The 72089-nt window shown below is 35.5% G+C and overlaps 4 protein-coding genes across 5 annotated transcripts; 3 read left to right on the top strand and 1 right to left on the bottom strand.

Moving 5' to 3' along the window:
• Window positions 1–8240: 8240 nt before the first annotated feature.
• LOC115993583 (probable enoyl-CoA hydratase 1, peroxisomal) lies at window positions 8241–12152 on the top strand. 2 transcript variants are annotated; one of them, XR_004093029.1, is made up of 4 exons: window positions 8241–8788; window positions 10475–10757; window positions 11657–11876; window positions 12028–12152. XR_004093029.1 is itself a non-coding variant. In XM_031117521.1 (3 exons), the coding sequence occupies exons 1-3, from the start codon at window positions 8241–8243 to the stop codon at window positions 11759–11761; spliced, it is 936 nt and encodes a 311-aa protein (XP_030973381.1). In that variant the 3' UTR covers window positions 11762–12152. The 2 variants fall into 2 exon arrangements, 1 of the variants encoding a protein (XP_030973381.1); XM_031117521.1 differs by having other exon boundaries at window positions 11657–12152.
• Window positions 12153–18623: 6471 nt separating this feature from the next.
• Window positions 18624–29169, top strand: LOC115949839. The gene is made up of 6 exons (XM_031067110.1): window positions 18624–19470; window positions 24663–24997; window positions 27697–27840; window positions 27883–28804; window positions 28917–28941; window positions 29132–29169. The coding sequence occupies exons 1-6, from the start codon at window positions 18679–18681 to the stop codon at window positions 29167–29169; spliced, it is 2256 nt and encodes a 751-aa protein (XP_030922970.1). The 5' UTR covers window positions 18624–18678.
• A 1775-nt stretch (window positions 29170–30944) lies between these two features.
• On the top strand, window positions 30945–33835 carry LOC115950985 (putative ubiquitin-conjugating enzyme E2 38). Its single transcript, XM_031068276.1, has 2 exons — window positions 30945–31004; window positions 32715–33835. The coding sequence occupies exons 1-2, from the start codon at window positions 30995–30997 to the stop codon at window positions 33776–33778; spliced, it is 1074 nt and encodes a 357-aa protein (XP_030924136.1). The 5' UTR covers window positions 30945–30994; the 3' UTR covers window positions 33779–33835.
• Window positions 33836–55040: 21205 nt separating this feature from the next.
• On the bottom strand, window positions 55041–56237 carry LOC115949840. Its single transcript, XM_031067111.1, has 2 exons — window positions 55488–56237; window positions 55041–55217 (listed from the first exon to the last, which is right to left on the bottom strand). Exons 1-2 carry the CDS (start codon window positions 56235–56237, stop codon window positions 55041–55043), a joined length of 927 nt encoding a protein of 308 aa, XP_030922971.1.
• Between the last annotated feature and the right edge of the window lie 15852 nt (window positions 56238–72089).

Genomic DNA, 72089 nt, shown 5'->3' on the forward strand with positions numbered 1-72089 from the left:
GACAATGAAGACAAGAGCTATAAAAACCGACACATACCAAAGGCAAAGGTACACACAACTCTCACCCCAAAAACCATTCTCAAGTTGAATTCTTTTGCAATATACTTCAATTGAATCTCATTCTAACTTAATCATCGAAGGGTGTTTGGCAAACACCACACTAGTGTGTCCACATTTCTCTATTTCATATCTTATTGCAAGTTCATCTCTGGATAAATCCAACGCCTTCGTCCATCTCTATCAACGAGGAGTTCATACTGATGATTTTTTGCATCATCAGCACTAATTACATGATTAGGTGACAAAGTACTGAAATTTACCAAAAATGGCAAAATTGAGTTAAATGCAGAATCATAAACAACTGATCTTAAGGATTGTCCCAAAACAGACAGGATCTTATTCTGACTTTCAAACTAAAAGTTATTAAGGAAAAACAAATATTACTATAAATAGTAAAAACACTATTTTCGGGGCATTATCGAAGGAATTCGCCTAAATTTAGGCGATGCTCACGTAACATGAGTCTGAATCAAAATGCCATTTCCCTTCAACTTGCGAAATTTCATGCAATTTCGACACTATCGCCTTGATGGCCTCTACTAATGTAGAAACCGCATTTTGTACCTTTTACAACTCGGGCCTTCGTTCCCCAATGATGCCCGAACTCTAAGGCCCAAGGCTAGTTTAAAGCCCAATTAGATATCAAATTAACTTGAAAAGTACTAAAATGGAAAAATAGAACTTTTTAAATGAGAAAAAATCTATTTTTAGAAATAAATCACCAAAGAGGCCCTCAACCCACGTATGTGGGCAGCAGCCTGCATACGTGGGCCAAAGCATGCATATGTAGGCACACTCCTACATAAGCAACTAGGGTTTCAGAGATATAAAAAAAGGCAAATTTTCTACAATAATGGTTGAGGTTTGGAATGAATCTCACATCGTCTGTGAGTCATTCTAAACCCTATTTTTCAACTTTATAAAGCTTTACATGGTACATTTTCAAAACATACAGAAATCCCATGGGAAAAATACAAGGTTCACTAGAAAATAGTGAATTAAAAGGTAGTTTTTCACAAAACACCCTCAAGTCATTTTTGTTTGATTGTGACCTAATCAAGCCCCAATCCTTTTAGTTTAACATTAGCTAATCACATGTTTATTGACTGAGATAGATTTGATTAAGGGGAATGGTAAAAAATCAGGCCTAGGAGCTTTTTGCTTTAAGGTATTCATTCTAGATTTCTTTTCTTTTCTATTTTTCCTTTGTCATTTTGATCTGTTTTTCTTGTTTAGTTTATGTTTGTATATGTTTATTTAGCTTAGCTTTATGTTTGCGTGACGTTTATAAGCATGCTAGGTTGATAGGTTTATGTTTTTCTTTTATGCTCTATTTTTTTGTTATGTGTTTCTGGGTTAAGGTTTTGAACAATCCTGCGCACAAATGTCATGAGCATGCGTACACAGGTCAAATCCTGCGTATGTGGGATTTGGCCTGCGTATGCAGGCCTCTGTCTGCATACGCATGCATTTGCCCAAAAACCGTAATTCAGATTTCTGCTTTATTTGGTTTGCTTGTTTCACATATTTTGCCTTTGTTTAAGTCATTTTTTACATACATATCTATATCTGAGTTCTTGTTTAACATGTTTATTTTCTTGTTTGCTTTTAACTTGTTAGATTAGGGCTTTCTTGTTTAAAATGCTATGTACATGCATTCATATGCTCATGCATAATGCCATACGTGTTGAGTTGTTGAAAGGTAAGTAAAGGTAAGTTATGCATTGATATGAACATGCATTTGATGATGTATATTATTTGAATATTTGTTTTATGTCTTTTAATTCCAATTACATGTTTTATATAATTTTGTGATTACCATGATACCTTGCTGCCATGATCAAGTTGCTGCCTTGTTTTAGATGTATGATATGATAGGGTTTCCACATGCTAGATGAATGATAGGGTTTGTATATATGTGTGTTTGGGTTTCTTATGCTGTATGGATGGATATGTATGTGTTTTGGGATGAATGCATAGATGCATGCTAGTGTGTGTGTGAGTTTAGCATATAAGTATTGAACATGATTTTATCGAAGTTAAGATGTAAGACACAATGATGGGAGGTCAGCTTTAGTGTAGGGTGGTCTTGGGTGCCTAATACCTTCCTAAGAATGTACATAAATTCTGAATCCATGTCTCTGGTAGTAAGATCAAAAGGTCCTTCCTTGAGAGAATGCTATATATATTGTTCCTAAACCATTCCAAAAACTAGGTGGTGACTCTGACGATTTCCGTTGTGTCCACAATGGCAACTCCACTGGGGATTGTGAGTTTAATTCCTATGTCTTATTTCTTAACCTTGATAAAAACTATTTCAATACTTGTTCGCACACACATCACTTGGTTTCTTTTGTCCCTTAACCTCGGTTGGTGATGAGTGGGGAGATGGAAGGCTCCATTCAAGCCCAAATCTTCAGGAGTTTATTCCACCAACTCACAATCGATGTCATCACCTATAATAGGCTTTGAGTATGTTAAAGGTTTGCTACCAATCCACTATGGGGTCCACTTAGGCTCTCGATTGGAATCATAGCCCACCAAGTTGTGAGTGACCTACTTATCTATCCTTTTAGTCTTAAGGAGCCTGCCCACACTAGAGAGATCCTAGACCCTATCACAAAGGATACCCTTTATATCTCTTTTTTATTCAACCATATATCACATGTCCACTTAATTCTAAGAAACAAATAAAAGATGTAAAAATGCAAGGGATGGCCCTAAAGTTATGGTATATCTTAAGATGTTATGGGATAAAAGAAAATAATTTCTCACGTATAAGAGGTTTGTCCCTAAATCCAAAGGTATATAATAACTTGAAAGGTTCATAAGACCATAGCCTAATTGCTATCATAGGTCCAATGGAAAAAGCCCTTTTGAAAAAGAGAACTTTGGGTCTAAGGTAACAAATATGCTATGAACTTAGCATCCAAAATCCTACAAAGCCAACATAAACTTCCCTAATCTTGGGCCTCTTTGATGTATGCCTAGGCCCAAAATGATGAGAACTTCATGGACTTTGAGAGGAAGGCTACAACATATTCTAGCTAAAGGGCTATTTCAAAATGAAATGAAATGATGAATAAAAATGACAAGCCCAAAGGTGATGAATATATTGTGAGTCCATGTTTGAGACAAAGGGTTGAAAATTTCTAAGTGCATTCTAATGAAAGCCCATGTGATTAAGATGAGAGCTTGTGAGAGACCGCGCCCCCGACCCTTTTTTTTTTTTTTTTGTTGGGCCAAATCCACATGAATGGGTGGAGTTGTGTTATTGTCTCTCAAAATGGAGGTTTGATTGATTATAATGGAGTCACTACTTATTTAATTATTGGAATAAATAAGAAAACCAAAATTAAAAAATTCCTTATTTTATTGATTTGCAAATGAATTTACATTGATAATAAGAAATTATATGGCTTTGGTCCTAGATACAATCAAAGATAAAGTGCATGACTTTGTTTCCTAGTTACATTCTAGAAATTGAAAATTACATGGATAATCATTGATCTATCAACCATTGGTCTGAGCTTGGAGGCTATGTTGCAAGGTAGGAAGGTGTTAGGCACCCACCTTGCCTAGTGAAACCAGTCTTATAGACTATAGTGGCCAACATTCATATCACATCATCCAATATGTTATCAATAAATTTGTATGTTGAATTTAATGTATGTGCATGTAATAAACCCTAATTCAATTTATTAAGCATTGCATTTGGATTGAAAAATAAATTCTAGTGAATGTGTGTGGATGGGGATATCCTAGATTCAAGGATTTGAAAAAAATTATGAAACAAATATCTTTTTCATATTTTGTATGTGGATTTAAGATCAAAGCTAGTGTTATGCATGAACATATGATGAACAACCAAGAACATGTGAAGAGCAAATAAGAACATTTAAGAACATTCAAACATATTCAAGGAACTTAAATAAACACTAACATGCTCTAATCTTAAATTAATATTATAGCAACATTAAAAACGAGTTAAGGATAGAGATTATATTTGCATGCAAGATCCACACGGTAGAGGAGGAGGCTCATGGTGGAAGTCCTAAAGGTGGAGGAGAAAAGAAGAACTAGGAGAGGAAAAGTGAGTCTCACTCAATACCTTGAGTCTTAGGAAGACCAAGATATAACAAAACTACTCTACTTCACTAGAATTCAAGAGAGAAGAAAAGAGGGGGTTTTTATGTACTTTGGAATATAGAAGAGGGGGGTTTATATAGAAGTAGTGGGGAAAATATAAATGGAAGGTCATTTATTGAGGGTTGACAAAAAATCATGAACTTAGACCTTATTTTAGACTTTGGGGAAATCTAGTGCATTAAATGTAGAGATTGGTGGGAGTGAAGAGCAAACAAAATTTGGTTTTCCTATAGCTATTGTATCAACCTGTAGAGCCAAATTCAAAAAATCATATCTTACTCAATTCTGATCGGAATTGTCTCGTTTTTATGCTTAAAATGGAGCCTCGAATGTCTAGTTTCTGGAAAAATTAACTTTATTCACAGATTCAAAATATTCTGAGAGATATTAACAAAATGGTAAGCAAATATCATTTGTTAGAAAATAATTTCAGTAGAATTAACATTAATAGGTCCCAAATTAGTTTCTAATTAACATTAATACGCTCCAATCACTCACATTTTAAACTTAATTAGTTTCAATTTTACCCTAATTAAAAACATAATTGCACAAATTACTTATTAAATAATTAATATTTGACTATCTAATTAATTAAGTGTATGTAACCTTACCATAAAATGTAGTCCTATCCAATCAAATTATAACATGTCATTAATCTCAAATTGATTATAATTATAACCAATTGGAATCAATTGTTCATAATCACATATAGTCGAACTCAATTTATGATAGCGCATCTCGACCATTAAAATTGATTTGATGATGACTTTCAATCTGATGGTCCAATTAGGGCTTATGACTAGTCGATTTGATCGTTACAACATCAAGGTCATTTTGATGAAATGAAATTAAGGATCTAATTGCCACAATTAAGATGCCTATTTCCAAGGTGAAATTACTCTTTTACCCTCCATGTAAGATTAAATGCGAGTTAAAAAATAAGATATCAACAGAACTTAATTGTAAATGGACCAAAGCCCAATGAAACAAGGGGCAAAAATCCATGAGAGGAAAGGTAGTGATATTGTAATCGAGCCTTCGTTAAAATGATTCTAAAAAATTTTCTAAGGACATCTAAAAAGTTTAAAAACATTTAGTTGAGACATGAACTTAATGAATATGGGACTTCTTTTCAAACATCACGTCCCCACTCCAATCCAAATCCAATGGAAGGTGAGACATTCAAAGGGAAAACCCCTTAAGAAGGGAAGATGGACGCTTCAAGTGAAAAGGTACTCATGCAAAAGATGCTCAAGTGGGTGGAGGCGCAAGTTGAAGTTCTTAAGAAGATAATAAGCCACCTCACCTAGATTGAAGAAAAGGAAGTTGAAGAAGACAACGTTAACCATGGACAAAGCGAGCTGACTCAAGAAGACATCAACCGTATGATAATAGAAGGGAAGGTCTGCCTACTTCTACCCAACTTTATGCCACAATTGAAGAGTACTCCTAGACCATGGATTTTCAAGAGGGCCCATGTCAATGACTTCTCTAAGTTAGGAGACACAGGATTTGCCAGAATGGACCTCAAATGTAGGAACAACTCAAGTCACCCCAGCTCGCTTCATGCTTGAACGCAACATGGACCCTTCTTTTGACAATGACCAATACCTCGTGCTAACTCAAAATGAAGAAGAAGAAGGAGAAGATGAAGTGATTAGCTATTGTGTAGGGTTCAGAATGAAATGGAAATGGTGAGTGAGTGTTAAGGTTTTAGCTCAACTATTGCTTTAGTCTGAAAGGGAGAGAAAATGTTGTTAATGGGTCCAAGTTGATGTGGACAACATTTTGTTGCAAGGTCCACAGTCTTCATAAAAATTAGGGTAATATACTATTTTGATCCCTAAATTTAAAAAAAGGTTTGTTTTTGTCCCTAAATTTGAAAAGGTTTTTTTTTTTTTTTTTTTTTTTCCATCCCTAAACTTTGTAAATAGTTTTTTTAATAGTTTAGACACAAAAATATGGATGAAAAAAAAAATTCAATAGTTTAGGGATTAAAAACAAACTTTGAGTAAAATTTATGGATTAAAAAAAAAAAAAAACTTTTCAATAATTTAGGGACAAAATATGAACTTTTCAATCATTTATGGACCAAAAATGAACTTCTTAAAGGTTTTGTAACCAAAATAGTATTTTACCTCAAAAATTACCCTATTGCCAACCAATTTATTTATTTTTTATTTTTGACAAAACTCCATTTTTGCATCCTGAAGTAGAAACAGTTCCCCCTATTTTCCTAAACTCCAATTGATAAATTTTAATCCAAATTACCACTTAATTAATTAGATCAATAATTATATAGTGGACTTCAATTTTTTTAATCCAAAATTTGTACCATGATTAGAGAGATCTGATTGGCACGGTTGTTGCTTCTGAACGACACAACATGTGTTAGAAAACAATATATTCATATTTTCTAAAGTTCTTAGGGTACTCTACCAAAAAGATTTCTTTAAAATTCTGTCATGTCAGCATTTCACTAAAAATACTCTTAAAATAATAAAATAATATTGCAAAAAAAAAAAAAAAAAAAACCCTTCCCTCCCCATGGAGATCTGCCAATCTAGTTTCCACCTCCAACAAAATTATAGACGATTTTTCCTTCTTTAGCAACTTGTATATGTGCTTCAAGCTCAACCCTCACTTAAAAAGTTCCAATTTTTAATGTCAACTGTAATCTCCTTCCCCCTAAATTTTTTATTCTTTCTCTCTTTTGGTTTTGAAAACCTTTTCTTTTAATTTCTTTTAAACTCAGCTGTTTGTTTCTCATTTTAAGATTTTCTGGTTTGGAAAATGAAATCAACCTACCACATTCAATTTTGTTTGTTCTCTTGGAACCGAACAGGGGGATGGGTTTGTAACATTTGTTCCTATTAATTTCAATTTTTACTGTACTGAACAAAACAATCTCAATGGATCTGAATCATCTAATAAAGAGTGATGCTATATATATATATAGATATATATATATATATATATATATTTTTTTTTTTTTTTTAAGATACAAACACACACACAGAGAAGGAAGAGGGAAATGAGTTATAACACAAAGGTATACCACAAACTCCACTCAAAAGTCATGGTAACTTTTAAGGGAGTGTGGGATAAGTTATACTACACAATGATTGGATAAAATAAACTTTCTTTGATTATGAATTCGTTATATATATATACATACATACATACATACTAGCCTTATCACATGCGCGATGAGGTTTTTTTTTTTTTTTTTTTAGTGGTCCTATTTTGTAGGGGGAAAAAAAAAACCTATGATTTTATTATATATATATAATTTCTATTTTAAGAATCTAATTTATAAGTGAATAAAGCAATTTGAAAATCAATCGGCCTTATTTTTTTAGGCCATGTCTTAGTGGGAGTTAAAGTTGTATTTTTATTATATTGTCCTTTAATTTTATCTCTACCTAAACATAGGAGTGCACGGACATTTTTTAACAAAAAAATGAAGCATTTTTAAACATAGTAGTATGTATGTGTGTGTATATATATATATATCTCTCTTGTGTGATAAATATCTTAAAGAGAAATTTGTTAAAACAAGTTGAATCAGATTTTTTTTTTCTTTTTTCTAGGAGATTGTAATCTACAACAATGTAATTTTCTGAGATGGAGTTTGGTGGTTAATATTATTTTGTTTGTAATATTATTTTATTATTAATGGTTAGTGAAATGTCAAGATAGCAAAATCTAAACCCTTAAATTATAAAAGAATGGTTAGGATTTGTAGAAATTTAGTATGTGGGTTTGACAAAAATTAAAAAGCTAACTTATTTTACTATTCAGCTTATTTTTGCTACTATTTATATGTCTCACTGCACTTTTTAGTATTATTCATAGGTTCTATTGTACTATTCCAGCTAAGTTTTAGATTTATTTATAGTACTTTCAGCAAAAAAAAATTTAATTTCAGTAAAATAAGCAAATTCTAAACATATCCTTATTCCGTGACTACATGAAAACTCTAAGAAGATCATAATCCGAAAACGACACCCCGCTTCTATAAATGGTCAATGAAGATTGAAGACAGAGTCATTGTCGTTGTGGATAAGCCTACACGCATCCGAAGGACAAATCACGCCGACCCAAACAAAAACGATAAAACCGAAGCCAAAATCTCAGACCCATCACCGTACCAAAAAAAAAAAAAAATGAAGCGGTCCGAATCGGAAAAGCTTATACTGGTAAAACGCGAACCGAACGGGATCGCATACGTGACGATAAACCGTCCGAAGTCACTGAACTCGTTGACGAAGTCGATGATGACGGACATGGCCCAAGCGTTCAAGTCCCTGGACCGTGACGACTCGGTCCGGGTCATAATTCTATCCGGGTCGGGTCGAGCTTTCTGTTCTGGCGTGGACTTGACATCGGCTGAGGACGTTTTCAAGGGGGACGTGAAGGATTTAGAGTCCGACCCGGTGGCCCAGATGGAGCGGGCCCGTAAGCCCATCATCGGAGCCATTGGTGGGTTCGCGATCACTGCTGGTTTCGAAATCGCGCTCGCTTGTGATATTGTGGTCGCTGCTAAAGGTACCAAGTTCATTGACACGCATGCAAGGTTAGTATTATCAGCTCAACCACAGCTTTTGCTTCCTTTCTTTTTTTTCTTTTTTTTGAAAATTTGGGATTCGAATTCGTATATGTTTAGGGGACGTTTGGTTGGTTGTGATATTACATTACGCCTTGTAATCTTACATTAATGTCTCAATACAAGAATACAAGTTATGTGATTAAGATGGTGGGATATATTTTATAATTTTAAATTTAGGTAATATTAGAAAAAATAAGATAAATCAAAAACCTTAATCTAATGTGCACATAACCAAATGCTCCCTTAGTGTTTTGCTATAAGGTTTGGGATCTACTTATACCAAAAACCGATTGATATTTTGGTACGATGATAAAGAGTACAAGCAATACTTAAAACTCTAATAAAAAAAAAAATTCTGTCCTAATTCTAACGGAGGTCCACTAGATTTTATGTTTCAATTAAATCACAGCGTGCCACATTAGCAATTGTGAAAAAAGATTGTGAAAACTATGTGTCAGAAGAGTTTAGAGTAAAATGCTATTTTGTCTTCTTAGACTTCATCAAAAGTTTGTTTTTCATCCATAAAATTAAAAAGTTATTTTTTTCATACTTAAATTTTGTAAAGAGATTTTTTAATAGTTTAGTGACAAAAATAGGGATGAAAAATAAATTTTTGGTAAAGTTCAAGGACAGAAAGTAAAACATTGTCTATAGTTTAGGAATGAAACACGAACTTTTCAATAATTTAGGGACGGAAAATGAACTTTTAAAAGTTTAGGATAAAAAACAAACTTTTGATAAAGTTTAGAGACCAAAATAGGATTTTACCATAGATTTTATTGCTCAACAAGGCTTAAGAGTGAAGACAACATTTTTCATAGCTACTAACATAGGTCCATGTTATTTTTATCAAGTAAGGATCATAGTAGCTTGTGTGAGTAATTGTGAAAAAAGTTGTGGAAATTTATGTATCAATAGATATAAGGATAGAGAACATTTTCGTACCACTGAAATGGCCTATTATGAGTAGTGCATAATAAAAGTGGTGTTAGTAGTTGACCTAAATGAAACTAATGTTACTCTAATCACAAAAGTAGCTGTGAAATTTTTTTTTCTCCCAACCATTACTTGTTATATTTATTGAATTATAGTAGCTAGGTAAAAGAGCACTATATATGAAGGCACTTTGTGTTAACATTTGCAGTTGATATGATTCCACAAAATCCGTTTTCTGATAAATTTTATTGGACATGATTTGCTTATTGCTTGGTAGAGTTTATGTTTGAGTACATTCTTTTTGTTATATACAGTATTTCTTTTTGTTATGCTTGATTTTGGATATATTACATCATATGGGTTGCTATCTCAAGTGGTACGCTAGTACCAAAAGCAAAAAAATGATAATGCAAGAAACAATTGCGTAATTATGATGAATATAGTCCAATGACAATTTCCTTTATAGTAGGTGCTGCTAGTGCATTGTATTGATTGTAAGGGACTCAAGCCCTTGTTGATTGAGAGGAAATAATAACTGAATAAGCCCCTTGGGCATCGGCTACTAATGTTATAATATAAGGCGCTTCATTCTCGAAGACAAAATTTGTGCTTTTGGGAAATGGGATACCTAGATATGATTTTTTTTTTTTTTAATTATTATAAATGAGATACTTAGATATGTAAATGAATGTGTACATTCAAAATTGTTCCTTGCAGGTTTGGAATATTTCCTTCATGGGGTCTCTCTCAGAAGCTTTCACGCATAATTGGTCCCAACAAAGCGCGTGAGGTTTCCCTAACAGCTACACCACTAACTGCAGAAGTAGCTGAGAGGTTGGGCTTTGTCAACTATGTTGTTGAAGAAGGTGAATTGTTGAAGAAAGCTAGAGAAATTGGTGAAGGCATTTTGAAAAATAATCAAGACTTGGTGTTGAGGTATAAATCAGTCATAAATGATGGCCTCAAGCTGGATTTGGGTCACGCTCTTGCATTGGAAAAGGTAATATGTCTATTTCATTGTTATACGTTTAAGAATGATATTATATAATGCATTAATATCAAATTGGTGTTATTCTTATGATGATTTACATGGCTCCTATCTAGCCTCTCTCTCTCCTTGTTCCATTTTCCTTTCTATACTGATAAACTGTTTTTGAAATTGACGATCTTAAAGTTGTTTTCATACTTGGAGGCTTTCACCAAAATTTTCTAAGGTGCTGTGGTCTGCATTTACCCTGTTCTGAAGCATGGGATTAATTACATGCATTTTGTGTGTACTGTATTTTAAAAGATCACATTTCTTGTAACGTACTTCTTTTTTGGTGGTGCATGCAAGCGTATCAAATTTGTGTTGTTGTAGCTATTTCAGGCTAATAGATGTTGTTTATGGAGTTCATGTTTCTTGTGACATCACTTTTTATCTGTGGCATCTACAAGAATATCAATACAGTGTCAGACTAATAGATGATATGGATGGAGCTCATATTGCTTGTAACATCACTTTTTCATGGCTGTGAGTATTTCAAGTGTGCGTTATTTTATGTGGAATGAACAACCATTGCATTAATTAGAAGAAGAGCCTATTCAGCTCTGGATTTGTATTTAGCTGAGCAAGAGAGGTGTTCTCAGTTTCAGAATGTCATTATTTCCCCCCAGATCCTCAGAGAGTAGGCAAGAGTTAAATTACACATCACATAGAATTATATGAGCTGTAAATAGGTTACTCTACTTCTATTAAGTATTTGTTTTCTGTTCTGCACGGCTATATTGAAAAATTCTTATGTTTCTGTCTTCTTTGTTCATGACTAGTTGGAATGTTGTATCTGTTAAGGACCTAGTTTGCAATTTATTATTTCTCCTACTTTATTATAACTTTGTGTGCACCACTGTTATTTTCAGGAGAGGGCTCATGACTATTACAACGGAATGACCAAGAAGCAGTTTGAGAAGATGCAGCAATTCATAGCAGGTCGGAGCTCAAAGAAACCTTCTTCAAAGCTGTAGATTTTCTGATGTGCACATCCTCTGTTGCAAAATAACTCCCAATGGTGGGAAATTATGCAAGTTGCCTCTCTTTTAGGTAGCAATACTGCACATATCAGCCGTGGGATGCTATTAGGTAACAATGGTGAAGTGAATCCTTAATTGCAGTTTCTTTTCCTCCAAATTCTTGAAACTTCAAAGTTTTTTTGTATCAATAAATGCTTGGTCCAATTGTGAACTTCAATATATGATGTGCACAAAGCTGACTTACCCTATTCAAAAAATAGGAAAGAAGAAAAAGAAGGCAGTATAACTCTTTAGAAAGAAGAGGAGAAAAAGAAAAGAGATGGTCCAACTATGTAAGTAAACCAATGGTGTTTATTGTTAATAAAATTGTTCAAATTTACAACTATTTTTTTGCTCGGTAGTTTGATAACTATTATTATTACTTGTTTGGGGAAATCGGATGGTATATACCAAAATTAAAAATTATTGAAAATTCGATGCATAAAAGTCATAACAAATATTAAATTCACTTCAATGTTTTGTTTTGTTTTTTTTTTTTCTTTTGCTTTCTGCTTTTTGTGTTTTGTTTTGTTTTGTTTTTTTTCCCTATGGGAAAGACTATGAATATTATTCAGAAATAGAAAATGAAATTACATCATGGAGAACTTTCTTAGAAAAAATAAAATAAAATAAATCATTGGAGAAAAGTTTGTTCCAAAAAACAATGACTTTCTTTAATCAAAGCAGAGAAATTAACAATACCTAAAACATATTTTACTAGCACATGGGCAGGTTTGTTATCATAACTGAACATGGGGAAATTCAACTCTACGCAAATCATGTAATGTGGATAAAATGCCATGGATAACTGGGGCTACAGATGAAGGAGGTGGGGATTGTTTGTTATCTTGACTGAACATGGGGAAATTCAACTCTACGCAAATCATGTAATGTGGATAGCATGCCATGGATAACTGGGGCTACAGATGAAGGAGGTGGGGATTGTTATCTTATAGTATCTAAAAACTGAAACATAACATTTATTGTTCCTACGCTCTTATTAAGCCACATCAACGGTCACATCATTTACCTATTTTCAACATTTTCTCACTTGTTTTCTTATTAATTTCCAAACTTATTGTTATACTTTTTCTAACTTTTCTCTTTCCTCTTTTACATTTTCATCTTCTCACTACCATTTATCTTACGTTCCATTTGTTTTGACGTAAAATATTTGTAGGAAAATATTTTCTCATTTTACAATGTTTGTTTTGCAGTAAAACATTTAGTCAAAAGTAAAATATTTTCAATCAACTAAATCAACCTAAGCAAATTTGTGTAAAATATTTTACACTTAAAATTTTGGTAAAATATTTTGCAATTTCTCTCTGCCTCTCACCCGACAACTCTCAGGCTAAGTATTCATTCCCTTTAACGCTATCTCTTCTCTCCTTGTCAATTTTCTCTCCTTCTCAACTTGAACCTCCTCTCCCAAAACCTGGTGGTGCCACCCACTGACCGGCACAACCCAACAGCAGCGCCACCCACCGACCGGAGCCACTCACCGATCGGAGCTACCCACCAATGACGCCACCCACCTTTGGCGCCACCACCAACCGACTCCCACTCCTCCCTCCTCTCGTCTCTCTCACGAAGTCCATTGGGTTGTTGGTGGCTATTTTGATCTTGCTACCGCTAGATTTGCTGAGTTGTTGGATTTTCATACTAGATTATTTGTCTGTGGATTTTCTTTTCAGGTTTTTGACCTGGTTTTATTGGTGATTTAGCTTTTCTGATATGGATTTATGGGTTGTTGATGGTTGTTTTTTGGGTGGTTAGTGATGATTTGGTGGTTGATGGTTGTTTTTTTTGGTAGTTGGTGGCAGTTTTTTGAAGCTTTGGTGGTGACTGGTGGTGGTTTTGATGGCTGTGTTTTGAATGGTTGGTGGTGATTCTATTGGCTCTTGGGTGTTTGGGTAGATGATGGTTGCTAATGGAATGGGATTACAGTGGGTATATTTTTTCAATGGCTGGTGTTGGCTAGGTATGTGGTGGCTATTGGTGGCCGATTTATATTTGCAATATTTAGGTCACAACACTTGCCAAATACTTGCAAATGTTTTACAGTAAATATTTTACAAGTAAAATATTTACATGTAAAACATTTTACATTTGAAAATATTTTTCATCGAAATAAATAGAGCGTTCCCCCATACACAAAGGATTATTTCTCTCTCTCTCTCTCTCTCTCTCATTTTTTTTCTCTTTTTTGGTTGATTTTTTTATATAATTTTTCTTGTATCTCTACTTTAGTTTGATGAATTTTGGTATTATTTGAAACTTTACTTTAGGTTGATGTGATTAAGTTTTGTGTTTTTAAGTTGTTATCTTTTTTACTCTCTTTGATTTCATAGATGTTATCATATTGCATTATAGAGACAATATATAATAATTTTCCTAAAATAAATAGTATAATAATATAATGTTATTTTATTACAAAATATGACTTGAATAATTTAATGTTTATTACTATATTTCTTACTTTTACTTTTTTTTCTTCTCATATCATTTTCTATAAATTTCTTATTATTCTTTTTAACATTCTCTTGAAAAAGTGGTTATTCTCTCTCTTAATTTTTTATTCTTTCCTGCAACTCTGCTTTATATTGATGAATCATTGTGATTTTTAAAACTATATTTGGGTTTATACATTATGATTTTTAAATCTCTATTTGTGGACATAATAGGACCAATGTGGACCGAATAGAACCAATGTGGACCAAAAGGACCGAAGTGAACTGAATAAGACCGAATAGACCACGGCTTGGAAAATGTGTCACGGTTTCCCGTCCGTTGGAAAATGTGTCCTTACAATTGGCGCCATCTGTGGGAAGAGCCTGTGTCACGGTTTCCCAAGCCTTGATTTTCACTAATGATAGTCTCTTCGTTTGCTCGAGGCGCGTCCCTGGACACGAGACATTCCTTTAGTCTATCTAGGCCACGTCCCTGTCATTTCGGTACACGAGGAGCGCTTTAATTAGAGCCCCTTCGCGAGGTGACCTAAATCCAACGGCTGAAGATTATTTTGGAATTCGAGCGAGATTGATATGGTTCGTAATTCCTTTCTGGAGATTTGGGACGAATTGATTGCGCCCAAAGTGGCTCCCTATATAAGACGTGCAATGGGAGACAGTTCCCCATTATTTGCAGAGCCCTAAGTTTTTCAGGTTTCTAACCTCTCCGAGTGACTGAGATTTTGGGATTGAAATGGTCATGGCTAGGGTGAGAGTGAAGAAACAAAACCATCTTCAAAAGCCTTGGATATCTCCGAAATTCAAAATGGCCCGGTCAGAACAAGTGAGACAAAGACTCAAGGCACCTTTTCTCCTTGACAAGGCAAGAAAGGAGCTTTTCCTCCCTTCAGCCAAAAATTCGGTACTTGCTCGATTGCTGCTAAAAAGACACTTGCTTGGTCATTACCAGAGCAGGTATGGGGATGGGACATCCCCGCTTCTTCCTCTCTTCCCTCACTAAGGCCATCCTGGTGCTTTTGCTTCCTCCTCTCTTCCATCACTGATGCCACCCAAGTGCCTCCACTTTCTCTTCTCTTCCATCACTTTTTGTGCCATCCAGATGTTTCTGCTTCTTCTTCTCTTCCATCGCCTTTTGTGCCACCCAGATGTTTCTGCTTCTTCTTCTCTTCCATCACTGGTGCCACTTCGATTTGCCTAATCATTGTTAGAGCAAAATTGAAGGGGTTTATCATCCCTGTGCATCTTTACATGCTTTATTTTTGTTTTCATTTTTAGTTAGCTTATGATTGCAGGCTTGTCTAAGCCTCTTTATGTATATTATACTCTCCCTTTATGTAATAAAAGATGATTTTATCGCATTTTACGTATCTCTTCTCTTCTGTAATAATTATCTTGTGGATGGATGTATTTATTTACTTATTTATTTATTTATTTTTGAACCGCACGTAGAACCGATCTCCTCGCTAGTACAACTATTTATCGAAATCGACAAGCACAACAGTGCCAATTTCAAATAGGTTTAATATACAAGACTAACCTAAATAACAATCGCACGTTCCGTATTATGGATGGAATGACCGCCTAAGGATATGTAATCTGAAATAACCCGTTCGAGAGGATTATTGGATATTAGGACTTGCATTTTCGATAATACTCGTGGCGTAATTTGTTTTAGGTAAATGGTCTGAGGGCCGAGGAATGATTGTTCATGGTCTTAAACACATCATTGTGCATTAGTTTTCATAAGGCCGAGGGCCGAGGATCATGCAATATCTGCCATGTCTAGTTTCCCCATAGGCTTGAGTTCGAGGACCTTGCAAGGCCTTAGTTCTGTCTAGCACTTAGGCCTTGTTTTCAGTGTGTCTAGTTTCCCCATAGGCTTGAGTCCGAGGACCATGCAAGGCCTTAGTTCTGTCTAGTATTTTGGCCTTCTTTTCACTGTGTCTAGTTTCCCCATAGGTTTGAGTCCGAGGACCATGCAAGGCCTTGGTTCTGTCTAGCACTTTGGCCTTCTTTTCACTGTGTCTTTCCGTAGGGGACTCAACGGACTGGACTTTTAGGCCCCGCGAGAATTAGCCCCTTGTCAGGTGCCCGAGGCAAATGTCTGACGACAGAAGCCCCTAGGACTGCGTTTCACTTAATAACCCTTCTCACGTAATCAACGCTTCGAAGTATGAGCTTGAATGAAGGCTGAATGACGATGACGACGACACGTTTTTAGGAAATAAAAGGGGGGGGGGGGCTCTCATGCAGCTTGTATCACTGCCGCAATGGTCTTTCTGATGGACTCCTGGGGGCAGGAGCTTGATCCCACTGTGATGGTCGTTTTTGCACTTGCTAACGCTCGAGCTCTTCCCACAGACGGCGCCAATTGTAAGGACACATTTTCCAGACCAAGCCCAAGAGGCATGGAGCCTTGGTCCAGGGAGCCCGATACAATGAATTTATAGAGAATGGGCCAAAGAGCTGGGTTTGAATGTATGAAAAACGATCATCATAGTATTTCTTATAGGCCGAGTCTACCAAGGGAAATTAGTCCTTGGTATGATCCGAGGAGCCTTTCTTAACCTCCCTCGCCTCTTTGGGCCCCCCCCCCTCTTCCTGCTTCTCTTTACTCCCTTTTATAGTCGTTTCCTTCTCTTTGAATAGGGTCCCTAGGGTGGATACTTGTCCCATCAGCTTCTCTTTTCAGTTGTTGAGAGTGGTTGTAGGTACAAAGAAGTATGGCTCTGTCAGGCATGAGGCACTGAATACAATCGTGACAGCTTTTCCCTTAGACATCTTTTCCCTTAGACATCTTTCTTCTCTCAGTTGTCTTTTCCTGCTTTATTGCTTTTCCTGTCCTATGGAACGATATGGAGTGTTGCCACTGATCACATGTTGCCTCTTTTACCCTCGGCCATATTCGTCCAAGGAGGATTCTCCATGGCCGAGGAGGTATTTTTCCTTGAATTGGGCCCCTGGCCCAATGTAGACAACGATATGGGCCTATTAGCCTTTTACCCCCCACAAATTATGTTCAACAAATTTTAGAGAAAACATTATATATTATATTATAGTACAAAATAATTATTTATTCCCAAGCATTGTCTGAGTCTGCAATTAGTGGGAAATAAACAATGTGAATCTCACCTACCAAAAAAGAATTGAATTATAAAAAAGAAAATTGTTGTGAAAATACACCCACTAATGCAAGATTAAAGAAAGAGAGAAGAAAAATAGACACGGGGAATTTACATCCAAAGAGAGAAGAAACGTCCAAAGAAGAAAAAGACATGTACCCACCAGTGGCAACAGCACTAGCGCTACATTTTTATTTTTATTTTTATTTTTGGAGAATTCACGCTACAGTACTTTTTCACACACAATACAATTAAACAAAACTATAGCATAGTGTATATATATACTAACCAAGTCGGCTAATCAATCCTAATACAACTAGGACTTGATTTCTTACATTGCTAGCCACGAAACCAAAACCAAGTAGGACTTGATGTCCTTTGTTTCCACGGCTGAAACAATCCTAAGTCCTAACATAAATAGGATTCGGTCAAACCTTTATTGACCAAGCAAGCCAGCGACTCAACAAAAATAATAATAGGTGTAGCTGATTAAAATATATATATATATATATATATATATATGTGTGTGTGTGTGTGTGAGGAAGGACGAATTTTAGGTTGAGAACGGGTTTTAGCCTTACAAAAGAAAGTGCAGGAGAGCAAACATTTTGAGGAAAGGCATAATATAATGTCTTCAGGTATGTGATTTCTAAGTTTTCATTAAACTCTGTGAACCCATTGGATGCTTATTGTTATATTATAACCTGTAAAGATAATTAAAACTGAGTTAGCTGAATATGGTAGAAGAGACTTCTGCTTCTTCGAAATTGTGGTCCGTGTAAATCTTAAAAAATAAAAATTAAAAACAAGTTTCAATCTTAACTAGGCCTTGAAGTATATACTATATATGCAGTGTCTGTGTGTTTTTCCTTTGAAACTGAGATTAACTAGTCTATGTGTGCGTTCTGTATTTTTAATATAATTTTTACTGGATTTTTTTCTTCGGTTATTGGTGAAAATTACAAATATATATCTTCATCCAATGAAAAACAATTTACAAATACTTTGTTGCCCTAGAGAATGGAATTTATCGTGCTATTAATAAAACTGTATAATTAGTGTTGACCACACTTTGATGTAACAAACAATTTATTAATTTATTCTTTTATTGGCCTTTTGTTTTATTTCTGTCTCTTAAAATCATAAGGGTACGGTCATTCACAAAAATTGAAAGCCAATTAATTATCTTTTTCTACTATCTCCATTAACAATATCAGGAAATATTAAAGAGGCAGCTGCCACTACCAACGCTATCAATGTAGCATCAGCAGAGAGAATGAAAGAGTTCAAACAATTTGACATTGTCTCAGACTATTCGGATCATTACTTTGCCTCTTCAAATTTGAGCTTGTTTGGCAAGAAGAAAGACTGCTTCACAAATGCTAATTGTAGCGTCCTCAAGAGGATCATGCAAGAATGGAAAATCCTAGAGAACAATCTGCCAGAAACTATCTATGTTCGAGTCTATGACCAAAGAATGGATTTGCTACGAGCAGTTATTGTTGGGGCTGCTGGAACACCCTATCATGATGGCCTTTTCTTCTTCGATTTTTCGTTTCCTCCTGACTACCCGAATAGCCCTCCAAATGCACATTATCATGCACATGGCATGAGGCTGAATCCAAATCTGTTAAGCAATGGAAAAGTCTGTTTGAGCCTCCTCAACACATGGATTGGTGAGAAGGAAGCTAGGTGGAACCCTCGTAGTTCCACAATTCTCCAGGTTCTGGTGTCACTCCAAGGACTTGTTCTTAATAGGAAACCCTTCTACAATGAGCCGGGTCGTCCTATATTTCCTAATGAAAAGCTATCAAGGAGCTATAACAACAAGATTTTTCTTTTATCTTGTAAGACAATGTTGGTCTTGTTGAAAAAACCTCCAAAGAGTTTTGAGGGTTTTGTCCATCAACATTTTTGCACTCGTGCAAACTTTATATTACAAGCTTGCAAGGAATATATGGAGGGTCGTGCAATAGTTGGCTACTATCGAGATTATGGATCTCATTCCTCCTCTGCCATTGAAGATTCAGCAGAATTTAAGGCACAAATGGTAAAACTCTATCCAGGGGCAGCTTGATGCATTTGGAGGCCTAAGGCGAAAATTGATCATCTTAATATAGATGCAAAATTACTACTAATTAACATGAACTACATAGAATTTTTTTTTTTTTTTTTGGAATATTTAAAACAGAAAAAATTTGACAAAATTTTTTATACTTGTTGATGTGGTAGATTGATAGTAGTAAGTAAAACAATGATGTTAGCGGTAGATTTAGATGAAAACTAGTAAAAGTTTGCTAATTAAACTCTTATTATTATTCTTTTTTTTTTTTTAGAAGTGCAACATTCACAATATTTTTTACAACAAATCCTAGATTTTAAACTGTTTTTTGTTTTTATTTGAAAATATCACTATAATTATTTTTTTGCCATCAATAATAGACTGTAACAACGTGCTACTTAGTATTACTTGTAAAAGTGTTGTGAAAAATATTGTAGACGACATTGCATTTTTCTCTATTTTTTAATTTGTTTTTTATCTAGTAAAAAAAATTATTTTATTTATTAATTATAAATAATCCTATTGGTTAAAATTTGGGGGCATTTTTTTTACTTGGAGCCTTAGGCGGCCGCATTTTTTGCTCCACCATAGAGCCGGCCCTGACTCTATCCGGACCTTAAAACCGCCTTGACTTCAGTGATCACTACATGGGCTTTGATCGCTAATGACATGAAGATTGCAGCTGTAGTCATTTACAAGGATTTTTTGTGGGGAATCGGGCTGAGTACTATGATTTGTTTGGCAGTTAGACTTTTAAGATTCTATGAACCAGGTTTCATAGCAAATGTTCTTGACGGAGCTAGCAAGTGGTTTCTGGGACACTAGCTAGAGGGTGGTTGAATAATTTAGAGGATTATGATGACATATTCAGGTCTAGAACTTTTTTTAGAGGATTATGATGACATAATTTAGAGGATTGTTTCCTTTTGATTATTATTATTATTATTATTGAATAGTTATAATAAGAGAGGGGGATTTGACCCTGAATATCTGAATCCCATGGGAATATTAGTTACTACTAGAATATTTACATCTGGTTTAGACATTTAAAAATTTCTTTATTTTGGACATTTAAAAAACTTTTTTCTTTATTTAGTTTAAATAATCAGGTTTATAATACACTTACATTCTATTTTCTTCTATCATATGTAATTTCTCACTACAAAAAAAAGGGGCTCTAGCTGCATTTGCAAACGCAGCTATAGCTTATAAAAAACGCAGCTATAGGCTATGGTTGCGTTTTTATAGCTGCGTTTCCAAACACGGCCTATGCGGCGAGGCTATAGCCCCTTGCGGGGACCTAGAGCTGCGTTTTTAAAAACGCAGCCCAAACTGGGGTCTGTAGCTGCGTTTTAAACACCCTAGAGCTGCATTTTTACACACCCCAGATGCAAGACCTATAGCTGTGTTTTCAGTGAAAACGCGGCTATAGGTGCAACTTAGAACTGTGTTTGAAATGCAGCCCAAACAGGGTTTATAGCCGCGTTTTCTAAAAAACGCGGCTATAGGTCCTTACTTTTTCCTATTTTCTTCTTCCTAAACACAATCCTACTTAAAACAAGACCTGTAATTCCTGCCAACACTTAGATGCAACCAATTGGAACCAACAAAACAAATTGCCTACACTCGACAATTCCCAACCAATTACCAGCAAACAAAACAAGCTCATTACCAAAAGATTAATTACATAAACAAATAATTACATAATATAGTATTAGCTCTGATTATATAATATCTATGTCCCAACCTGAGTGTTGTAAGTAAGATATTGTTAGGGGGAAACTAGTATTTGTCTTGGAATTAACCATAAATAACATGTATAAGACTATAAGTGTGTGAATAGCCAGGGGATGAGGATGCCATTTGAACTAAGCTCATTGACCATTGATTAAAAATTGCCAGATACCAGATTTCAATGTGGAAATTTCTTAATTTAACACAAGCTTCCTTGGTTTGGTCCTAGATCTTTCTAGTAGCAAGAACTGCCTTTTTAATTTGAACATTGAATCAGTGGTCAACCTGTGTGCCATCTCTACTAAACAACATTCCACAATTCAAGATGAAAGATAATGCATGACACGGAACAGTGTATTTTGAGATATTTGAATCAATACTGGGTAACGACATTTTTTAAGAACTGAAAATCCTACCTGAGATATTTTTATGAAGTTGTGCCCTCTTGCCAATATAGGTCCAATTTCATTAGTGAGATCACTAGCAAGAAGGGCTTGAATAGTCAAGCTCGCATCCCACAATTGACTAACAACTTGGTTAAAGGTTTCTAACTTTTATTTTTAAAACAAAAATTATAGTATTATTCAAATAATTTAAAATAAATAATGAAACTTTTTTAAATTCTAGAAACAAAAGCAAGATTACACATATGAATAAAACGGATGGGAATCACCTAGTGAAGAGGGTATTATTACTTTTTTGTTATTTGTTTATCATATGTAATTTCTCTTTCTTTATTATTACTTTTTTGTTATTTGTTTCCATAAGCACGGTGTCATTTGCATTGTTGCCACCAAAAAAAAAAAAACAACCAAGTAGGATCCCTAAAAATTTGATATTCACTCCACTAAATTTACTTAATAAAATTGTAAGAATATTCATGTGTGAGTGTTGAATTTATTAAGTAGTTAAATCCAACATTGGATAATAACAAATTTTACATTTTAAAACAAATTATCCCTTTTGGTTTGACCAAATCACAATTTAGTCACAGAAACCTTTTTATTTTCCCACTTATTCAAATGAAATCATTTGGAATACTTTGGAACCCTAACTATTTCATTTAGTCCAAAGCTTAGGAGGCCAGGCTTAGCAATTGAACATTTGTGCATTAAATTGTGATATTGTTAAATCACTTGGAGGTAAAATATTAATGTAACTTTTATTTCATTTTTAATTAATTACACATCAATTTGTAAACTTCTATAACAAAATTTGTTGTTAAATCACTTGGAGGTAAAATATAATTTTTATGTTTTAGTAATTAATTACTCATCAATTTGTAAACTTCTATAGTAAAATTTGTAGTATGTCTCACTAAGAATAATAAGAGTGACCAAAAGTCTAATAACTCAATTAGCCAAAAGTCTTGTAACTCAATTATATAGACAGCTAGTCTGGCTCCTCTCCCATTGAAAATCATCTCATTATCTCCCATTTTTATTCAAATTGAGAATACATGGCAATAAATAAATTTTTTTTAAAAAAGTGCTACGTTTACAATATTTTCATAACAAATTATATATAAGTGGTAAGTTGTTATTAATTCTAATTTGAATCTACAACTTAAATTACTTTGTTGCCCACCTATACCAACCTATCACTTAAGATTTGTTATGAAAATGTTGTTTGCATAGCATTTCTCATTTAAATATATATATATATATATATATATATATATATATATAATCGTAAAAAACATGCCATCTAACAATATAATATATTTCTCACTTATGCACACCCTTCGACAAGGGCAAACCCACCGCCCATACACCAAATCACCATGTTTACAAGTCAATTGTATTTTTATGTTTTAGGTCCTAGTAGTTTATTAGGCTATTAGTATTTTAATTTGGAAGCAATATTATTTTTGTAATAAGGCAATTAGGTTTCCTAGCCAATTAGAACTAGGGTTTAGCAATCCTTTATAAGCAACCTATTGTACTCCTTGAGGAGATAGTTAATATTTTGATGAATATTGAAAAAAAAATGGCCACTTGGTCTCTTTTGGTCTGGTGCTGACTCCAGGTCCACCATAGGTGTTGACTTCTAGTGGTTTCCTAATTTGGTGTTGACTCCAAGTAAGGTCTAGGTGCTGACTCTTAGGTCATATCCATTTATTTTATTGTTGTTTCAATTTTGTTCCGGTTGTCTTGCATTAGTTTTGGTATCAAAGCAAACACCGACTTGTTTGAAGCATCACCGCAATCAATCTGAACCAGAAAATATTTGGAAAAAAAAAAAAAAAAAGAGTTTCAGCCGTTGCATTTTCCACCCATCAGAAGAATAGAATCTTTGCCTACCACTACAGAGAACCTCACCAAATCCTGCCGGCATCACCCTCTACCTCCACCATCTTGCTATTGTCAAAATCCACACAGCAGCATCCATCAAGTTTTGAGCTCCACAACCCACAAAACCCAAGTGTCGATCGTACATCGCGCCACCTTCACTGTTCCACCAACAACCACTAATAGCAGCCTGTGACCTCCATCGCCAACCATGGACCCACTACAAAACCAACTCTCACTTGGGCCACCGCACCACCATCCAACTGCAACACAAGTGCCTCCTATCGATATGATCTCAAAGGTAATGCCTAACCCGGTCCTTTTTCTTTTTAACTCAAGTACCCTTTAGTCTTTAAAAACCCTCATCCGACCCATTTGTTAATCAAGTTCCCCCTTTTGTTTTTGACCCACCCAATTAGGAAGCCTTTTGGATTTTAATCCTGACTCAGTCCAATTAAACTACACAAACCAACAAACCAACCCAAGTCAATTTTTAAACCCAAGCCTTTAAGTGAGTGCTCACCCACTATCCACAAAAAAAAAAAAAAAAAAAAAAAAAAAAAAAAAAAAAAAAAAAAAAAAAGAAAAGAAAAGAAAAAGAAGAGCATGAAATCCAAACCTGTCAACAAACCCAATCCCAGCAACTATTTGGGAGAACAATCTTAGAAGCCCATTCCAACAATTTGTCCAGAGAAAATCACAGCAATTATTTGTTGAAGTACTATTTTAGAGAATCATGGTAATATTAGAAGCACCTTATTTTGATGGTTGTAAAAATAATCCAAGGGATCTTGTCAACTAGATGAATAGGATGGAGCAATTATTTGAGTAAGCAACTTTTGCAGACAGCATAAAGGTTAGGTATGCAAAGTTGAAGTTAAGAGGTGAAGCACAACTATTTTGGGAGGATCTTGAGTATTTCTGCTATATAAAGTATGAACCTGCCATTAGTGTGTGGGAAGATATGAAAGAAAAGTATTGTGATGAGTATTTGTTACCATACTTTCGAGCTAAGTATCTACCACAATCTCACTATGGTACTTTTCAAGTTGAAGCAAATACGATAAATCCTCATCCCATTTCATGTCCTCGGTGCACTTTTGAACAAGCTACCAAGGAATTAAAGGAATTATTTGAAAAGCTCATGAAAGATGTCAAGACATGATTGCTCAGATGAAGCAAATGAAGAGTCAAACCGATTCAATTGGAAAACCAAGGATAATTGATCACAATGAAATTATTGCTGCCCCCATAGAAGACAACATTGATGATGATATCTTGGTAGTGGAGAAACCTCAAGTAACACCAAACCTTAATGTTGACAAAGACGTACATGCCACAACCGGTGTTGCTTTAACATGCGTGCAAGGAAACAAAGCTATTGAAGAGCAGCAAGGTGTAGAGATGGATTCTAAAGAGAATATCATGTTAGAGGATGCACATGATGTGATATTGGAAGCTAATGAATCTGCTTTTGATCAACCTTCCATGGCGCATGAAGACAACCAGTTTGCTAAAGTGGAGAAAGCGGATAACATAGTGCTTCCAATGGTTTAAGATAGGATTGTGTTGATTCCACACGTTGATTTTGTTATTCTAGAAGAGTTTGACATAGTGAAATTCAAGATTTTTCTTTTCTCTATGCTCCCTAAGGTGATTCCAGACTGGAAGCAAGTGTTACTTATCAGCATCCTAATCCTTCAATGCTTTAGAACTCGAGGTCAAGTTTTCTCCAACTAGAGGAGAATATTGCAGGAGATGCAAGAAAATTATTATTTAATATTATTTATGTTTGCAAGTCAATTGTATTTTTATGTTTTAGGTCCTTGTAGTTTATTAGGCTATTAGTATTTTAATTTGGAAGTAAAATTATTTTTGTAATAAGGCAATTAGGTTTCCTAGCCAATTAGAACTAGGGTTTAGCAATCCTTTATAAGCAACCTATTGTAATCCTTGAGGAGAAAGTTAATACTTTGATGAATGAAAAAAATGGCCGCTTGGTCTCTTTTTGGTCTGGTGCTGACCCCAGGTCCACCCTAGGTGCTAACTCCTAGTGGTTTCCCTACTTGGTACTGACTACAAGTAAGGCCTAGATGCTGACTCCTAGGTCATATCCATTTATTCTATTGTTGTTTTAATTTTATTATGGTTGTCCTGCGTCAAAGGAGCTGTCGAAAATGATGCCAAAGATGCCACCAGAATCTGAGAAGTGTTGCCAGCGCTGACAAAGTTGCTACCAGTAAAACCTGGAAGTTATTGGATTTTCTTACAATGCACCAACAAAAACAGTATATGCTCCATATATTAGGTGCAAGAGGTACTAGAAATAAGCAAAACCATGATAAGGATGATAGGGATGAACCTATTGGAGAAGCCTACTATAATGAGGAGCCGAAGCCAAAGAGGATTCAAAAACTGAAGGATTTATGGCTAATTCTAAGGACTCAAATGAAAGAGAAATTTTTTACTTTATTTGTAAGTCATCATCTTTCTTCTTCAAAATGTTGTGCTAACTGAACCTTAGCATCACCTTTAGGTACTCACATCCAAATCGCCCCTCCTCCCCCCAAAAAAAATAACCACCCTTCTTTCAAAACTTAAAATTATACCATATCACTTTTTCAATTTAAAATTTTTTTCATAATACAATTTTTTTCCTATTGTCTTATTGTGCACTTTTAGTTAATATAAGGGGGAGATCAAGTCAAACGTCCAAGAAGATTGAAGCCTATATTGCAATGACAAGAACAAGGGCTACCGGAGCAATATCGAAAAATTACTAAATAACAATTTAAATACTTCTTGGTTATTATTGAATTATCAACAAAAATAAATAAATAAATAAATAAGAGTAACTAAAAGAAATTAACAATATGGGACAATGTCATTGTTGTAATTATAGAATTATTAATATATACTATAATAAAATAAAATAAAATAAAAGAAAGAAAGAAAAATAGGAGTAGCTAACCCCCCAAAAAAAAAATAAAAAATAAATAAATAAAAAATTATGGAGTTTGGTCCTGGTGATGTCCTTACTCCAAAGGACTCTTTGGAGGTAGTTTAAATAGAATAAAATGCTAATTATTAGTCCATTGCTTACCAAAAACAGAACAAATGTTATCTGATTATAATTCATAACTAAATGATGAGGAAGGACGAAACCTGTGATTCTGTGAAGAACGGGTTTAGACTTAGCCTAACAAAATGCCTTTTGGAGAGCTTGATTTTGGGGAAATCATAACGCCTTCAGGTATGTGATTCCTTGGCTTCATCAAACTCTGTGAACACATCTTCATATATTATAACTTATTTGATGATTAAAATCGAGTGATCTGAAAATGGTAGAAAGACACTATAATATTCTTCTTCTCTGAAATTGTGGTCCTAACTATCCAAAAAAAAAAAAAAAATTCAACCTTAACTGTGCCTTGCACTATATATATATATATATATATATAGTGTCTGTGTGTTTGTGTGTCTTTTTGCTTTGAAAGTGTGATCTATGTAAGTCTCAACTCAAAAAGGTTCAATGTACACTAGTGTGTGCATGCTGCGTGTGTTTGTGGTATTTCTACTTTCTACATTGCTTGCACACATTTGTAAACCAACATAAGCGATGCCACTGGAGCTGAGAAAATTCCTAGTAGGCTAATTGATAAAGTTTTATTTCAAACAAAATAAAGAAACCCAAGCTTCAGGTAAAATTAAAAATATATATATTCGTTCTTTAAATAAAAAAATTACTGGTTTGATTTTTAGATTATTGGTGAAAATTACAAATCTCTCCATCCAATGAAAAAGATTCATAAATTATTTTTTGCTATAGAGAATGGATCGATTTTATTGTGCCCTTAATACAATTGTGTAACTTGTATTGACCACACTTTGATGTAACAATTTATAACTTTTATGCTTTGATAGTTTGATTGTACTTGTTATTATGTTTCTGTATCTTACAATCGCAAGGGTCATTCATGAAAGCCAAATAATAATCTTTTCTACAGTCTCAATTTACATATACTTTGTTGCTATGGAGAAAGAAATTTATAATGCCCGTAATACAATTATATAATTTGTATTGACCACACTTTAATGTAACACTTCATAACATTATGCTTTGAATGTACCTTTCTTTCTATTTCTGCGACTTAAAATCACAAGGGTCACTCGAAAAAATTGAAAACCAAATAACCATCTTTTCCAGAGTCTCAATCAACACATACGGCGAAATCAAAGAGGCAGCTGCCACCACCAATGTAGCATCAGCAGAGAGAATGAAAGAGTTCAAACAATTTGACATTGTCTCAGACTATTCGGATCATTACTTTGCCTCTTCAAATTTGAGCTTGTTTGGCAAGAAGAAATATTGCTTCACAAATGCTAATAGTAGTGTCCTCAAGAAGATCATGCAGGAATGGAAAATCCTAGAGAACAATCTGCCAGAAACTATCTATGTTCGAGTCTATGACGAAAGAATGGATTTGCTACGAGCAGTTATTGTTGGGGCTGCTGGAACACCCTATCATGATGGCCTTTTCTTCTTCGACTTTGCATTTCCTCCTAGCTACCCCAATAGCCCTCCAAATGCACATTATCATGCACATGGCATGAGAATGAATCCAAATCTGTATAGCAGTGGAAAAGTCTGTTTGAGCCTCCTCAACACATGGATTAGTGAAAAGGAAGCTGAGTGGAACCCTTGTAGTTCCACAATTCTCCAGGTTCTAGTATCACTCCAAGGACTTATTCTTAATGAGAAACCCTACTACAATGAGCCGGGTCTTAGTAACTCTCCTAATGAAATGTTATCAAAGAGTTATAACAACTATATTTTCCTTTTATCTTGTAGGACAATGTTGATCTTATTGAGAAAACCCCCAATGAGTTTTGAGGGTTTTGTCCATAAACATTTTTGCACTCGTGCAAAGTTTATAGTACAAGCTTGCAGGGCATATATAAAGGGTTGTGCAATAGTTGGCTACTATCAAGATAATGGATCTCATTCCTCCTCTACGATTGAAGATTCAGCAGAATTTAAGGCACTAATGGAAGAACTATATCCGAACCTTGAAATCGCCTTGACCAAAAATACAGCTTCAGTCATTAAATCGGCTCTCACTACTGACATGAAGAATGCAGCTCTAGGCCTTCACACGACCATTGAAGATTCAGCAGAATTTAAGGCACTAATAATGGAAGAACTCTATCCGAACCTTGAAATCGCCTTGACTAATAATACAGCTTCAGTCACTACATCAGCTCTCACTACTGACATGAAGAATGCAGCTCTAGGCCTTCACACGACCAACAATGTAGGTTTGCCCCAGTCCAATTCATATTCCAAAAAAAATTGGTGGATTTTTGGGTTGGGATTCGTTTTTTATTTTTATTTGTTAGTGATGTTTTGTTAATTCTGTGAACAAGGTTGCAAATCTTCTCGAGGGAACTGGTAAGTGGTTTATGAGATACTGGCTGATGAAAAATTCAGGACTATAACATTTTTTTTAAATTATTTTTTATGGTTGCTACCTTTCTTTCATTTTGACATTGCGTACTAGAGTATTTACATCCGGTTTAAAATTTTTTAAAAAAATTTCTATTTCAGACATTTAAAAGCTTCTTTTTTTTTCCTATTTTAGATAACCAGTTTTACAAGACACCTAGTTCCATCCTCTAATCTTCTACCATTCTATTTAAATATTCTTTTTTTATTCAATTTTTTTTTTTTTTAATTTTTCCTCATTATTTGTTCCAACAGCAAAGTGTCATCTCAATTGTTGCCAACAAATGAAAAAAGGCTGGAGCTCCAAAAAATTGATATTCGTTCCACCTTTAATGAGTCTTTTTAATAAAATTGTTAGAACGTTCATGTGATATTCATTCCACCATTAATGAGTCTTTTCAATAAAATTGTTAGAACATTCATGTGTAAGTGACATAATTAACAAAGTAGTGCAATCTCACATTAGATTATAACAGAATTGTATTTTTTAGACAAACAAATTATCCCTTTTGGTTTGATCCAATCACAATTTAGTACCACAAACCTTTTCATTTTCCTACAAATTAAAATGAAATCTTTGTGATACTTTGGAATCTTAACTATTTTATTTTAAGCCAAATCTTAGGAGGCCAAATGTGTCAATTGAGAGTCTATGAAAATCATCTCATTATCTCTCATTTTTATTTAGACGGAGAACACATGGCACATAAGAAAAATTCTAATGGTAAAAGCAGGTCATGTCACAATATAATTTATTTTACACTTATGCACACGCTTTGGCAAATACCCCTTGCAAACCCACTGCCTATATACCAATCGGAAGCAAATAGCAAGGAGTCATCGGAAATGATGTCGGAGACACCATCGGAATCTGAGAAGTGTTGCCATCAATTAGCCATTGAAAAAAGCTGGAAGTTATCAGACTAGGACACTGTGCAACAGCAAAAACAGTATGCTCTATGAGGTACTAGACCTCCTGGTCTTCTCCATCATGATCTTGAGGATTCAGGAGCATAATATACCAGAAATAAGCGAAGTCACGATAAGGATGATGGGGCTGGACCTAGTGGAGAAGGCTACTATAATGAGAAACCACAACGAAAGAGGATTCAAAGACTCAAAGATTTATGACTAATTCTAAGGATTCTAATAAAAGGGAATTTTTTACTTTATTTGTAAGTCATCATCTTTCTTCTTCAAAATGTTGTTCTTCAAAATCTTTCATCTTTATTTGTAAGTCATCACCTTTTTGCACTCACATCCAAAAAAAAAAAAAAAACTGGCCCTTCTATTAAAAAGTAAAATCATATAGTATCACTTATTTATTTTTATAAATTTTTTCTCATGTTTGAATAATACAATTTTTTTTCTTGTTGTCTTGTTGTACACTTTTATTTAATGCAAGAAAGGGATCAAACGTTCAAGAAGCTTGAAGCCTATTGCATTATTTTTTTATGGTTCTGCTGCCAAGGACATTGGTTTATATGGGTTTGCCAAGGGAGGTTACTGAAAAGTGTGGTGTGGCTAAGAGAGAAATGAATTATATAGTGATGTGACTTGTTTTTTACCATTAGATTTTTAATATATCGTATCCTCCATCCAAAATAAAAATAAGTGATATTGGGAGGGGAGCCAAATCTAGCTCTTCTTTATTAAAATTAAGAGAACCGAATCATTTTTCTCTCATTGTGGTTATTATCAAATTTTTTATTAAAAAAAAAAAATTAAAAGTAACTAAAAGAAATTGACAATAACAATATGGGATGATGTCATTGTTGTAATATGGTGATGTCCTTGCTCCGAAGGACTCTAAGGAGGTAGTTTAAACAGAATATAACGCAAATTATTAGGAAATTTAACAACAAATTAAAAACAAAACAAATCTTATCTGATCCCTAACAAATAACAATATATATATGATAAGGTAGGACGAAGCCTCCGGAGAGCGGGTTTAGATTTACAAAAGAAAGCGCAGGAGAGTGTTTATGGGGAAAGCATAATGTCATCAGGTATGTAATTCCTAAAAGTTTCATTAAACTCTTGTGAACATATTGGATGCTTCTTCATATAGAATAACCTGTTCTGATGATTAAAACTATGTTTGCTGAAAATGTTATTGTGATCCATATAAATCTCAATATTTAGGGTCCGTTTGGATACAGCTGAAAACTGAAAACTGAAACTGAAAACTGAAAAACACTGTAGCGAAATAATTTTTAAATGTGTGAATAGTATCGTGGGACCCATTTTTAATGAAAAAGTTGCTGAAAAGTGAAATTTGTGGGTCCGTGAACAGTACACGATGTGCTGTGATTGGTCCAAAAAAATTTGAAAAGTCAAAGTTTGCGGCTACTGTTCATTGAACAGTGCATGAACAGTAGCCGCAACAACCAAAACGCCCCAAAACGCGTGAAAAAAAAAAAAAAAAAAAAAAAAAAAAAAAAAAAACAACAACAACAACAACAACAACAAAACGCAAACGCAGGATTGGACAGAAAACGCCCAATCCAAACGCACTCTTAATGGACTTCAACCTTAACTTGGCCTTGTAGTATATATACAGTTTTTGTGTATGTGTTTTCTTTCTCTCTCTCTCTTTTTTTATTTTTTTTATTTATGGTAAACCTGGGAAATTCATTTTATTTATCCCACAATCATATAAATAAATTTCACTTTTATGTAACAGAAATTTAAATTCTAAACATAATTCAGTGGTTGAAAGAATTTTAATGGTTATATTGAAAATGTTCCTAACCCTTTTACTCAAAAAAAGAAGAAAAAAAAATCATTTTTTGCTTTATTTTTCTTGTACTGTATATAAACAGGTTAAAATGGGTTGTAACATATCAATTTACTTAATAAATAAGTTATGTTCAGGTTAAGGGGATTTCGCATAATTAATAAATAGGTCAAGGTTAGAGTGTTTTTTTTTTTTTTTTTTTTTTTTTAATTTATGAGAGTCAAGGTTAGAGTTAAACTATGCATTCAAATACCTTATCTCTACACAAACAACACTTAAAACATGATATTTGAAAACCAATATAAGCAATGCCATTGGGGATAAAAAAAAAAATCTCAATAGGCTAAGAGCATTAGCATTGATGGTACTAAAAATTCATATTACTATTTTTAGCACCATTAATACTATAAAGCATGCTGCAATGATGGAGGAAAAACTAAAAAATTTGATTGTTGAGCTAAAGTGCACAGCCAAAGATGGTTGTGCACTGTAGTTAAGATGATAAAAAAATATATTGTTTATTATTGTAATACATATATTATTTTATTATGTTGTTTATATTATTTTATTATGTTGAATGCTAAAATAAAATCACTAATAAATTTTTGGTGCCACCAATGCTGATGCTCTAACTAATAATGTTATATCTCAACAAAAAAAAAAAAAAAAAAAAAAAAAAACCAACAACAACAACAACAACAATAACAACAACAACCAAACTTAAAATCAAACCAAAAATTGATCTTCGTTCGGTTATTATTATATAGATAAAATGTTGCTATGGAGAATGGAATTTGTCATGCCCGTAATACAATTATATAATTTGTACTGAACACACTTTAATTTAACAATTTTTAACTTTATGCTTTGATTGTATTTCTTTTTCTTTTTTCTTTTTTTTGTTCTTTTTCTGTATCTTAAAATCACAAGGGTCACTCACAAAAATTGAAAACCAAATAACCATCTTTTCCACGGACAGTTTCAATCGATATGTCAGGCGAAATAAAAAAGGCAGCAGCCACCACCAACGCCACCAATGTAGCATCAGCAAAGAGAATGAAAGAGTTCAAACAATTTGACATTGTCTCAGACTATTCGGATCATTACTTTGCCTCTTTGAATTTGGGCTTTTTTGGCAAGAAGAAAGATTGCTTCACAAACGCTAATAGTGGTGTACTCAAGAAGATCATGCAAGAATGGAAAATCCTGAAGAACAGTCTGCCAGAAACTATCTATGTTCGTGCCTATGAAGAAAGAATGGATTTGCTACGAGCAGTTATTGTTGGGGCAGCTGGCACACCCTATGATGATGGTCTTTTCTTCTTCGACTTTGCATTCCCTCCTGACTATCCCAATAGCCCTCCAAAAGCATATTATCATTCACATGGCTACCACCTAAATCCAAATTTGTATGGCGATGGGAAAGTCTGTTTGAGCCTCCTCAACACATGGAATGGTGAGAAGGAAGCTAGATGGAACCCTTGTAAATCCACAATTCTCCAGGTACTAGTGTCACTCCAAGGGCTTGTTCTTAATGAAAAACCCTACTACAATGAGCCAGGTCGTCGTCATTCTCAAAATAAAAAGTTATCAAAGAGATATAACAGCATGATGTTCCTTTTATCTTGTAGAACAATGTTGGCCTTGTTGAGAAAACCTCCAAGGAGCTTTGAGGGTTTTGTCCATGAACATTTTTGCACTCGAGCAAACTTTATATTACAAGCTTTCAAGGCAAATACGGTCTGTTCTGCAGCATTTGGCCACCATCAAGATAATGTATCTCATTTCTTCTTTGAAGGTTCAGTAAAGTTACACCAGAAAACAAAACTCTATCTGGAACTTGAAAACGCCTTTACCAAGAATACAGCTTCAGTCACTAAATTGGCTTTCACTGATGACACAAAGAATGAAGCTCTAGTCCTTCACACCTCCAACAATGAAGGCTTGTACCAGTCAAAACAAATTTGGGGGTTGATCGGGTTGGTACTTAGTATTGTTTGTTTGCCATTGTTATTTTCAGTATTCTTGGAACTTGTAGGGTAGAAAATATATGTTGTTGATGGAGTTGGAAGTGTGGTCAATGAGACACTTGCTAGAGAATGCTTGAATAATTTTATCTCTAAAGTCTAAATGTCTTTCCCAATCCTAAATAAAATCCCTCATAAGTCAAAACTCCATAATCTAAAAAAGTAGAAAATTAAATACAAAAGAGTTAATGTATTAAGTATATAATTTGTTTATCTATATACATAGTTTTTAATTTTGTTGGTTAAAAGTTTGGCTGATAACTACAACTTCCACTAGCTAAAAAAAATTAACATGATTATATATTTTGAAAATCTAATTATAATATTAGACATTATTTATATTCTTAATACGTATGTCAAATTTCATACCACTCAAACATTATTTATCGTTCGATCAGTCAACTTATTTTTTTAGCATAATTTTAGACTACAAAAATTTGAATTTTAAATTACAAAAAATTGAATTTTAAATATCTGATTGATAACATAACTTTTTTTTTTTTTTTTTTTAGGAAATTTTGCAAATATAGAGAATATAAGAAGAACATGCAATCCAACGGTAGATTTATCAATATACACATCCAATAAAAAAATATTAAATGAAGTTGTAACCATTGGCTACAACTAAGTGTATAGACAAACTCTTTCTCAAAAAAAAAAAAAAAAAAAAGTATATAGACAAACTTTTTTCCCTATTTTTGTTGTGCTTTGAATTTTTTTTTTTTTTTTTAAGGCGCATAATTATGTTGTATCCATTTTCCAGTTAAATTTTTTTTATAATTCTTTTAATTTTGTGGCAAAAAAATTAAGTTTTTGTATTTATCCAAAGCATTGATAAAGCAATAAAGGAAAATTTTATAAAAACATTTAAGCCGTTGTTTCTTTTTTAAAAACGGTTGCAATTCGATCTAATCACTTGCAATTCGAAAGGGATGCCATAGGTTGCTTTGTGCTGTAGTAACTATCTGTAAGTATCCTATCTAATTAAGTTCTCTGTATATTGATTTGATTCCGATTTGTCTTATGCTCTATTGGGTTTTGCTTCTGTCATGAATTTTTGCTTGTTAAAAGAACGAAGAAAATTAGAGAGATCTCCCTTTCGTAGTATATAATGCTAGTTGGTGAAAAATATGCAAGTATTATCATATGCATGATGATTGGCAATTAGATGAGTTTTATTCTCATATGTCGGGCCAGTTGACTGCCTCATTAAGCACTTGGTGGTTTTGTATAAAATTCGTTTTGGGATCTTGCAAGTTAGCACCTCCTTGGGATTGCTAGCTCATGTAGTTTATTTGATAAAATGCATGTAATTCTTGGATTTATGATTGAAATCTTGCCAGTGATTTTTTATTTTGTTTCTCCATTTATAAATTTTTCAAATTGTGATGGATTTGTCGCTGAAAATCAACACCCTGAAATACACAGCTTAAATTCTCAAAGAATATAACTAATTTCCGGGGGTAAAAAGGACAGTCCAATTGGATTGGATATTGGTTTGGTGAGACAGTGGTGGGGTTTAACCCAAAAAACAAAAGGCATTAGCGGGGGCTACAAAGGATCTTGGTGAGCATAGGCGAGGGAGAATAGGTAGTGTAGGGACCAGGGCTCAAAATAATATACTGGGCCTTGGGCCTTGTCTGAGGACATTGATAGGTCCAAGGAGAAGCAAGTAGTTGTTAAACGTTCCTAATTAAAGTCTCAAAGATGGGAAACAAGTGAGAGATTGTCCGAGGAGGATTCCTCCTCGGATATGATGAATACAGTTCACAAAATGTACTCCATCTATTAGTGTAATCCTCCAAGAAGCTCCGATGATAGAGACACGCTTCAGGAATATATGAGAAGGAAGGAAACCTAAAAATATCTAAGGGAAAGTTGTCACCACCACATTAAATGCACTGCAGCTACTTTTATGATCGCATTTATGTGGAGAAGACCTCTGAATAATACTACTTTGGCTACCACAACTCACAGAAGACCAGAGAGGGTGTCTGATGGGACAGGTACTCAAGTAAGGGTTCGGATGATCAACAAGTGGAGGGTGAAGATGATCCAAAGAAGGATATATAAGGTGAAAGACTCTTCATAGAAAAGAGGAGGAAAAAAGGAAAAAGGAGAACACTATAGTAATCAAAATTGTCTCTATATTTAACTGTGATCAATATACATAATTATAGTCTTCTCGGACTGAAAGTCTATTAATATCGATACATCTTGTTCGTGCCTGATAGTCATTTAATTCCATATTAGCCGTTGTTCAATTCGTTAGGGCCTAGTTCTTTGATCCACTCTCTACAAATTTATTATATTGGGCTCATTGGGCCAAAACCCCATATATTTTGGATTTGGGCCACAAATCGAGACTCTACAAGTAGCATAATCATCAAGATTAAGATTTATAAATAAATAAATAAAAACTTTGGATGTCTTTATGATGGAAACATCGGGGATGTGTACTAATTGAGTTACAAGACTTTTAGCTAATTATCTAGAAAAAATACATTTCAAAAAAAAAAATCGAAGTCCATATAATTAGCAATAGTAATCTAAGCTGTTAGGTTCATATTTTATTGTAATTGGCTAATCCTTTGATAAAATACACTTTACTTGTAATTAGGTAGATCTAAGATGAATTTAGTATTTCAAGAAACATGTTGTTCAAGTCAAATATTAAAGACATGAAAATTGATCCAAGAAAAGCTGTTCATCAAGTCTCGACAGATAGCTCGACAGATGCCTGCTATCGAGACTTAATATGAAACTCAATAGATAGCTTAATAGCTGCTCGATCTATCAAGATTTACAATTTTTAGTTTTCCAAATCTGAAATTCAGCCCAGACTTAAGTATTTGTTTAGGGCTTCTTTTCTCGCAACCCTAAACATATATACGACTTATTTAAAAGCTGTCATACACGGATACAAAGACTAAGAGACTTATTTTCTCTGTGTGAAGCTACTATGTTTGTACGCCATAGGATTTTGTAACCAAGTGCTTCCTAATCTTCATTGTTGATGAAGTGAAGAACTTTGCAACCAACAACACCTATTCAAATTGCTGGAGTTAGTCACATACTGGGATCCATGCGAAGGGTTAGTCACAAATTGGAGGTTTGTGCATCAAAGGAAAGAAGGCTACTACAAGATCAAATCCAGTTGGGTATTGGAGCAAAGGTTCAACTGTAGGTTGGTATTTTGGGATAGGCCAGGGTAGTTGGTAAGATTCTTTATACTTGTAACCGCTTGATTGTTGATTAGTGGATTCTTAGGAGTGATGACCTTAAAATCACCCAGTAGGGTTTTTGCCTTGCGAGATTTTCCCCATTTGTCAACAAATCACCGTGTCTAATTTATTTTCCGTTACACTTAGTATCTTTGGTGATTTGTTGGTACCTTCACATTTTGCATGCAATTAAACTTAACTAGTTGCTAACTTGTGCGATGCACGAGATTGTTTTAGAAAAAATTATATATATTTACTTTCTCAAATTAATAATTACTTGGAAAGAATAAGATTGGCAAAAACTACATTTTCGTCCCTACATTTTTATGTTATTCCACTTTGGTCCCTGTGAGAGACCGCGCCCCTGGTCCCCTTTTTTAGGATGTTGGGCCAAACTCATATGAATGGGTGGAGTCGTGTTATTGCCTCTCAAAATAGAGATTCGACTAGTTATATTTCCCCCTTTAGATTAAGGGTTTTACAATGGAGTCGGCACTTATTTAATTATTGGAATAAATAAGAAAACCAAGATTGAAAAACTCCGCATTTTATTTATTTGAAATTGAATTTACATTGATCATAGGAAATTACATGACTTTGGTTTTAGATACAATCTAAAATAAAGTACATTGCTTTATTTCCTAGTTACAATCTAAAAATCGAAAGTACATGGATAAGCATTTGATCCACTAACCTTTGATCTAAGCTTGGAGGCTATGTTACAAGATAGGAAGGTGTTAGGCACCCACCTTGCCCGGTAAAACCGGTTTTCTGGACTATGGTGGCCAACATTCATATCACATCATCCAATATGTTATCAATCAATTTGCATGTTGAATTTAAAGTGTGTGCATGTGATAAACCATAATTCAATTTATTAAGCATTTCATTTCGATTGAAAAATAAATTCTAGTGAATATGTGTGGATTGTGATATCCTAGATTCAAGAATTTGAAAGAATTATTAAACAAACATGTTTTTCATAATTTTGATATGGATTTAAGATTAAAACTAGTTTTATGCATGAACATATGATGAACACCCAAAAATATGTGAAGAACACATAAGAACATTTAAGAACATTCAAACATACTCAAGAGAATTTAAATAGTTACTATCATACTTTAATCCTAAATTCTCATCATGGCAATACAAAAAACAAGTTAGGGAAAAAAATTATACCTTCATGCAAGATCCATATGGTGGAGGAGGAGACTTTTGGTAGAGATCCTAAGAGTGGAGGAAAAGAAAAGTTAAGAGAGAAAGAGTAAGTCTTACTCAATACCTTAAGTCTCAAGAAGACCAAAATATGACAAGACTACTCAACTTTACTAGAATTCAAGAGAGGGGAAGAGAGGGGGTTTTTTATGTGTCTTGGAATGAAGGAGAATGGGAGTTTATATAGTAGTGGTTGAGGAATTATGAATGGAATGTCATTTAATGAGAGTTGACAAAGAATCATGAACCTAGACCTCATTTTAGCCTTTGGGAAAATCTAGTGCATTAAATAGAAAGATTGGTGGGAATGAGGAGCAAGCCAAATTTCGGTTTTCCCATAAATTTCGAATAATCATATCTGACTCAATTCTGATCAGAATTGTCTCATTCTTGTGCTCAAATTGAAGCCCCGAATGTCTAGTTTCTGAGAAAATTAATCGCATTCACAGATTCAAAATATTCTGAGAGATATCGATGAAATGGTGAGCAGAGGTCATTTGTTAGAAAATGAATTCAGCACAATTAACATTAATAGGTCCCAAATTAGCTCCCAATTAACATTAAATGGCTCCAATCACTCCCATTTTAGACTTAATTGGTTCTAAATTTACCATAATTAAAAGATAATTGTACAAATTATTCACTGAATAATTAATGATTAACTATCTAGTTAATTAGGTGTGTGCAACCCTATCATAAAATGTAGTCCTAACCAATTAAATTATGACACATCATTAATCTCAAATTGATTATACTTATAACCAATTCAAATCAATTGTTCATAATCACATATAGTTGGACTCAATTTGTGATAGTGTATCTCGGCCATCAGAACTTGATTTGATAATAACTTTCAATCAGATGATTCAATTAGGGCTTATGACCAGTCGATTTGATCGTTACAATATCAAGATCATTTTGGTGAAATAAGGTTAATGATCTAGTGACCAAAATAAAGATGCATATTTCTAAGGTGAAATTACAGTTTTACCCTTCATGTGAGGTTAAATGCAAGTTGCGAAATAGGGTGTCAACATTCCCTAACTTTTATTTGTACCGCTTTTACTCCCTGTCCTAAAAAACGCGTCTCTTTTTGTTCCTGCCATTACATCAAAAACGGAAAATGCACACATGACAAACAGAGTGCACTGCTAGCACACTTAAAACTGACGTGACCATTAAAATAATAATTGTGGGGACAATTTTTGCTTCAAAGGCCAAGGGCTAGACCATGTTGGAACCTTAGGCAATTTTTGTTGTCCCACATTGGAAAGAAAGCCTCCCTCTTTGCACCTTATAAGGCATGAACCAATGGTGATAGAGTACCACTAGTTTGGTTAACCAAACTAGTGGTACTTAGGCAATTTTTGTTGTCCCACATTGGAAAGAAAGCCTCCCTCTTTGCACCTTATAAGGCATGAACCAATGGTGATAGAGTACCACTAGATGCTAATGTGGCATTTTTTAATGCCAAATAACATTTTTTATTAATATTTTAATGGCCACGTCTGCTTTTAGTGTGCCAACAGTGCACTCCGTTTACCACGTTTGCATTTTCCATCTCTGATGTAACGACACGGATAAAAACAAGACGCGTTTTTCAAAATAGAGAATAAAAGCGATGCAAATAAAAGTTAGGGACCAAAGTGCAAATAAAAGCAATGAAAATGCAGGGACGAAAATGTGGCTTTCGCCAATAAGATTTCATCTTCTACATACTATGGCTCAAAGCATACTATGAAAGTATTATTATATTTGAAATAAAACTTAACAATTATATATCAATTATCGCAAAAAAATTAGATTAATTGAATGATATGCTTACTTTATGATAGAACACAAACCTTGATAGGCAAATATATCATTTAACTATTTTTTTTATTCATTATTTTACTAATTAAAAAAAATATATTCATTTTCCTCAATAATCTAGAATGTAGATGATACTCATAATTTACATGAGCACAAAAAAGTTAAAATATAAGAGCTTAAGGGAAAAAAAAGTATTAAGAGAATACAATTTGTCTCAAAAATATAAAGGAAGAAACCCATAATAAACCCTAGGGATAATAATTTAGGCTGTGTTTGTTTCATATAAGTGATTTTCCAGAAAATACTTATTTTCCAAAAATGTTTGGTTGCATTTCAGAAAATGTTGTGAAAAATATTTTCTGGTGTTTGGTTGTATTGTTGAAAATGCTATTTTCCTACAAATTTTTCACACGGCAATTCAACCCACAGCAGCAAACTCCGGCAATCAAAAGCCACAACCACCAAAACACCACCACCACACCACCACAACAACAACAAAAATCAAAATCACACAGAAATCAAAATCGCACAAAGAGAGATCGGTGGGTCGAAGGTGAGATCGCACAGAGGCGAGATCGAAGGTGCGATCGGCGCGGTGCGATCATCGGACTGGAGCTCGCAAGATCGAGCGGCGCGGTGCTGCGATTGACGAGACCGATGCGACTGGTGCGTGTGATCGTCAGACTGGAGCTCGGGGTTCGTCGGTGATTGTTAGACTGGACTAGAGCTCGGGGTTCGCCTCTTCTCTCTCTCTCTCTCTCTCTCTCCGGAATTCATTTGAAGTGAAAATAGGAACGGAAATTCATTTCCGTGATCAAAGCGTATATTTTTCGATCAACTGAAATTGATTTCCGGAAAATAGAATTTTTCGGACCAACCAAACACCCGCATTTCCGGAAAAGCATTTCCGGAAGTGATTTTCACCCAAAACAAACACACCCTTAATGATTTAACTACTTTGGAGATAATTTATTGCTAAATTCATCCAAATAAGTTATAAACACCCCCATTTTCGCAAACTAAAGAAACTGTTATTCAAGTAATTAGTAGTAAATAGAGATGCAACAACTGCCAAAATGGCTTTTACTACAATATCTGAAAATTTTCAAGGAAATAAAGGCATGGGCTGCACCGTTGTTTTCTTTGTTGGCCCCTTTGAAAGATATTATGCTATTTTCTCTTACTATTACAATAAAAAATGGAATGGTTTGTTTTTGTACATGATGGCGGAACATAATTCTTAATGTACAACTCCTAATCTACACTTAAAAATATGTCTTTATACTTTTTCTTTATACATATCTTATTTGTTCTTGATATGACATGTTTTACTTCATAAATTATAGGCCTGAAATAGGTTTAGATATTCTAACTCAAGCTTAAATACTACTGAAGATTTACTCTAGCATAGTTATACGAACACAAATTTTATGGTCACATGACATAATGATTTTGACTTAAGGCTAAGGAATTTTACTCATCAAGTCTTTGTTTAATAATTACATAACTAATTGGAAAAGAAACAATGACTAAATTTTAGGAAAAACTTATTAAATAAAAAAATTATAATATTTTTAATGGATTGAACTGAATATGATCCTTTATAGATCAAATTGACAAAAGTAATTTTTGAGGCCAACCCCAAGTAATATGCTGAGTTTAATACATGATGATGATTCCTATTTTCATCCTAAACCCGGGGTTGAATAAATAAGAGATGAGCTTATGAGAAGGTTGTTTTGTCTTGGAGTTCACAAAAATCTTGGTTAAGAATTGACCCTTTGTTTTCTTGATTCATTCACAAAAATTCTAACATGCCAAAAAGAATGCTCAATGTTTCAAGTTGGTATTAATTTTTGCGGCAAGGTTGCTACAGATAGGATAGGAAAACAACTCAATAGTGGAAATCAAGGTAAAATCCAAAGAAAATATATACATAATCCTATTTAATGGATATGGGATGCTTTGTTGCAAAATAATATTATGAGTTTTGAGTTTGATGGTGGAGAGTATAACTCAGACATTTCATCAAACACTTTGGGGATGATTGAGTTCTATGAACCAGACCTTTACCCTTCACAACAAACCAATGCACCGAAAACATCCTTTGACTAGCAATACTATCAACATGTGCCAATTCACACTAGAACCCAACGCTTCCTTCATAAAGTAGCAGATAACATAAGTGAATGAATTTCTTCATGATTACAAAAAACCACCATCAATTAAAGACACTACTGATGTTCTGTTCACTACCCTAGAAACATAAATTAGAAAATTTTCCTCAATTCAAAGTCTTTAATGACCTTAACTCATGAAATTTCTAGAATTTTGCTTGGGATTTGGATGAGAAGTGGTGAGAGAGGTGATGGCTTTGGGATGTTTTTGGAACTTCATAGATGGTGAGAGTTGGGGATTTGGAGGTGGGGTTTACAATGAAACCACAAATTGCAAATGGATTTGTAACCATGAGATCTGTGTTTGGGTATGGGTTTGTAGCCATGAGGTCTGTATTTGGGTTTGCCATGGGAGAGAGAAAAACTCAACACAAAGAGAGATAGGTTGTGCTTAAGGGAGAGAGAGGTTCGAGGTGAAGGTTGTGATATTAGAGAACTATTGGGTTTTGGAGGCTAATATTACAAAACTGTTTAGCTGAAATTTTTTGGGTTAAAAATAGTTTTTTTATTTTTAATAATGCTGATGTGGAAAATTATAGGAGCTTCAGAGGCTTCGGTTATATACATATATAGATTATACTATTTATTTTATAATTTTTGGGTTAAATTATACTGTTTAATAGTATATAATAATTATTACATATCATAAACTCAACAAACTATTAGCAAAAAAAAAGAAAACTATTATTTTTTATTATTATATTAAACAAAAACAAAATTGTTATATACTTTTATATAATGTGTGAAATGCTGTACAGCTAGTTTACCATCACAATTTAGCAACAAAAAAAAAAGTTCTCATCACAATTTACAATACATTCAGCCAAAGGTTTTACTTTTAGTCTGTCAAATAGGTAAATGTCATTTGTGAACTGCTATACAGTAGTGATAGCAGACAGAACAATAGAGCAAGAGCAAAAACAAAGATAGAGTGAGAGAGTTGTACCACCGGTTGGACTGGTTTAGAAGTGCATGGCAAGGCAAGGTGGCGCTTCAATGGGGTAGACAAATTTTTTTGTTCTTCTTTTTATTGTTATTTTTTGAGGGGGTTTACTCTTACTGGGTTAGTTCAATATTCTGAGCCTGAAAGAGGAGATTCTATAATTTAAGGGAGGGCCCAATGAAGAAAACTTTCTTTAATTTCGAAGTTTACAAATGGGTGGTCTGAGGAAAGAGGTCGACCTCTGTTCTAAGGAAGGAGCTCGACCTCTATTCTGAGGAAGAAGATGTATGTGGGTTTATGGGTATGGTGGGCATGGTGGGTATGGTGGGTTTTGATTGAGGAATCTGTGGCCATGGGCTTGATGAGACCCACGGCAAATGGGTCGACGTTTCTAGGTTGTAGAGGTTGGATGTGGGTGGTTTGTGTCAAATCGATGGTCCGAGGAAGGTGATCGATTCTGAGGAAGAAAATGTATGTTGGTTTGTGGGTATGGTGGGTATGGTTGGTCCTTAGATGCAATGCGATGCTTTGCAGTTGATTTGTCGTGGGTCTGATTGAGGAGGAGTTGGTAGAGGAAGGCAGGGAAGAGATGGTAGACCATCATGAAAGGGAAAGGCAGAGCATCGTGAAAGGGAAAGCCTCTGAGTATCAGGTTTATTACGTTTTTTTTGTTGGTTTTATTTTTTTTTTTAATATTACGCTAACGTGAAAAATTGTGGAAGTTTCAGAGGTTTCAATTATATATATATAGATTAATCAACTTGAGTAATTGAATAATTAACCGGGGTCAAGCTATCTTAACCCAACGTAAGTTACACATAGAAACTGATTTGAGAGCTTTATCTACATGTAAAGAATGAGTGGAAGGGTTTGTGTGCCATTATCTCATTATCACAATCACATGAATATTTTTTTGTTTAAAAAAAAAAGGCAAAAAGGTAAATGGCTTTGAAAGTAAAGGGGGATTTGAACCATAAACATCTTCATTAAAAACATCATTATGTGACATTTGAGTCACAAGGCTCTTGACATATTTTGTAGTGTTGTGTGGGCAACTTTTATTTAGTTTACTAGGTTGATGCGTATAAACAAATCTCACTAGGCTTGTAAAACACCCATACCTCTAAAGATTTATTGATGCAGCATTTAATTTGTTAATGTCATTGGTATTTCGCTGGATTGTAGTGTTGATTTTCTTTCTTTTCCTTGTTTTTCTTTCCTAAATTTTTTGAGCATTGCATTTTGTTTTAATTATACTTCTCCCTTAGTATATCGATATCGCTGGTGTATTAGGTTTCTTTTCTTTCTAATAAAATTTTTCACTGTTTATCAAAAAAAAAAAAAAAACTCATTCTTTATAAAGCCATAACTTTGTGATTGCAAAAGTCTTATAACTCAATTGGCATCTTTGAGTGTTCCAACGAAAATGTCTAAGATTCAAATCGCCCTTCCCTAATAATCGAATTATAATAATAAATTATTACAATATATATTATAATGGAATTATAATATATATATATATATATAATTTTTTTCTTATTGACTTGTTTGCAATAATTTATTTTCTTTATTTTGTTTAGATATGAACTTTTAATAATGTGTAAAAGTAATCAAAATAGAAAGTAATAATTGATGAACACAAGGAAATCAGTAAAGCTAAATGTTTCGATCGTTGATCTATGTTGCTTTGGAATATCCTAGAAAGATGAACACAATGTCAGAGGAGACCGGGGAAGACCGGCGAAGAATCCTCCGATGGTAAAGTCAATATTCTCATAATTCCAAATTGTATGGAAAAAATAATGTCTGAATGAATTACCTTCTCGTAGAAGAACACTTATATACTGCTTGCCAAAGGCAGTTACCTTCTCCTACCGTTGTAAAGTTTGGAGGATTCGGAGTTAACTTCCCTAACCACCAAGGCAGTTATGTTTTCAGGGTCTGACTTTCATAACTGTTGATTGGGGGAGTGGTTTGTAGCTTGACAGGAAAATAGGAACAGCCGCAACATGTTCAGGACGAGTGAAGCTCGTCCAACTCATGTTGTGGACGGTTAAGCTTACCTTGGACGAACAAGCCATATGTCATCATCCTTACCTTGGGATGAGCCATATGTCATCATCATGTCCTTGGGACGAGCCATATGGACAAGTTTAGGAGTTGGCGTTTTTTGTAATACCATCAATAATCATGTCAATTTATCCAAAAATTCATAAGATCAAAAATTATGTATAACTTAACAAAATAATATAAACCATAGTTTTGTGTTTGATTTTTCATTTGATGCTTTTTTTTTTATTAATAAATTTTAAGTTCTTCAATTAAATTCAAATATATTTTTATATCTAATTTAATTTGTTTTAGAAAAAAAAAATACGGTTTGTATTGTATTAATCAATACATCAGTGTATTAAACTTAAGTAGAGTTGTGATATAGTTCCACTATTTCAATGTAACTTTTCCATAAGGAATTGAGCATTAAGTCTGAATTTTCAAAAACCATAGCCTCATTCAAAAACCATAGCCCTAAGGTCTATTTGGATACCGCTTATTTTGTTGAAACTAAAAACTTATTACTGAAAGTACTATAGATAAAAGTAAAAGTTAATTGAAATAGAATAGTGGGGCCATGAATAGTACCAAAAAGTACAGTGAGACTGATGAATAGTAGCAAAAATAAACTGAATAGTGAAATCATTTTCATTTATAATCTATATCCAAACAGAGGCCTAATCTAAATTTTACCAATGATAGCTCCTCATGCACGAAGTACTTAGGGGTTTAGGGGGTAAATTCGTGTATGGGGATTTAGGGGGAGAGATTCATGCTAAAGGGTCAACAACATTTTAATGTGTATATTTTAAAATACCATTTTGGTCCTAACATTTTAGGGCCACTATCAATTTAGTTTCTACATTTTGGTAGCAGTTAATATAGTCTCCATTATTAAATGTAGTCAATTTGATTCTTATCACCAACTCATTCATGGAAATTAATTGCAAATTGAAATTAACACTGACCAAATTGGCTGCAACCAAAATATGTGGACCAAATTGACCGTGATCCCTAAAGTGTAAAGACCAAAATAGTTTTTTTTTTCCCTATATATTTCTAACCATCTAAAAAAAATAAAAAGTTAACTAAAACTAGGGGTGTCCACGGGTCGAGCTAGGTCGGGTTTGTGCCTGACCCGGACTCAACCCAAAACTTTCGGATGGGTGAAAACGGAACCCGAAACCGACCCAGAATGCTAGTCGGATCGAGCAGTTCGGGTCTCGTCGGGTTTTGGGTTGTATCGTCGGGTTTCGGGTTGTATCGCTGGTGATGCTATTTTGGCCGGATCCGTCGAGATCTGGCCAAATCATAACGAGATCTCGCCGGATCTCGTTAGATCTCGACAAGATCTCGCCGGATCTCGTTGGATCTTATGGGATTTCAAATAATCTTCGCCAGAGAACTCTAAATACCGTCGGTTTTTGTAAGTTTTCATCGAAAATCCTTCGAATATCGCCAGAGGTTTTTGGTTTTATGACCGAGTCGGGTGGCTCGGGTTTTGGGGGAGGAAACCCGCCAACCAACCCGAAAGGTGTCGGGTTCTATGGGCGGCGACCTACAACCGACGTCGGAGTGGTCAGTTCGGGTGGTTTTCAGTTCAGGTGCAGGCAGGTTGCTCTAGTTGGTCGGTTCCCCGAGTTGGCTAGACAGTCCTAACTAAAACCCACTCATAATCAATTGTTGGTCCACACTAACATCATTCTTGTGTGAACACATATGGCTTTTGGGTTTTTGCAAGTTAATTTGAAGATAGTTTTCTCATAAAGTAAAAACAAAATCAATATCTATCATGTTTAATATTTCTTGAACACTTCCGAAAACTTTGTTTAAAAATATTCTACGGAATGAAGTGACTGCAACAAGTAAAATAAATTTATATATATTATTTCTACTCTAGAAAATGGGAAAGGAAAATTTTAAAGTGTCAAGTGGAAACTATGTATGATGATGAAGTGTAAACTCGTCAGTCGTAGTAGGCAGATGGAACTCCCCGTGAGCACCTGTGTATCTTCTAAAAGGGGTCACTGGTGTGGTGCCTGCCACAATGCCTCCGATGCCAAAGTTAGAACAGTAAAGCAATTCACAAAACTAGAAAGTAATAGGTATTTTCTTAGAGTCTCAGTATCTATGTACCTTATGCTGCCAATGTAAGGACTTTATATATGTGATCTTGACTGCTAGCCATTGGGGTGTTAATGCCTCTCTTTTGTAATGCCTCCAGCCCAATTATGGGGCTTTTATTAGGCTCCAACGGTCTGTTTTGCTGGTTTCGTTATTGCCCAGGTTACTTGCTGGCACCATTGAATGACTTTCCTTTCCTCGTCGGTGATGGCTTGTTCGTCGTCACTAGGTTGACCTCGTCAAGGTAATGTGTTCTCATCACTCCCATCAGTTGCCCCCAGGTTCTGTGGTCATCAGTGACGTGTCATGAGGGCCATAGAAGGTGAAAGGTTTCTTTTCCTGAGTTGTTTGTGACGCTTGGGGTTTCGTTTCGAATTTAACGTATGATGGCGGCGCAGTATGGAACGTGGCCACGTGGCACGTGCTGATTGAGGGTATTAATGGCATGACCCTTGGGTTTCCCGCTACTTTTCAGTTTCCTCGGATTTTTGGTTTCAAAAACTTTTCTTTTTCCTTCACTCTGATTTTTCTTTCTTTTCTTGCTCCAAGTGTTTGTCTGTTTTGCTTGTTTCTGCGATTATTCCGATTCTGCTCCGGCGACTTTGACCCTGCTCTGGCGACGAATTTCTCCAGTCTTGACTGTTCCGCTTTTCAAGGTACGCTACTTCTTCGATTTTTCTCAGATTTTTTCTTCATGGCCCCCTTATAAATTCCTGCTTTTTCCTTTGTCTTTTACTTTTGTTGTTTTTGTGTTTGATATGTGGGCATTTAGGATTGGGTATCCCTTTTCATGGTTAGTTCTTCTGAGGTTTGGGTAGCTTGCCCCTCAGTTTCTTTCTTTTTTGTTCGCTTAGAGGCGGCTTTGGGTGTTTTCGGGGACTTTTTTCCTCTGATTGGGGACTATCTTTTTGAAGGTAGTGGGTTGAGTGTAGTTCTAGGGGAGCTATCTCCAATTTTAGGCCAGTCACTGGCTTGGTTTGAGGGAGAAACGAGGAGGATGTCGAAGGTGAGATCCAGTGAATTAGACACTGGGTTGTCATCTAGCGGCGGCCTGGTCGAGGGTGATACAGCCGTTTCCACCCCTCGTCAGGTTAGGGCTTTTTACGCTCTTAACGAGGAGTGTGGGCTGGACGCTGACACAGTGGCTAGGTTTAAGGATAGGTTCCAGTTTCCAGCGCGGGTTCACATTCGTCGGCCTGGTCCTGAGAATCGGGCCTGCCACTTCTTTCCTGGTGAAGTATGCTTCTACGAAGCTGCTTTCACTTCTGGACTTAGGCTACCCGTCCATCCTTTGGTGATGGAGCTCCTGGATCACTTTGGCATTGCCCCCGGGCAACTCATGCCTAACTCCTAGAGGATAGTTATCAATTGTATGGAGATTTGGCTGGCTGCCAACGAAGATATGATCAAAGTGAGTGAGCTCGTCCACATCTACCGTTTAAAGGAATCGAAAGAGTATGGGTATTATGAACTAGTCCCTTGGATGAGGGGGACTAGAATCATTAAGGGTTTAGCCTCGTCATTCAGGTACTGGAAGTCACGTTTCATTTTCATGTCTGGGGATGACTTTGAGACCCCTTTTAGCGAGGCTTGGGGTGATATCCCAAGATTACTTCGTCGGTGGGGAACCCCAAACTTAGGTGCGTCCATGTTTCTTCTCGTCTGTTTATTTTCGTCTTGCATGTTTGGTCGTCACTAACCACTTGTTCACTTTCTTTTGCAGTTAAAAAACGCCCCAAATTGAAGAGCAAATATCAGGGTCGTGTTCAGAAGGCAATCGAATACGCAAAGTCGATTGAGAGTTGGGATGATCTCCTTGACCCACGGATACTTTCTTTCTACTGCTTAGGCCCGAATCCATCTCCTTACGTTTTGTGCAGCATTAACATCGAGGAGAAGAAGAGTAAGTTTTTACCTCGTCACCACAGACATTCACTTGCGTACTTTGGATTTCTTAGTCTTTTTTTTTTTTTTTTTAGAGATGACGACCAAGTTCAACAAAGATATGTACGCCAAGATGAGGTCCAAGAAGGACAAACCCTTAACTAATATTGGCAAAAAGGGAGTTCGTATTACGGGGAAGGGTCCGTCTGTCCTCCCTTATGTCAATGCCACTCCCATCGTCTCAGGAGTTGAGAGTCTACGGGTGGCTTCGCCGGCCACTTCAGTTGAGGAGATCCTTACCCCGTCATCAAAGAGGCCAAGACTGTCAGCCAAAGACAAAGAGAAGGACAGAGTTGGCTTGTCCGTCTTTGACGACGAAGGTGTGGCTGTGGAGCGGGCACATAACGTTGTGAAGGCTGAAGACCTTAAGGTCTTTTCTGGAGTGCCTCTTAATGTGGTTGCAAGTCAGCACATTCATAAGATTGTGTAGGTAAGGCTGTTTATGCGTTTTCCTTGGTTTCTTTTCACATCAATTTCCCCATTCTTTTTTTTTTCTTTTTTTTTTTTTTACTGACACACTTAGCTTGCTTCGTCAGGTGTTGGGGGAGAGCCTTCACCTTGCTTCCGAGTGTCTCACTCAAGAGGCTAAGGTGGCTTCTTTGACGTCCAGGATAGAGGCTCTAGAGAAGGAGAACTCGACGCTGAAAAAGGACCTCATAGAGTCGATGGACGAGGTTGCCACATTGAAGGAGAAAGTCAAGGCTTTGAATTCCGACCTTAGGGTCGAGCGTCAGCTGAATCTGGAGAAGGACGACCAGCTTCAGGCGGCAAAGGAGAAGTTGAAGACGATCCCTGCTAGGTCCGTCGAGGCCTTTCAGCAAACTGAGGAGTATTCCACAGTACTCTTCAGCTGGTACTTCAAGGGCTTCGAGCTCCTTCGCAGGTACCTCGTCAAGCACCCTACAGGGGTTGATCTGCCGAATTTGGATCTAGAAGTGGTAGATCAAGAGATGGCTGCTGACGAGGCTGCCCAGTCTTCTACACCTGAAGGTGACGCCCCTGCTGCTGATGACGCCCCTATTGCTGAGAATGTTCCCGCTGCTGCTAACGATCCCATTACTGACGCTCCAGACACCCGAACCTGATACTTAGGAAAATTTATCTTTTATATTTGCCCGTTGTGTTTTGGGCCTTTTTGGAGATGTATATATATATATATATATATATTATATCTATTTTCAGAACAATGTCCCTTGGCCCTCCGTTTTATGGGTCTGTAGGAAAAACAAGGATAATTGCCCTCTGTTTTTGGGCTTTTTATGATTTAGTACTTACCCGTTTTTGTGGCTATGCTCTTGTCTATGACCATGCATGTGTTTGTGATTTAGCATAAACTTCTTAGCGTACCTTGTACTTAGCTGGTACTTAGCGTAAATTTCTTTAGCCGTGATTTGCTCGTCATTCTTTATCCTTGATGAGGGTTTTTGTCCTTCTTTTTCTCTTTGTTCTTTCTCTTGCGGATTCGACAGTATCCTGAGTTCGTCGAGTGGGACTTTGTCAATTGCATAGGCTCTAAAATTATGTCTACGTCACCAGCACGTTCTGGGGACATTCACTTTCTTTTGTACCTTCGTGAGTGACTTACATCCGTCAAAGCGGAATCTTATCACTTGGCCACTTTTTGGTGACTTACATCCAGTTAAGGAATCTCGTCACTTCCAGATTCGTCAGTGATTTACATCCGTCTTGGCGGAATCTTATCACTTGGCTATTTTTTGGTGACTTACATCCGGTTAAGGAATCTCGTCACTTAGGGATTCGTCAGTGATTTACATCCATCTTGGCGGAATCTTATCACTTAACTTTCACATATTTTGTACCCATTATGAGGGTCGTTAGTAACTTACATCCGTCAAGGTAGAATCTTGTTACTTTAGTTTGCCTTATACGCGTTGGCGTTGTCGTCAGTAACTTACATCCGTCAAGGCGGAATCTTGTTACGTTAGTTCGACTTACAATTGGCTAGACCTGCTTGCATAAAGACATCAAAGAATAAAGTTTTTTTATTAAATTCAAGAGTGACTGCATTTGTCTATTACATCTACTGGTGGTACTTTTTTAAATGCTCAATGTTCCATGGTCGAGGGAGCCTTTGTCCGTCCATGGTTTCCAGGTGATAACTTCCTTGTCTTGAGTAATGAATGACTCGGTAAGGACCTTCCCACGTAGGACCCAGCTTTCCCTGGGTAGGGTCTTTAGTTGCTGTGGTGGTCCTGCGTAGGACAAGGTCTCCTATGTCCAGTTGTCTAAGTTTAACCCTCTTATCGTAGTATTCAGCCATTTTTTTTTTATACTTCATCATCTTGCTGGATGCGTTGTCTCTTACTTCGTCCAGACAATCCAGGTTGAGTCATAGTTCATCGTCGTTGATCCCTTCGTTGAAAGTTCCTCATCTGATGCTCGTTACCCCCACTTCGACTGGGATTACTGCTTCTGTGTCATAGGTAAGCCTGAAAGGGGTTTCTCCTATCAGGGTTCTGGCGATGGTTCTGTAGGCCCATAGGACATTTGGTAATTCTTCTGGCCAGGCACCCTTCGCATCATCCAGTCTGGTCTTGATAATCTTGAGCAGCGTCCGGTTCGTCACTTCCATCTGCCCGTTTGTCTGAGGATGCCCTGGGGACGAGAACTGATTCTTGATCCCAAGGTTTGAACAGAATTCCCTGAAGCCTTGGCTGTCGAACTGCCTCCCATTATCTGATATGATCGTCAAGGGAATCCCGAACCTGCAAATTATATTTTTCCACACAAAGCTCCGGATCAGAGCTTCAGTGATCGTTGCTAGGGCCTCTGCTTCAACCCATTTCGTGAAATAATCAATAGCAACAAGTAGGAACTTTACCTGACCTTTACCTTGGGGCAGAGGACCAACGATGTCAATTCTCCACTATGCAAATGGCCATGGGGAAGCTATAGTCGTCATTCTCTCTGCTGGAAGCCGTTGCACATTCCCGTATCGCTGGCATTTGTCGCACCTCTTGACGATCTCAGCAGCGTCCACCTACATGGTTGGCCAAAAATATCCTGTTCGTACTACCTTATTCACCAGGGATCTTAAGCCAGCGTGGTCACCGCAAATTCCTCCATAGATTTCTTCTAGGATGTATCTAGCCTCTTCCTCGTCGACGCATTTCAAGTAAGGCATAGAGAAGCCTCTCTTGTACAAGGCGTCATTCAGGATCGTGAACCTGGCCGCCCTCTTCTTGATCTTTTTAGCTTCTTCGGTGTTCTGAGGGAGGCGCCCGTCCTGGAGGTAGGATATTATGAGCGTCATCCAGCTGTCTGTACTCTAGATGGTGAATGTTGCAATTTCTTCGATACTAGGGTGTTTCTGGACTTCCACCGCCAGATCTGTGCTAATCTTCCTTTCTTCTGATGACGCTAGCTTCGATACTTCGTCAGCTCCCATATTCTGACTTCTTGGGATCTGCACGAACTCCACTATGTCGAACTCCTGAATTAGATGTTTCGTCAGCTTGAGGTATTTCTGCATCCTTTCTTCCATTGCTTCGTACTCTCCCCTAATTTGCCCGATCACTAGCTTTGAATCACTTTGGATCAACAAGTTTTTAGCACCAAGTGCCTTTCCAAGCCTCAATCCCGTCAATATCCCCTCGTATTCAGCTTCGTTGTTGGTGGCTGGGAACTTTAGTTGGACCCCATATTTCAGCACTTCTCCGTCAGGGGCGGTTATGACGACCCCTACTCCCCCCTTCCTCTGGGCTGACGAACTATCAGTTTGTATCGTCCATCTGTCTACCTCGTCGATAATCCTATCCTCGTCTGGAAGAGTGTACTCTGTGATGAAGTCCGCCAGAGCTTGCGCCTTGATCGCTGTTCTGGGATGGTACTCGATGTCAATTGACTAAGTTCAATTGCCCACTGGACCATCCTGCCTGCTGCTTCGGGCTTGTTCATTGATTTCTTGATTGATTGGTCCGTCATTACAAGAATGGGATTTGCCTGGAAGTATTTCCTTAGCTTGCGCGAGGCTACTACTAGCGCAAATGCAATCTTTTCGATCCTTGGGTATCTGGCCTCAGCTCCTTGGAAAGCTTGGCTGACGTAGTAAATCGGGAGCTGCTTCTTACCCTCTTCTCTAATCAGGGCTGCACTTACTGCCGAGGCTGACACTGCCAAGTATAAGTATAGGTTTTCCCCTTCTTTGGACGGGCTTTGGAGAGGTGGACTGCTCAGGTAACGCTTTAATTCTTGGAACGCCGCTTCGCACTCGTCGGTCCAGGCAAAAGCCTGTTTCAAAGTCTTGAAAAAGGGCAGGCATTTGTCTGTAGCCCTAGAGACGAACCTGTTTAAAGCCGCTATCCTTCCTGTGAGTTTTTGAACGTCCTTGACGGTTTTGGGTGAGGCCATGTCGACGATGGCTCGTACTTTCTCTGGGTTTGCTTCTATTCCTCTCTGGGACACCATGAATCCCAGGAACTTTCCCGAGGCAACCCCAAAAACACACTTACTTGGATTCAACCTCATCTGGTGTTTTTTGAGGGTTGCAAACGTTTCCCTCAAGTTGTCCAGATGTGTGAGCTCTTCCTTGCTCTTGACGAGCATATCGTCATCGTCCACGTACACCTCCATGTTCCTGTTAATCTGTTGACTGAACATTTTGTGCACCAATCTCTGATACGTAGCTCCAGCATTTTTCAACCCAAAAGGCATTACCTTGTAACAGTAGAGTCCTTGACTTGTGATGAAGGGAGTCTTCTCCTGGTCTTCCTCAGCCATCTTTATCTGGTTGTACCTTGAGAAGGCGTCCATGAATGTCAGTAACTTGTGCCCGGCTGTGGAGTCCACGAGCTGGTCTATTCTTGGTAGAGAGAAGCTGTCCTTTGGGCATGCCTTGTTCAAGTCGGTGAAGTCTACGCACATCCTCCATTTCCCGTTTGCTTTCTTTACCAGGACAACGTTTGCGAGCCATTCAAGATAATACACCTCCCGGATGAATCCAGCCTTCAAGAGTTTGGTAACTTCCTCTGCAACTGCCTGATCTCGTTCTGGGGCGAAGGTTCTTCGTCGTTGCTGAACGGGTTTCTGTTCTGGGTCCACATTCAGCCTGTGCTGGATGACTTCTGGAGATATGCCCGGCATGTCCTCGTGACTCCATGCAAAGACATCTAGATTCTCTCTAAGGAACCTTATGAGTCTTGTTCTCATCTCGGGGCTCAATGTCGTCCCTATCTTGGTCGTCTTGTTCGCTTCTCCTTCTACCAATTCCACTGTTTCCAGGGCCTCTATCCTATCTTCTTCTTTTTCTTCAATCATCCATGTGTAAGTCTCCTTCCCAGCCAAGACAGCTTGATAGCATTCTCTTACCAGGACTTGATCACCTTTCACTTCACCGACGCCATTATCTGTTGGGAATTTCACCTTCAAATAGTAGGTTGACGTTGCCGCCTTCCACTTGTTGAAGGTAGGCCTCCCAATGATGACATTGTAGGATGAGGGACAATCTACCACCAGGAAGTCTACTTGTCTGGTCAACTGTACTGGGTAGGTCCCTGCCGTCACCGTCAATGTCACTATGCCTCTGGGGTAGACCCTGTCTCCATTGAAGCTGACGACTGGAGAGTCAAAAGGGCGAAGTCTTTTAGGATCTAGTCTCAGCTGCTGGAAGGCTGGGAAGTAGATGATGTCCGCGGAGCTTCCGTTATCAACGAGGATCCTTTTGGTATTGAACCCTTCTATATTTAGCATTATGACCAGGGGATCGTTGTGGGACTGCTTCACTCCCATGGCGTCTCCTTCGCTGAAAGACATGTCCTGGTATGTTCATCGGTGCTTGGATGGAGGTATGGCGTGGACGTTGTTCACCTGTCTCTGGTATGCCTTTTTGAGTGATTTAAACGATCCTCTTGAGAACGGTCCTCCTGTAATCGTGTTTATCTCCCCGATCACCTTGTGTGGAGGCTGGGACGGACGGTCATCATCCCGGGAGAAGGCTTCATGCTGGATTTTATTGTCGTCCCTGAACTTGCTATATTCTCCTTTCTTCACATATTTCTGTAACTTCCCTTTCCGTATTAACTCATCTATTTGCTCCTTTAGGTCTCTGCAATCCTCTGTGTGGTGGTCGTGGTCTTTGTGGAACCGGCAATACTTGTTCTTGTCATGGACATTGGGGGATGAGTGTAATGGCCTGGGCCATTTGAGATAATGCTCGTCCTTGATCTGCGTGAAAATTTTGTCAACAGGCATAACCAGAGGAGTAAATCTTACCGTTCGAGGATTTTTATCATCCTTCCTCCTGTTCCCGTCATTGTTCCGACGGTCTGGTCGATCTCTCTTTTGCCCCCTACAGTCGTCTTCCCTCTTGGCCTTGTCTCCTGACTTCTCGGCATCTTTTATGGCAGCTAAAGCATCTTCAGCATTCATGTACTTCTGTGCCTTCAAGAGCATTTCCGCCATCGTCTTTGGGGGGTTCTTTGCGAGGGAGGCCACGAGGTCTCTGGACCTCAACCCCGCTTTGAAGGTCGTCAGCTGCACCTTGTCATCAGTTTCGTCCACCTCTAGAATCTCCCGGGTGAATCGTTTAACATACGACCTCAGAATTTCCTTCTCTCCCTGTCTTATGGTGAGTAAGTAGTCTACTGGCCTCCTTGGGCATTGCCCCCCTATGAAATGGCGCAAGAAGGCACTACTTAACTGATTGAAGTTGTCTATGGACGAGTTTGGCAACTTCGTAAACCATTCTCTTGCAGCTCCTTTGAGAGTCGTTGGGAAGGAACGACACAGTATCTCGTCAGGTGGTTGTTGAAGACCTAGAGTCGTCTTGAAGGTATTAAGATGATCCTGTGGGTCTTTTAGTCCATCGAATGGCTCGAGTTGAGATAAGCAAAACATTGACGGTACAGGGCATTCAAGTACCGCGGCGGTGAAGGGTGAATCCGTAGCCCTTACCATTTTGTCTACGCTTCGGTCCGTCTTCTCCTTAATGGTGCTCCTCAATTCGTCCATTTCCTTCCTCATTTCTCGAAGGAGATCCGACTTCTGCTCGTCTGGAGTAGTTGGCCTCTAAGGGGTTCCTCTCCGGTGACTATCCCCTTCTCCCTCCAGGTTACCCTTGGACCGATTCTCTTCCTGTTGAGCCTGTTGAACCTGCTGGAGCCGTAGCTTCATTTCCTGGTTCTGTTTGGTGAGTTCTTCAATGGTGGCTGCAAGGGCTTGGACTTGCTGGACAAAGGCTGTTGAATCTGGGTTGGATTCCATCTGAATGTAGGGGGTTGACGGAAACTACGTTTTCAAATATGAATTTGAGAATGTCGTTCCCCACAGACGGTGCCAAACTGATGAAGTGTAAACTCGTCAGTCGTAGTAGGCAGATGGAACTCCCCGTCAGCACCTGTGTATCTTTTAAAAGGGGTCATCAGTGTGGTGCCTGCCACAACGCCTCCGATGCCAAAGTTAGAACAGTAAAGCAATTCACAAAACTAGAAAGTAATAGGTATTTTCTTAGAGTCTCAGTATCTATGTACCTTATGCTGCCAATGTAAGGACTTTATATATGTGATCTTGACTGCTAGCCGTTGGGGTGTTAATGCCTCTCTTTTATAACGCCTCCAGTCCAATTATGGGGCTTTTATTAGGATCCAACGGTCTGTTTTGCTGGTTTCGTAACTGCCCAGGTTACTTGCTGGCACCATTGAATGATTTTCTTTTCCTCGTCGGTGATGGCTTGTTCGTCGTCAAGGGTGACCTCGTCACTAGGTTGACCTCGTCAAAGTAATGTGTTCTCGTCACTCCCATCATATGAAATCATTCATATAAGCTAAAATAGAATAGTTTATTATAAATAATAAAATTGATAATTAATAATTGGAGAATATATATATATATATATATATATCTACCATTAATATATATATATCTACCATTAATATATATATATATATGTATGTATGTATATATGAGAGCTGTCCGTCCCACACATCTATATATATATATATATATATATAAAACCGAAGCCTCTGCTAGCTCCACAATTTTCCACGTCACTTTTTTCTTTTTTTTTTGTTTTTTAATTCTTTTTAATGTTTTATTATATTAGAATTTATCAATTTAACTCCCCATCCGTATACAATAATACAACTCCTCCTTCAGCTTTTACGTCACTTTAAAAAAAAAAAAAAAATTCTTTTTAATGTTTTATTATTATCAATTTAGAACCCTAATACAAGTATACAACTCCCTCTTCAGTCTTCAGTCTTCACGTCTAACCCACAACCTCTCTGTTTTCCTTCTATAACTCTCTCTTCTCACAACGTCTCTTCCTTCCTAACCATTCGACAATTCCTTCTCTGTCTCTTCGTTCTCATCTAATGGTGGATTCAACTGAACCAAACCCTTCGCACAATCTAGGTTTCATCCTTAATACTCTTTTTTTTTCTTTTTCTTTTTTCTTTTTTCTTTTTTTTTTCAGACCAGATTCTCTCCGCAAACATTAGTGGTAAGTTTTTTTATTTTTGTTCTATAATTTTGGTTGTTAATATATGATTTAGGGTTTCATTTTTGGTTGTTTTATGATGGAGTTTTAAATGTTTTTTTGCACCCCAAAACTTAGATCCTACCGTCGCCGCCACCATTGCATCGATTTCTCTTTGCCTCTCCATCGTCGCTTAATCCAGCCCATCATGTTTTATTTTGAGGTAATTAAAATATGTTTTTTACTCTCCTTAATTTCTATATATTGCTTTCTCTCTATCCGCTTCAATTGTTCATGGAATTTTGTTAGTTTGTGGCTGTGAATTGCTCTGGATTTAAGTTTTTTTGTTTTTGTTTTCATGGAATTTTGTTGGTTTATGGTTGTGGGTTGCTCTGGATATAAGTTTTTTTTTTTTGTTTCTGTTTTTGTTTTTTTTTCTTTACAAATTTCCACGTTTTCTTCTCCTTCCTTTGTTGTCAATATATGATTTAGGGTTTCATTTTTGGTTGTTTTATGATGGAGTTTTAAATGTTTTTTTGCACCCCAAAACTCAGATCCTGCCGCCGCCGCCACTGCATCAATTTCTCTTTGCCTCTCCATCGTCGCTCAATCCAGCCCATCATGTTTTATTTTGAGGTAATTAAAACATGTTTTTTACTCTCCTTAATTTCTATATATTGCTCTCTCTCTCTATCCGCTTCAATTGTTCATGGAATTTTGTTAGTTTGTGGCTGTGGGTTGCTCTGGATTTAAGTTTTTTTGTTTTTGTTTTCATGGAATTTTGTTGGTTTATAGTTGTGGGTTGCTCTGGATATAAGTTTTTTTTTTTTTTTTTCTTTGCAGATTTCCACGTTTTCTTCTTCTTCCTTTGTTGTCAAATCTATGGCAAAGAAGAATCATGAAATTTTTGTAATTAGATTTTCTTTTTCCCTTTTTTTTTTGTATGCAATTTTTATTGGATTTTTGGTTTCTTGGGAGTCTTCTATTTGGTTTTAATTCTGGGTTTGTTTTAGTTGATATATAGTGTTTTTCTCATCTTCATTTTACATTTGTTTGGATTTTCTTTTTCCCTTTTTTTGGTTATGCAATTTTTATTGGATTTTTGTTTCCTGGGATTCTTCTATTTGATTTTAATTTTGGGTTTGTTTTGGTTTGATATATAGTGTTACTCTCGTCTTCATTTACATTGATTTTCCCTTTTTATAAATTATTATAACCTCTGGGTCTTATTATATGATAGCCTATGGAATGTTATGTTGGGGCTGCCACTATTTTGGATTCCGTGGGAATTTTTTTTGAAGGTTGGGGTTGGTTAGTATAGTTGTTTGAGATTGCTGAACATGTGTTTGATAGAATGCTCAAGTGTTTTTTCTTTGATTCTTCTTTGCCAATTCATTTGTGGTATTTCTTGAACAAGTTTGGAATGCTTAGGTGTTTGTTTTCAGATTCATTTGTAATATGCCTTTTGTTCTTTGTTTAAAAGAATTCAGCTACAAGAATTTACGAAAGGCTATGGTTTGATATATAGTGTTATTGTTGTCTTCATTTACATTGGTTTTCCCTTTTTATAAATTATTATAATCTCTGGGTTGTCTTATATGATAGCCTACGGAATGTTATGTTGGGGTTGCCACTATTTTGGATTCTGTTGGAATTTTTTTTTGAAGGTCGGGGTTGGTTAGTATAGTTGTGTGAGAGTTATATAACTCATTTATATATGATTATGCAAGATGGGCATGGTATTAGATATTATAAATTTGAGGCAGAGATTCAGAGAGAGGGTTGAGAGAGACTTAACAAATAGCAAGCTTTAACGAATACCTTTATCATTATGCAAAATCAAAAGGCATATTACAGATTTTTAATCTTTTAAATTCATAACCAAACTTGCCTGTTTATGAGGTGTCATAGTACCTTTTAATTTGGAGTTATGTTTTCAATTTTTAGGCACAAAGGAGCTCGCACAGGCCTTGGTTATATTGATGCTGGTGTTGCTGCAACAGGGTACTCTCTTTTCTTTTTAAAATTCTCTCTTTTCATTAAGTGTTGTTTTTCTTACACGTACACAAGCTGTTTGATAAAATTTGTAAGTGATTTTTTGTTGCTGTTCTAGAAGTCATAATACATGGAGAGTGGTAACAAGGAAGATAAGTAGGGAATGTGATGCTGTGTTGTTGATTTAATCAGGGTGAGATGTATTTGTTGGCCTTATTTCTCAATGTCATTTTTTGTGTGATGTAAAAACATGACTGTCATTTTTTTTAATGCTTTTTCAATTGAACCAGAATGGATTTTTTTTTTCCAACTTAAATGAATGACTGGCTTTTATGTACTGCACCTATTCTTTGAACTTGCTTTCAAGTTTCATATGATTATATTCTTTAAGAAAACATTTACATACTCCAAATTAAAAGGTAGACTCTAACTATTTGTATTAAAAGTTTGTTGTTTTTTTCCTCTTGGAATATACTTTTAAATCCTTTATGAGATTTTGTGTTACCAAGATTTGCTATAGCTCAGTTTGTTGTATAGTTTATAGTGGTGGAACTATTGAGTGTGTATTTTGGTTTCTACAATGAAAATGGTTGGTTTGAGATTTCTAAATGTGACAAGAATTATCTGCGAAATTGTGAAGTTTTGTTTAATGGTGGGGAGCAGAATTTTGTGTTGGGCAGGAAACATAGGCAACCACAAAATTTCAGAGGGTGGTTAGAGATGATCACCCTGAATGGAAGTGGTGGCTGGATGGTATGGATGATATAATATATTAAGTAAACGTTTTGAGTTGTGAGAGTAAATATTATTTTTTCACTTTAACATTAGAGAAATCGTTGCATCAATAATAAAATTTATATATTATTTTTATTAATATATTTCATTCTATTTTTCTTCTTCAAAGCATACACAAGTAATTTATTCATATTATTTTTTCCCTATAAAGTTTTATTCTCTCATCGTCACCATTATCTACTCATCAATATATTTTCTTTCCTCAAAGTCATAAAACAAGTAGTGTTAATTCTTTGATTTTTCTTGGGTTGTCCTACCAATTGATTGATTTAAGTTGAATCTTTGAATTGAACAGTGGGAGCTGTCCTCAATTTATAAGCTTATTATTGTACATTATATTTGTATTTTAGATTGAGCCAATCATTTGAGAAGTGCACTGAAAATGGATATTTTTTTTGCTAAAAAAAAGAGCCCAAAATTTTGGGATGTTATGCTTCCTATTGACATGAGTTCGAATTTTTTTGGAGGACTTTATTTTTTCTGCATTTAAACTGGCCTCTCTCCCTCTAATTTTTATTTATGGTTCTTGGTTGGATATAGCACTTTCAAATTTAAATTAGTCAAATTTGAATGGTGGACAACATTGAATATTGTCTATTTTAAGGAGGGATATATCATGACAAAATTAAGTCATAGAAAAGGGACAGTATGTTTCATAAAATTATTGTGTTTAGTTTTTGAGTATTCACTTTCAATTGAAGACCTACTTACTCTGTTATCATTTTCTATATATTGCTCTTTCTCTCCACTTCAATTGTTCATATGGGTGATCTACTTTTGGTGTTTTGGGTTGCTATGGCTGAATGTTTCGCCTTAGCAGGAGGAAGTTTTGGTATTTAATCATCTTGATTTAACTTTGATCTTATATTTCAGATGGTTTTTTTTTTTTTTTGGTTATTAATATGAGCCTTTTAGCGTACTAATTACTTGCATTGGTACCAATTAATGAATTTCCAAGAGGTTTAATTCTTTTTCTTGGTGATAGGTTTCAAATTTGCTACATAGAACGTTTGGTGTTTGTTTTCCTTTTTGTTCTTGAAAAGATATAATAATTTCATTGTTTGATGATAGTTGGAAATATTTACAAATTTTCAATTAGTCTAGAAATTTGATTTTCCAGGTTCCAGGGATGAAGGAGATCAAGATTTCAAAGGCCAATTTGATGTAAGCTATGACTTTTGTGATGGGAGGAATTCAGGAAGCCTGCAATGATATTTAAATCTTTCAATGGTATCATATACATAATACCAAGTTTTGTATTTTTATATTCCCAGTATTTGATATATTGTTTTAACCAATCCAGTTGATTGTATTAGTTGCGGTGGAGGTTGGCTATTATGTCAAATCGAAACCAAAGGCATGTAGATGAAACTCTGAAGTTAGTAGTGGATTTGGTGCAAACAACCTATAAACTTGCTGTGGAATATATGGAAGCTTAGAGAAATAATCAGTCTAGATAGCCCGTTGAAGGGTGTACATGGCCTTTGTGGATTTGGGACTTTATGGAGTAGAGGTAGAATGTGAATTTAAAAGTCCAGTAGATGAAGTAAAGTCAGTTGGACCTACAAATTTGAGCATTAGCCACATCCTTAATGATGTTAGACTACTTGGTAGTTGGTTCTTCTATTAGGAATATTTTTTTCTCTTGTGGCTTTCCTTGAACAGACGGACCAACAGAGAAGATAGCATTTGAAGCAAAGAACTGGCTAGGTTTGCTAGACAATGATGTATTGGATGGAGGAGCGTCCCCCATGTATTAAGACTATACTAAACAGTAATGTACCTGCTCAAGGAAAAAAAAAAAAAAAAACCCAAATGTATTTGTAGAATTTTTCAGTGGAATTTCTTGCTTCCTTTCAGCATTTTTACTATAGTGTTACTCCAAAAAAATTTTAAATCATATTTTTTTTTCTATTAAAAGTTGTACTATTACCCCAGTCCATTAAAAATCACTACTCATGTTTTAGTTTTAAAGTTGTAATATCTATTGGACAATATAGTATTTTGTGTTTCAATGCATTAATATTGTTCTTTTTTAAAAACAAAAAAAATTGTCATATTTGAATGATATCTTGAATAATCACTAACTATATATGGTACATTATTAATGTCATGTCTTATTTATAAGCATTTCATTTAATTATATAAGTTATTCCAACAAAAATAAAATGAAATGAAGATTTGAAATAATATTTGTTGGAGCATTTTAATATTAAACAATTAAAATGAGTAAACGTTATAACATAAATGTAAAGATGTGGGAGTGAATATGGAAGCTGAAGAGTTGTCAAAAATGTTTAATCCCACATTGAAAAGGAGAGAGACTATTTTATTCTTTTTAATTGTGGTGATTAATGCGCTAACATGAATTGTCTCAGATATTGGGCTAGATACGTGTGCAAGGGGGAGGTGAAGAGTGGAGGTATCAAAAATGGAAATGAATCAGCCCCTTGGATCCTCCTACTTGACAGCCCATTCAGAATAATTACCATATCCGTTGGTGAGTAAATGGCCCGAATTAATACTCCATTTTTATTATGGACAATAAAGAGCCATTAACCCACTTAATGGACTATCCGTTTGGGCCTATTCATTCTTCAGAAACTCCTCATCTCACCATTAATTGTGTAACTCCAGCCCATCAGATTAATATCCAACAATTAATCTTGTAACACCCACTACATCAGAATAATTGGACCTAATTAATCAGAATAAATTGGGTAGTAATTTCGTAAGGCCCATTGAGCCTATAAATAGACTCATTCAGACCCAATTCAAGTTACTGCAATTTACAATACACACTAAAAAATAGAGAGATTATTGACAAGGAAGGGTGTTCTTTCTGGTGGAGCTTTGGGCTTGAACACTTTGTGCAGAAGTTGTTCTAGCCATACGACACCTGTTGGGCTGTTGTATCCTGGGGGAGACAAGTCAGAGAAGGTCTGCACCGGTTACAAGAGTTAGCCAACCAAGGGCTTGAATCTCCTTAAAGAGAGTGAGTGCCGCGCCTCAGTCCAAATAGTGTTGTGTATTTCCTTTCTTTATATTAATAATATTCAGAAGTACTATTCAGTTTCTCTTTGTGTTTCATTTCCATTATTATTGTGTTTGCACCAACAATTTTTAAGGAGATTCAAACACATGGAGCCTACACAAGAGAAACCAAATGAGCCTGTTGGAGATCTCAACAAGCCCTTTCGCTTTAAGGGAGCCCATTTCAAGAGGTGGAAAGCAAAGGTCCTCTTCTACTTGAGTCTTCTCAAAGTCTCCTACATCCTCACTGACAAGAATCCGTCAAAAGTTCCTACCGATGAGATGAGTGAGGAAGAATATATTCTCCATCAAGAAAAAATAGATAAGTATACAAAAGATGAATATAATTGTCGCTCTTATCTATTGAATTGTCTTGCCGATCATTTCTATGATTATTATGATACAACTTACAATTCTGCTAAGAAAATTTGGAAATCTTTACAAAGCAAGTATGATACCAAGGAGGCAGGTGCAAAGAAGTAAGCTGCTAGTAGATTTTTCCGTTACCAAATGGTGGATGGAAAATCGGTGGTGGATCAAGCACAAGACTTCCAAATGATTGTGGCAGAATTGAGATCCGAAGGCATAAAGATTGGAGACAATTTGGTGGTAGCTGGTCTAATTGATAAACTACCACAATCTTGGAGGGAGTTCCAAAAGACTTTGCGGCACAATCAAAAGGAGACATCCTTGGAGACTTTGATCACACGCATCCGTGTGGAGGAGGAGGCTAGAGGACAAGATGCACTCATGACACAAGAGAGCAATGGTAATTCCACCACAAAGGTAAACCTTATTTCATCCAATAATAATATGCCCAAAAATCATTTTCCTAGAAATGTTCAATTGAAGCCTAAAAAAAGAGCCTTTAAAAATAATAATAGACCTCAAGGAAGGGGAAACCCAAATAAAAATTACAATAAGAACCAAGGACCCCCTTCACAAGATCAATTTAATAGATCCTGTTTTGTCTGTGGCAAGAGTGGGCATATTGCTCGATTTTGCAAATTTCGGAAACGTGAATCTGTCCCGCAGGCTAACGTAACCGAAGAGCCTTTAGTGGCTATGATTACAGACATCAATATGGTGCAATATGTTGAAGGGTGGTGGGCAGATTCCGGTGCTAATAGGCACGTCTGCTATGACAAGAATTGGTTCAAATTGTACACTCCTTTTGAAGAAGAAAAAACTGTTATGCTTGGTGACTCTAGTAAAACCAAGGTTCTTGGGAGTGGTGAGGTTGAATTGAAATTCACTTCTGGACGTGTGCTAACATTGAAAGATGTACTTTACACTCCGTCCATGAGGAAAAATTTGATGTCAAGTTTTTTGCTTAACAAGGCTGGCTTCAAGCAAACTATGGAATCTGATAATTATGTAATCACAAAAAAGGGATTATTGTGGGCAAGGGTTATGCTTGTGATGGAATGTTTAAATTGAATGTTGAGAATAATAAAGCATCTACCAGTTCAGTTTATATGCTTTCTTCTATTAATTTTTGGCATGCTCATTTGTGTCATATAAATAGTAGATATGTGGGAATCATGAGTAGTTTAGGATTAATTCCAAGACTGTCCAAAGATTTTGAAAAATGTGAAACTTGTAGTCAAGCTAAGATTACAAAAAGGCCTCATAAAAATGTTGTAAGAAATAGCGAATTGCTTGAGTTAATTCATTCCGATTTATGTGAATTTGAGGGAATTTTAACTCGTGGAGGAAATAGATATATTATCACTTTTATTGATGATTTCTCAAAATATACAACTATTTATTTGTTGAAAAATAAAAGTGATGCTTTTGAAAAATTTCAAGATTTTTTAAAAGAAGTTGAAAATCAATTCGGTAGAAAAATAAAAAGAATAAGAAGTGATAGAGGCCGTGAGTATGAATCAAGTGCATTCAACTCATTTGCTCAGTCTTTGGGAATTATCCATGAAACTACTGCACCATATTCACCTGCTTCTAATGGTGTGGCTGAAAGAAAAAATAGAACTTTAATTGAGTTAACAAATGCCATGTTAATTGAATCTGGTGCACCTTTACATTTTTGGGGTGAAGCTATTTTAACTGCATGTCATGTTTTGAAAAGGGTGCCACATAAAAAGTCATACACCACACCTTTTGAGATGTGGAAAGAACATAAGCCAAATTTGGGATATTTGAGAGTATGGGGTTGTCTTGCTTATGTAAGGCTTACTGACCCTAAAATTCCTAAATTAGGTATAAGAGCTACTACCTGTGTTTTTCTTGGTTATGCGATTAATAGTGCAGCCTATAGATTTTTTGATCTTGAAAACAAAATAATTTTTGAATCTGGTGATGCAATTTTTCATGGAGAAAAATTTCCTTTTAAATTGAAAAATAGTGGGGGTGAAGAAAATACTTTGTCACAACTTAGTTCTTCTACTTCACATTTACAAAATCAAGAAAATTTTGAAATGGAACCTAGAAGGAGTAAAAGAGCTAGAGTTGAAAAGGATTTTGGTCCTGATTATTATGTTTTTAACATTGAGGAAAATCCCCAAAATTTAAAAGAGGCTTTAACATCACCTGATGCTATATTTTGGAAAGAGGCTGTAAATGATGAGATGGAATCTCTAATTTCTAATAGAACTTGGAAATTAGTAGATCTTCCACCAGGTTGTAAGACCATAGGTTGTAAATGGGTCCTTAGAAAAAAGTTGAAACCGGATGGGTTAATAGATAAGTTTAAAGCTAGACTTGTTGCAAAAGGCTTTAAACAAAAAGCTGATCTTGATTTCTTTGATACATTTTCTCCGATAACAAAAATTACATCTATTAGATTGTTAATTGCTATTGCTGCAATTTTTGATTTGAAAATTCATCAAATGGATGTAAAAACTGCTTTTCTAAATGGGGACCTAGATGAAGAGATTTATATGGACCAACCTGAAGGCTTTGTAGAGCCTGGCCAAGAAAGCAAGATATGTAAGCTAACTAAATCCCTATATGGCTTAAAACAAGCACCTAAGCAGTGGCATGAAAAGTTTGATTCCTGCATGATTGAGAATGGTTATAAATCAAATGAATGTGATAAATGTATTTATTCTAAATCATGGAATAATTTACATGTTATTATTAGCCTCTATGTGGATGATATGTTGATTTTTGGCTCAAATATGCATGTTATAAATGAAACAAAAAATATGCTTAAAAGCCATTTTGATATGAAAGATCTTGGTGAGGCTAATTTTATTTTGGGCATGAAAATTACAAAAACATGTGATGGAATATATCTTGATCAATCACATTACGTTAAGAAAATATTGAGAAAATATAATTTTCATGATCACAAAAGTGTAGCTACTCCTTTTGATTCTAGTGTTCATTTATTTCCTGTGAATAATGATGATGAGATTTTTAATCAAAAGGATTATGCTAGTATCATTGGTAGTTTGCGTTATGCTACTGATTGTACTAGACCTGACATTGCATATGCAGTAGGAGTGCTTAGCAGATTTACTAGCAAACCTAGTAAAGATCATTGGCTAGCTATTGAGCGAGTCATGAGATATTTAATTGGTACCAAAAACTATGGCTTATTTTATAAAAAGTACCCTGCTGTGATTGAAGCTTTTAGTGATGCCGATTGGAATACTTTGTCAGGTGATTCTCTCTCTACCACTGGTTATATTTTTACTTTAGGTAGTGGTGCTATTTGTTGGAAATCTAAAAAGCAAACGATAATTGCTAATTCAACAATGGAAGCTGAATTAATAGCATTAGCTTCAGCTAGTGAAGAGGCAAATTGGCTTAGAGATTTGTTATATGAAATTCCACTTTGGGAAAAGCCAATTCCACCTATATTAATTCATTGTGATAGCACTGCCGCAATTGGTAGAGTTAAAAACCGTTACTACAACGGTAAATCCAGACCTATAAGAAGAAAGCACAGTACCGTGCGATCTTATTTAAGTAGTGGCATCATAACTGTGGATTATATTAAATCTAATGATAATCTTGCAGATCCATTTACCAAGGTCTTGGCAAAAGATAGAGTCTGGAATACATCGAGGGGGATGGGACTAAAGTCTATAGAATCATGAGCCATGTATGTGGATACCCAACCCAAGGACCAGAGATCTTGAGAATTGGGTTCAATGGGAAAAACGAATCATATGATGGTCGTAAGAAATGCACTATTTATTTTTTTTTAATTATTTATTCTGTAAATAATTTTTTAATTGTTCATCCCTATGATGTAAGTGCATTTATCCTATAATGTGGAGAGGTTGAGTAAAAAGCTCTGAATGAAATTTGTAGCTCGTATGAGTGGGGTGTCAGAATTATAGGAGCACCCTTGACAGATTTCACCTATGTGAGTGTGGGGGTGGGGCCGCTCCCTATGAGATTTGGACTTAATCTCAAATACACTCATGAAACCGGGATCAGCACATGGCCGTAAAGTGCTAGCTATAAAAGCTCATGTCAACACCTGGGTTGTTATGTGTAAGCAGTGATGCTTAATTTCCCTAAAGCAGTCCTAGTTCAAGTTGGAGACCACTACGACTCTGGAGTTGAGATCGCTGTTTTACTAAGTGAAGGTTCAATGCAGAGCACACCTTCATGATACATAGTGACCCATCTTTGCCTAGTAATCTCTCTTTAACTAAAATTTAATATTAAAATGAGTGGGGGATTGTTGGAGCATTTTAATATTAAACAATTAAGATGAGTAAACGTTATAACATAAATGTAAAGATGTGGGAGTGAATATGGAAGCTGAAGAGTTGTGAAAAATGTTTAATCCCACATTGAAAAGGAGAGAGACTATTTTATTCTTTTTAATTGTGGTGATTAATGGGCTAACATGAATTGTCTCAGATATTGGGTTAGATACGTGCGCAAGAGGGAGGTGAAGAGTGGAGGTATCAAAAATAGATTATTGACAAGAAAGGGTGTTCTTTCTGGTGGAGCTTTGGGCTTGAACACTTTGTGCACAAGAGTTAGCCAACTAAGGGCTTGAATCTCCTTAAAGAGAGCGAGTGCCGCGATTCAGTCCAAATAGTGTTGTGTATTTCCTTTCTTTATATTAATAATATTCAGAAGTACTATTCAGTTTCTCTTTGTGTTTCATTTCCATTATTATTGTGTTTGCACCAACAATATTTTAAACTACCATAAAAAAAATATTCGATATAAACTAAAATTAATAAAATTTTCTTTTTAAAATCTTATTTTCAATAGTTTTCTCGTGCATCGCACAGGTTAGCAACTAGTTTTTCTTAATAGGAAAATATAAATAAATAAATAAGAGAGTAGGAGACGGTACTTTTAAGTGTGTATAATAGATCCCAAGATTTCTTAATCTTAGTTAGAGATGATGTATAAATCCCAGTTTTTATTTCATCAAAAATAGGAGAGACAAAGATAATTGATTTTAAAAAACTGAGAGCAAACTATATCTAATATGGTATATATTAATATAGAAAATTGCACCCACTCTTTCATCAATGCAAAATTTTATTTATGAAACAGTTTCAATTGTTTAATTAAATGAGAGTATGAAGACACTTTTTTTTGACATGCAAACTTCTTCGGCTGAGGGATGGTGTGAAAATGTGGATGGAGAGTCTAAAAGTTATTCCACACGATTCCGTAGCAACATGGTAATCATTTCAAGAAAATAGCTGATCTCCGAAGAAAATGAAAACGTAAAATTGATGAAGTTTATCCTTACATTTCTTAGATTCCTTCAACCAAATGTAGAAGTTTCGTGCATTGTCAGACACTCCGTGCTCGTTTATTATATATTGATTTGTGTTTCAACTTTCAAATTAACATAAAATATTGGGAAAATCTCGCCTCTGCTAATAGCTTTTCTCTTTCACCTTTCATTGATGAGAACGCCAAATAAAATAAATAAAAGTATTTGCTACGTTTAGTTTTCGACTTTAGAGATGGGATCAAAACCTAAATGTTTCCGCTAAGTAAAAATATCTTGTGTATGTATATAATGTATACATCATTTCCTTCACAACAATTCAGTGTCACATAGTTGTGGGATTCATATATCATGAGAAAGATAATGAATATGTCAAATACATGAATATGCTCTTTTTTTTTTATAGAAATAGTTCAGCCTATTACATTTGGTTCTGATAATTGGCATCTCATGTAGGTAATGATCGAAACTCAGATCTTTTATTCAACTTTACCAGTTGAATTAACTAGAACCCATGAGATGCCAACTAATCACCCTATATGGTCATCGGCCAAGCAAGATTTGGATCCAGTGCACTATTTAATTACCCCTCAATGTGAGAGAGGAAAGTTAAACAAGTAAAAAAATAAATGTTCTATAAAAAAATAAAAATAAAAATAAATAAATAAATAAAAACCATCCAAGTGCTAAGATTAAAAGTAAACTTTTTAACTTTCAATCTCCATCAATTAAAAAACTATAATACATGGTGCAAAGGGCTGCTCAATTATGTCAATCAATGATAGTTCAAACAATAGGTTTAGATATCTAACAAATTTCATAATTTTGACAAGTTATGAATGATGGATAATAAACTAATGTTAGAAATGGTCTTACGTAAAAGTAATGTTGTACTAATTACAATATACTATTTTAGCATGTTGTGATAAAAATTGTGAAAGTTGTTGTCTCTAGAATAGTTATAGGTCAAATATGGGGTTCAAATATTAGTCCTACAGAAAGTTTAGGAGCACAAAAAATTTCATACCCACTTGATGTGCAGATTGTTAATTTTTCTATGTGCCCAAAAAATAAAGAAGTTTAAATGTTTCACTTTTCTTTATCATACTCGATCCTCATGTACTTTTTGTTTACATTTTCTTTACCACTAAAACAAAAATTAAAATGCAATGATGATAACCAACACTTTTAAATGGTAATTTGGATAGTAAACTAAATACCATATATGAAGTTAGTTCACATAGTAGCGCCGCCCTCATAATAGCGTATTTGGCAACGGCTCTTTTATATGTCTTTTACTTTAATCAGGCAGTGGAAAGCTAAAGGCCGAACAGTGTGCTTTCTTGCTTGCTAAGAATATATACATCACGGAGGCACACACACCTTACACATAATGACATAATTGTTGTGTCCATATATTGTGTTTGTGGGAAAGAATATGCACGGACCAAATGTATGAAATATTTATTGCACTTCAATCACATTTATAAATGCCCATCTCCTAATAATACATGATGGATCATAGATAAGTAAATACTCTCTTTCTCTGCCCACCAAAGATGCTCTCCTATATTGGGAAAAACTATTTGGGTTTACCCTCACATTTATCAATTCCATTTTTCAATGCTCATAGCAATTTAGCTGCAAAATAGAATGGAATTCATCGAAATTACAGAGAAATTTGACTCGCATGAAATTCATATATTGGTCAAGCCATTCTATTGGCATCAATCATTTGCTTGTCGAATCAAGTTGAATTTAAAGGATAAGTGATAGTTTGCCCAAGCTACCACGGCACCTAGTGAGTAGTGACAAGACCATGATTTTTTTAATTCCTTTTTCTTTTTTTTCTAGCTTTGAAAGTTAAATTAACTCAAATAGAAAAGTGCCGAGTGAGAGGAGCTATATCCATATATTCTCACCCGATTTGAGATTAATTGAATAATATTCAGAATAGACATATACTCTATTTTTTAAATTTCATAGTTAGGATTGAGAGTCTGAGATATAAACGAAAGGTTTGTCAAGTATTGAATATTCAAATTTACATAGATAATAAATATAAAATTAATATCTAAATTTGAACCAAGCCTATAAATTATGGTTGAATTTGAGCTTATCATATGGTTCAAAAGCTTGAACTTGCTTGGTTTGGCTTGATTTATTAGTCAATCTAAGCTTAAGCTCAATTTTAGCTTTTGAGCTCAAGATACAATACATGTACATTATCAAACTCATATTAAAGCATAATATCAAACCCATTTGATTTAGACATGTGATTCCAACTCCTAAGTAATTAAAAGAGTTTAGTCAAGTATTAGTTTTTTTTTTTTTTAAGCCCATATGCATATCAATCTTATTATTAAGTATTAGCAAAAAAATAAAAATCTTATTATTAAGCTCATAAACCCGCCTAAGCTCAACTTGTTCTTTATCGAGCCCTATTGCTCTGTTGTTCATGACCATGTTCATGAACCTTTTTTTTTTTTTTTTTGCTTGAACTTGACTCATTTATAAAACTAGCCTAAAACTAAGGCTCAAGTTCGACTTGTTTATAAATAAATAAATATATATATATATATTAACAAATTTTTTTATCAAGCCAAGTTAAATGACTTAATTCATATACAGACTTAGTTAAGGAGGAAAAATTTGAACCCTAAACATCTCACTTAGAAATAACAAGAAATAAAGTACTTGGCACAAATACCATATTTTTACTTAAAAGGATTTGAGTGGAAGATTACACAAGCTTTGAAAAATAATTAGTCTTTGGATACAAATAAATTTCACTATTTCTTTTATAATAATTGAGGTAGTACATTGTGATTGATATACAATTAAAAATGTTGTCAGTTATAAACCTAAATGAAAGTAACGTTAAACCAAC

This window comes from Quercus lobata, chromosome 6, assembly GCF_001633185.2.
Source record: "Quercus lobata isolate SW786 chromosome 6, ValleyOak3.0 Primary Assembly, whole genome shotgun sequence".
Lineage (NCBI taxonomy): Eukaryota > Viridiplantae > Streptophyta > Magnoliopsida > Fagales > Fagaceae > Quercus > Quercus lobata.

Bases quoted from the DNA above. Each gene is read 5' to 3' on its own strand.
- LOC115949840 (XM_031067111.1), bottom strand. From the start codon at position 56,237: ATGAGGAAGGAAATGGACGAATTGAGGAGCACCATTAAGGAGAAGACG. The intron at 55,218-55,487 runs GTAAGATTTACT...AATAAAATCCAG, and splicing joins ATGATAAAAATCCTCGAACG to CATGAAGCCTTCTCCCGGGA.
- LOC115949839 (XM_031067110.1), top strand. From the start codon at position 18,679: ATGAAAGAGTTCAAACAATTTGACATTGTCTCAGACTATTCGGATCAT. The intron at 27,841-27,882 runs GTTTGGCAAGAA...TGCTAATAGTAG, and splicing joins GCCTCTTCAAATTTGAGCTT to TGTCCTCAAGAAGATCATGC. The intron at 28,942-29,131 runs GTAAGTGGTTTA...TTCCTATTTTAG, and splicing joins AAATCTTCTCGAGGGAACTG to ATAACCAGTTTTACAAGACA.
- LOC115993583 (XM_031117521.1), top strand. From the start codon at position 8,241: ATGAAGATTGAAGACAGAGTCATTGTCGTTGTGGATAAGCCTACACGC. The intron at 8,789-10,474 runs GTTAGTATTATC...TGTTCCTTGCAG, and splicing joins TTCATTGACACGCATGCAAG to GTTTGGAATATTTCCTTCAT. The intron at 10,758-11,656 runs GTAATATGTCTA...TGTTATTTTCAG, and splicing joins ACGCTCTTGCATTGGAAAAG to GAGAGGGCTCATGACTATTA.